This window comes from Oncorhynchus mykiss, chromosome 17 (assembly GCF_057628025.1).
Source record: "Oncorhynchus mykiss isolate SJ-2025 chromosome 17, ASM5762802v1, whole genome shotgun sequence".
Classification (NCBI taxonomy): Eukaryota; Metazoa; Chordata; class Actinopteri; order Salmoniformes; family Salmonidae; genus Oncorhynchus; species Oncorhynchus mykiss.
This window is the reverse complement of record NC_143038.1, coordinates 35,873,004-35,945,092: the sequence shown is the minus strand read 5'-3', so window position 1 is coordinate 35,945,092 and position 72,089 is coordinate 35,873,004. Positions and strand designations below refer to the sequence as shown.

General features: G+C 42.4%; 3 protein-coding genes across 5 annotated transcripts in view; 1 reads left to right on the top strand and 2 right to left on the bottom strand.

Moving 5' to 3' along the window:
- LOC110494072 (prolargin) overlaps positions 1-153 on the bottom strand; it is a 5,958-nt gene extending 5,805 nt beyond the window's left edge. Inside the window, exon 1 of the mRNA XM_021568768.3 lies at positions 1-153. This exon is cut by the window's left edge and continues 161 nt beyond it. The gene's annotated coding sequence lies outside the window, so the exon portion shown is untranslated.
- A 32,250-nt stretch (positions 154-32,403) lies between these two features.
- On the bottom strand, positions 32,404-42,765 carry zgc:113307 (lumican). 2 transcript variants are annotated; one of them, XM_021568766.3, is made up of 8 exons: positions 42,275-42,724; positions 41,679-41,751; positions 41,074-41,286; positions 40,675-40,816; positions 39,994-40,318; positions 39,644-39,794; positions 39,137-39,303; positions 32,404-33,193 (listed from the first exon to the last, which is right to left on the bottom strand). In XM_021568766.3, the coding sequence occupies exons 3-8, from the start codon at positions 41,265-41,267 to the stop codon at positions 33,042-33,044; spliced, it is 1,131 nt and encodes a 376-aa protein (XP_021424441.2). In that variant the 5' UTR covers positions 41,268-41,286; positions 41,679-41,751; positions 42,275-42,724; the 3' UTR covers positions 32,404-33,041. The 2 variants fall into 2 exon arrangements, with proteins under 2 accessions (XP_021424441.2, XP_021424442.2); XM_021568767.3 differs by lacking the exon at positions 41,679-41,751 and having other exon boundaries at positions 42,275-42,765.
- On the top strand, positions 33,632-66,887 carry LOC110494069 (fibromodulin). 2 transcript variants are annotated; one of them, XM_090205431.1, is made up of 7 exons: positions 33,632-33,695; positions 38,365-38,463; positions 63,797-64,226; positions 64,517-64,639; positions 65,101-65,241; positions 65,413-65,680; positions 66,068-66,887. In XM_090205431.1, the coding sequence occupies exons 3-7, from the start codon at positions 63,855-63,857 to the stop codon at positions 66,217-66,219; spliced, it is 1,056 nt and encodes a 351-aa protein (XP_090061557.1). In that variant the 5' UTR covers positions 33,632-33,695; positions 38,365-38,463; positions 63,797-63,854; the 3' UTR covers positions 66,220-66,887. The 2 variants fall into 2 exon arrangements, with proteins under 2 accessions (XP_090061557.1, XP_036806010.1); XM_036950115.2 differs by lacking the exons at positions 33,632-33,695; positions 38,365-38,463 and adding an exon at positions 62,668-62,835.
- Positions 66,888-72,089: the final 5,202 nt, after the last annotated feature.

The following is a 72,089-nucleotide window of genomic DNA, read 5'->3' as shown; positions in this document are numbered from 1 at the left end:
TTTCCCTCTGAAGGTCATAGTGTTTCCCCCTCTCCTCCACTCCCTCCCTCTCTCCAATCCTCTCGTCTACTCTCTCTCTCTCCTTCCCTCTCTCTCTGACCCTCCACAGCACATTTCATCTCCACTCCTATCTTGTTGAAGGAGGATGTATTCTCACCAGACTCTGTGTGTGTGTGTGTGTGTGTGTGTGTGTGTGTGTGTGTGTGCGTGCGTGCGTGCGTGCGTGCGTGTGTGTGTGTGTGTATGTAAGTGTACTTGTGACCTGTGCATGTGGGTGGGTGGGGGAGTGGACAGGTGTCTGTGATAATATAAAAATGAGTTCTGACCCCCATAAAAGCCCTCTCCCATTTGGTCTCTCTCCCAGTATCCTAGTCTCCCTCCCACCCACTCTCTCTATTGTTTGTTTATATAATGTATCAGCATACTGCTTTTTCATGTGTCTTCCATTAGAGTTCTCTCTGCTGATTGTGGTATGTTCCTATGTACTTGTGTAGCGTTCTGTATCATTCCCAAATGGAACACACACACACACACACACACACACACACACACACAGGGTGGCAGGTAGCCTAGTGGTTAGAGCATTGGACCAGTCACCAAAATGTTTCTAGATTGAATCCCTGAGCTGTCAAGGTAAAAATCTGCTGTTCTGCCTCCGATCAAGGCAGTTAACTCACTGTTTCTAGGCTATCATTGTAAATAACAATTTGTTCTTAACTGACTTGCCTAATATTTTGTCCAGGATTTGGTTTACTCTGTGTTCGGGAAACCGCCCCACTGAGTCCTGTGATTCTGCATCAACACACAGGAAGACAGAAGCAGCACGTGTATTACTTATTGAGTGCTGTGTGTTATGCTGAGTACTGTTAAGCTTTGTATTATGTGAGGTAGTTTATTGCACAGAGCAGCTGTGTGGTTAGTGCAATGGGGAGTCTTATTAAGTGTGTGTGTGTGTTCATGTGCGTGCAGTCATGCGTATATGTGTATCAGGCTGAGGTTATAGACACGTTAACAGTACATTCCTGCAGAATGAGCAGCACGCAGCTCAGGGTAATGAGGAGAACACATGTGGAGAACTGTTTCAGACACCCCTTCCTCTCCCTCACTGTCTCACTCCCAGGCTCCCTTGCTCAATCCATCTCACCCCTTCCTCTCCCTCACACTCTTATCCCTCAGCTTCTCACTCTCTCTTACTCCCTCCCTTTTCCTCCTTTCTTTCACCCCTCCATTTCAAATCAAATCAAATGTATTTATATAGCCCTTCATACATCAGCTGATGTCTCAAAGTGCTGTGCAGAAACGCAGCCTAAAACCCCAAACATCAAGCAATGCAGGTGTAGAAGCACGGTGGCTAGGAAAAACTCCCTACAAAGGCCAAAACCTAGGAAGAAACCTAGAGAGGAACCAGGCTATGCGGGGTGGCCAGTCCTCTTCTGGCTGTGCCGGGTGGAGATTTTAACAGAACTTGGACAAGATGTTCAAATATTCATAAATGACCACCAGGGTCAAATAATAATAATCGCAGTGGTTGTAGAGGGTGCAACAGGTCAGCACCTCAGGAGTAAATGTCAGTTGGCTTTTCATAGCTGATCAATAGGAGTATCTCTACCGCTCCTGCTGTCTCTAGAGAGTTGAAAACAGCAGGTCCGGGACAAGGTAGCACGTCCGGTAAACAGGTCAGGGTTCCATAGCCGCAGGCAGAACAGTTGAAACTGGAGCAGCAGCACGGCCAGGTGGACTGGGGACAGCAAGGAGATATCATGCCAGGTAGTCCTGAGTTATGGTCCTAGGGCTCAGGTCCTCCGAGAGAGAGAAAGAAAGAAAGAAAGAAAGAGAGAAAGAAAGAGAGAGAATTAGAGAGAGCATACTTAAATTCACACAGGACACCGGATAAGACAGGAGAAGTACTCCAGATATAACAGACTGACCCTAGCCCCCCGACACATAAACTAGTGCAGCATAAATACTGGAGGATGAGACAGGAGGGGTCAGGAGACACTGTGGCCCCATCCGATGATACCCCCGGACAGGGCCAAACAGGCAGGCTATAACCCCACCCACTTTGTCAAAGCACAGCCCCCACACCACTAGAGGGATATCTTCAACCAACAACTTACCATCCTGAGACAAGGCCGAGTATAGCCCACAAAGATCTCCGCCACGGCACAACCCAAGGGGGGGCGCCAACCCAGACAGGAAAATCACGTCAGTGACTCAACCCACTCAAGTGACGCACCCCTCCTAGGAACGGCATGAAAGAGCACCAGTAAGCCAGTGACAGCCCCTGTAATAGGGTTAGAGGCAGAGAATCCCAGTGGAGAGAGGGCAAACGGCCAGGCAGAGACAGCAAGGACAGTTCGTTGCTCCAGAGCCTTTCCGTTCACCTTCACACTCCTGGGCCAGACTACACTCAATCATATGACCCACTGAAGAGATTAGTCTTCAGTAAAGACTTAAAGGTTGAGACGGAGTCTGCATCTCTCTCATGGGTAGGCAGACCATTCCATAGAAATGGAGCTCTATAGGAGAAAGCCCTGCCTCCAGCTGTTTGCTTAGAAATTATTGGGACAATTAGGAGGCCTGCGTCTTGTGACCATAGTGTACTTGTAGGTATGTACGGCAGGACCAAATCAGAAAGATAGGTAGGAGCAAGCCCATGTAATGCCGCCTCCTTCCCTCTCTTCATCACCCCTTAATTGCCCCATACTTACTTTTACTGACCCTACACCCATATTCCAACTGCAACCACCACTGTTACTGTTTCTGCATCCTATACCCACTCTATCCCCCACTATTAGAGTGGTGACAGTACAGCAGCTGTTTTCCAACCATAGGCCAGTCATAATAAGGCCAGGCAGGAGGGGTAGTCTGGGTAAACGTGCTGCAGGAACGTCCTGTTCCATCATTTAGAAGATGACTGGGATGATTCCCCTGTTTAGACCGCGGAGCTCAGAGCTGAAGAACTTAGGCTTCTTCAGTCCCCAATGGCACCCTATTCCCTATATAGTGCACTACTTTTGACCAGGGCCCGTAGGATCATTTGGGACTCAGAATTTCGAGTCTGGTGGGTTAGAGCCAGAGACCTTAGAGATGCTTGTCTATGGAAAAACACACTGACTGACCTACAGCCAACACCACAATATTCCCACTGTAACTGCAGTACACAGCAATGTGCCTGCACACTGGATACAGCTTTAAAAGAACATAGGCGCATGCCTAATGTTTATTACCAAAGTGTCATCAATTATGTTAATGGTAAATATATGTTAATAAAGCATAAACACTCCCCATCATCACTCCCAAAGACACAGAACTGACATCTTTAAAGGGCTATGAAATTAAAGTTGATAGTCTAAGTCAGAACAGCCATCAGATTTACTGCTGAACAGGTAAGTACGCATGCTGTTGGCATGCTGTTGGCATGCTGTTGGCATTTCTACATCACAACACATATTACAAAGTTATCTATAATTTAATGTTCATCAAAACCCTGGACCTGAATCAGCAAAACATATACTGAAAAAAAAAATCGCAAAAGGCTCCCAAGAGTGGGAGTGATGCCAGGCACGTGCACAGATAGAAGTCTAAGCTTGCCTGAGCTCCTGCCCTTTTGACCTCCTATGAGAGAAGTGCCCTTTCAGGTAGGTTGCATTTTTTATTATTACATTTTTATTTCACTTTTTGTCTATTTTCTCTGTAGTTGTTTCAATTAATTGCCCATAAAACTAGCTACTTTCTCATTGTTTTATCTTGGAACATTCCCCCTCGCCTGCCCCTCTGACCCCATGTGAGTGTGCATTGCACTCGTCCTGCAGGCAGAAGCTACCATCACCAAACAGCAGTGTCATAGTTGCTACCTTTTGAGTTGCATCTGTCATCTTACTGTCAGGAACATGGTGGGCTTCAATTCAATTTTTTGTTAGTAGGCCTAAGAGGCAGATGTCAGCAGCAGAACAAACTATAATCACAGGTAAAGACTAGATAGACTGTTTCAACAGAATGGCTAGCAGTGGTGGAAAAAGTACTCAATTGTCATACTTGAGTAAAAGTAAAGATACCTTAATGAATAGAAAATGAAAAGTAAAAATGAAAGTCACCCAGTAAAATACCTATTGAGTAAAAGTCTAAAAGTATTTGGTTTCACATATACTTAAGAATCAAAAGTAAAAGTGTAAAACATTTCAAATTCCTTATAGTAAGCAAACCAGATTGTGCAATTTATTTTTTATTGAACGATAGCCAGGGGCACACTCCAACACTCCAACACACAAAATTTACAAATGAAGCATTTGTGTTTAGTTAGTCTGCCAGGTCAGAGGCACTAGGAAGGACCAGGGATGTTCTCTTGATGAATTTGTGAATTTGGAACATTTCCCTGTCAAAATTTACTTTTGGGTGTCAGGGAAAATGTATGGAGTAAAAAGCACATGATTGTCTTTAGGAATGTAAAGAAGTAGAAGTAAAAGTTGCCAAATATATAAATAGTAAAGTACAGATACCCCCCAAAAACGACTTAAGTAGTACTTTCAAGAATTTTTACTTAAGTACTTTACACCGCTGCTAGCTAGCTAGCTAATTAGCTGATTCTGTATTCGCTATGATCAATTGATAGCCCATCCATCTTTGCCCTCTCTTTGAGCAGTAGGCTTTAAGCTTGCTTAAGGTTGGATGAGTGTGATTTTGCAGAAAAAAAGGCTTATGGGAAAAAAAAACATTAGATAATGTGTTATGAATCTAAGAAATGAAAGTAAACGTTTTTTTGGAGAGAGGGAACCCTTTTTTTGTGCACAGACCCCTCCAAGTAAATCCATTCAAAAGCAGTCAAAGCATGGTAAAGGGTATCCAAAAGTTTGGAACCAACATCAAAGTCCATACGCATGCAAGATGGGTGATTCTTTGCTGAGCCTGCTGACGGACCTCCCACTGCAGCTCATCCATCTATACCACAGCCAGACAGAGGGGCAAGCCAGCCACGTAGGAGGACAGCTAAAGACTTTAACTGACTGACTTACTCACTTAATTCACTTCATTTATGGAGGAACATGGGGCTTGTACTAATGTTTCCCAACTCTGCAGGTCTTTCCAGCTGCTTCCTTTGCTTCTGGCCATGACAAGTGGATCTTCTTGAGTTCTACATTCAGACATCTGGGCCAGGTCTTCTGCTGAAGGCTGTAAGACAGAAGAGAACTAATCATGTGCTTCACGTGTCAGGAGCTAACCACAGCCCAATTTATCATCCCTCATATTAGACACAACCAGACCATGACCTAGAGCCGTAACATGAGATAAAAGATCAGACACATAGACAGACAGACCTAGAGCAGTAACACAAGATAAAAGATCATACACATAGACAGACAGACCTAGAGCAGTAACACAAGATAATAGGTCAGACAGATAGACAGACAGAACTAGAACAGTAACATGATAATACAGGTAACTGCTAAAATAAAGGAAGCACCAACATAAAGTGTTGAGCCACCACAAGCAGTCAGAACAGCTTCAATGTGTCTTGGCATATATTCTACAAGTGTTTGTAACTCTATTGGAGGGACGCAACACCATTCTTCCACGAGAAATTCCATAATTTGGTGCTTTCCCAGCTAGCACAGTGGATCTGGGCCGATTCTGGCTGAGAGTCTGGGCACCTGGCTGAGAGTCCGACTCGGCATACGTCATGTGGCCCAAGTTTGGGCCGCCTTCGGCAGTATTACTTATGGCTAGGATGCGGGGATTGAGCTCAGGCTGATTCCAGTGTGAGTTATCTGGCCAAATGTATTAATTGAGGCTCGGGCCGATTAGTGTCTACTTTCTGGCAGATGATTACATGGGCTGCTTTATATAATTAACATTTCACTATTTATTTTTCCATATTTTCTCATTGTTTCTGTGATCAAAAAATACAATTAACATTTCAATTAAATTCTTGAAGAGTAAGAGTAAGTGTAAGGTATTTTTATATATTTCCTCCGACACAAAATGCTTTTTTGTTGCTGAGAATAATTTGTATGTATAAAATGTATAATAGTCATATTTAAAATTACTAAATCGGGGTAATTTTGTATATATTTATTTAAATTTGCATCAGGCCACTTCTGGGAGGATTCTGGTAAGATGCGGGCGAAGTCGACTGAATTCCGGAAGACGGAAACGGCCCGATGTACTTGGGTCGATTCTGGGCAGTCATTCAATTTGATTCCGGGCCGAGTCCGACACCTGATCCCGTGCCGATTCAATCAGTTCCGGCCCCCCGGAAGAGGGCCGTTTCTGGGCCGATTCTTCATTGCTAGCTGGGTTGTTGATGGTGGTGGGAAATGCTGTCTCAGGGGTGCTTCAGAATCTCCCATAAGTGTTCAATTGGGTTGAGATCTGGTGACTGAGACGCACACACACACCCTTTCAACCCCCTATGATCCTTTGAGATCTCTCTTCATAGTCACTGAGATCGCATCTTCTAGCCATGGTACTCAAAGTAATGGGCAACTGGGCACTAAGCAACATGACACTAAGCATGATGGTAAATTAATTGCTTAATTAAATCAGGAGACACCTGCTTTCAATATACTTTGTATCCCTCATTTACTAAAGTCTTTCCTTTATTTTGGAAGTTACCTGTAGATCATACAGATAGATGAACAGACTTAGAGCATGCGATAGTAGATACATTTTCATGCAAGTGTTTCATTAATATTTAATGTTTTTTATTTTTTTTAAATGTTATTTCACCTTTATTTAACCAGGTAGGCAAGTTGAGAACAAGTACTCATTTACAATTGTGACCTGGCCGAGATAAAGCAAAGCAGTTCGACACATACAACAACACAGAGTTACACATGGAGTAAAACAAACAGACAGTCAATAAAACAGTAGAAAGATAAGTCTATATACAATGTGAGCAAGTGAGATAAGAGAGGTAAAGGCAAAAAAAGGCCATGGTGACAAAGTAAATACAATATAGCAAGTAAAACACTGGAATGGTTGATTTTCAGTGGAAGAATGTGCAAAGTAGAGATTGAAATAATGGGGTGCAAAGAAGCAAAGTAAATAAATAAATAAATACAGAAGGGAAAGAGGTAGTTGTTTGGGCTAAATTATAGATGGGCTATGTACAGGTGCAGTAATCTGTGAGGTGCTCTGACTGCTAGAGCTTAAAGCTAGTGAGGGAGATAAGTGTTTCCAGTTTCAGAGATTTTTTGTAGTTCATTCCAGTCATTGGCTGCAGAGAACTGGAAAAAGAGGCGAGAACTGGAAGAATTGGTTTTGGGGGTGACCAGAGAGATATACCTGCTGGAGCGCGTGTTAAAGGTGGGTGCTGCTATGGTGACCAGCGAGCTGAGGTAAGGGGGGACTTTACCTAGCAGGGTCTTGTAGATGACCTGTAGCCAGTGGGTTTGGCGACGAGTATGAAGCGAGGGCCAGCCAACGAGAGCATACAGGTCGCAGTGGTGGGTAGTATTGGGGGTTTGGTGACAAAACGGATGGCACTGTGATAGACTGCATACAATTTATTGAGTAGGGTATTGGAGGCTATTTTGTAAATGACATCGCCAAAGAATTGAACCCTGTGGCACCATCATTGAGACTGCCAGAGGCCCGGACAACAGACCCTCCGATTTGACACACTGTACTCTATCAGAGAAGAAGTTGGTGAACCAGGCGAGGCAATCATTTGAGAAACCAAGGCTGTCGAGTCTGCTGATGAGGATGTGGTGATTGACAGAGTCGAAATCCTTGGCCAAGTCAATGAATACGGCTGCACAGTATTGTTTATTTTCGTTTAGGAGCTTGAGCATGGCTGAGGTGCACCCATGACCAGCTCTGAAACCAGATTGCATAGCGGAGTAGGTATGGTGGGATTCGAAATGGTCAGTAATCTGTTTGTTATTTTGGCTTTCGACGACCTTAGAAAGGCGGGGTAGGATAGATATAGGTCTGTAGCAGTTTAGGTCAAGAGTGTTCCCCCCCTTTGAAGAGGGGGATGACCGCAGCTGCTTTCCAATCTTTGGCAATCTCAGATGACATGAAAGCGAGGTTGAACAGACTAGTAACAGGGGTGGCAACAATTTCGGACAGATCATTTTAGAAACAAAGGGTCCAGATTGTCTCGCCCGGCTGATATGTACAGGTCCAGATTTTGCAGCTCTTTCAGAACATCAGCTGACTGGATTTGGGAGAAGGAGAAATGGGGAAGGCTTACTTATTGAAATTCTCAATTATAGTGGATTTATCAGTGGTGACAGTGTTTCCTATCTTCAGTGCAGTGGGCAGCTGGGAGTAGGTGTTCTTATTCTCCATGGACTTTAGTGTCCCAGAACTTTTTTGAGTTTGTGTTACAGGAAGCAAATTTCTGCTTGAAAAAGATATCCTTGGCTTTTCTAACTGCCTGTGTGTATTGGTTTCTAGCTTCCCTTAAAAGTTGCATGTCACGGGGGCTGTTCGATGCTAATGCAGAACGCCATAGGATGTTTTGTGTTGGTTAAGGGCAGTCAGGTCTGGAGGAACCAAGGACTATATCTGTTCCTGGTTCTAGATTTCTTAAATGGGGCATGCTTATTTAAGATGGCGAGGAAGGCATTTTTTTAAATAACCAGGCATCCTCTACTGACGGGATGAGATCAATATCCTTCCAGGATATCCCGGCCAGTTCGATTAGAAAGGCCTGCTCGCTGAAGTGTTTCAGGTGATGACAGTGAAGAGTGGAGGTCGTTTGACCGCTGACCCATTACGGATGCAGGCAATGAGGCAGTGATCACTGAGATCTTGCTTGAAAAAAGCAGAGGTGTATTTAGAGGACAAGTTGGTTAGGATGATATCTATGAGGGCGCCCGTGTTTACGGCTTTGGGGTGGTACCTGGTAGGTTCATTGATAATTTGTGTGAGATTGAGGGCATCAAGCTTAGATTGTAGGATGGCTGGGGTGTTAAGCATGTTCCAGTTTAGGCCGCCTAGCAGCAAAAGCTCTGAAGATAGATGGGGGGCAATCAGTTCACATATGGTGTCCAGAGCACAGCTGGGGGCAGAGGGTGGTCTATAGCAAGCGGCATAAGTAAGAGACTTATTTTTAGAGAGGTGGATTTATAAAAGTAGAAGTTCAAATTGTTTGGGTACAGACCTGGATAGTAGGACAGAACTCTGCAGGCTATCTTTGCAGTAGATTGCAACACCGCCCCCCTTTGGCCATTCTATCTTGTCTGAAAATGTTGTAGTTAGGTAGGAAAATTTCAGAATTTTTGGTAGTCTTCCTAAGCCAGGATTCAGACACGGCTAGATCATCCGGGTTGGCAGAGTATGCTAAAGCAGTGAATAAAACAAACTTAGGGAGGAGGCTTCCAATGTTAACATGCATGAAACCAAGGCTATTACGGTTACAGAAGTCATCAAAAGAGAGCGCCTGGGGAATAGGAGTTGAGCTGGACACTGCAGGGCCTGGATTAACCTCTACGTCACCAGAGGAACAGAGGAGGAGTAGGATAAGTGTACGGCTAAAAGTTATGAAAATTGGTCATTTACAGAGAGTAAAAGGAGGTTTCTGGGGGCGATAAAATAGCTTCAAGGTATAAGGTATAAGGTATAATGTACAGACAAAGGTATGGTAGGATGTGAATACAGTGGAGGTAAACCTAGGTCTTGAGTGATGATGAGAGAGATATTATCTCTAGAAACATCATTGAAACCAGGTGATGTCATCGCATGTGTGGGAGGGGGAATTGAAAGGTTGGATAAGGTATAGTGAGCAGGGCTAGAGGCTCTACAGTGAAATAAGCCAATAAACACTAACCAGAACAGCAATGGACAAGGCATATTGACATTAAGGAGAGGCATGCTTAGTCGAGTGATCATAAGGGTACAGTGAGTAGTGAGGTTGGTTGGGGTCACGGCGATTCAGACAGCTAGCCGGGCCAATGTATGATTTACAAGAAAGTTAGAGTTACGCTGGCGGATCTCTCAACCATTTATCGGATCATCAAGAACTTCAAGGAGAGCGGTTCAATTGTTGTGAAGAAGGCTTCAGGGCGCCCACGAAAGTCCAGCAAGTGCCAGGACCGTCTCCTAAAGTTGATTCAGCTGTGGGATCGGGGAACCACCAGTACAGAGCTTGCTCGGGAATGGCAGCAAGCAGGTGTGAGTGCATCTGCACGCACAGTGAGGCGAAGACTTTTGGAGGATGGCCTGGTGTCAAGAAGGGTAGCAAAGAAGCCACTTCTCTCCAGGAAAAACATCAAGGACATACTGATATTCTGCAAAAGGTACAGGGATTGGACTGCTGAAGACTGGGGTAAAGTCATTTTCTCTGATGAATCCCCTTTCGATTGTTTGGGGCATCCGGAAAAAAGCTTGTCCGGAGAAGACAAGGTGAGCGTTACCATCAGTCCTGTGTCATGCCAACAGTAAAGCATCCTGAGACCATAAATGTGTGGGGTTGCTTCTCAGCCAAGGGAGTGGGCTCACTCACAATTTGTCCTATGAACACAGCCATGAATAAAGAACGGTACAAACACATCCTCCGAGAACAACTTCTCCCAACCATTCAGGAACAGTTTGGTGATGAACAATGCCTTTACCAGCAATGGAGCACCTTGCCATAAGGCAAAAGTGATAATTAAGTGGCTCGGGGAACAAAACATTAATATTTTGGGTCCATGGCCAGGAAACTCCCCAGATCTTAATCCCATTGAGAACTTGTGATCAATCCTCAAGAGGTGGGTGGACAAACAAAAACCCACAAATTCTGACAAACTCCAAGCATTGATTAAGCAAGAATGGGCTGCCGTCAGTCAGGATGTGGCCCAGAAGTTAATTGACACCATGCCAGAGTGGATTGCAGAGGTCTTGAAAAAGAAGGGTCAACACTGTAAATATTGACTCTGCATCAACTTCATATAATTTGACACTTATGAAATTCTTATAAGTATACTTCAGTATGCCATAGTAACATCTGACATAAATATCTAAAGACACTAAAGCAGCAAACTTTGCAAAAATTCATATTTGTGTCATTTTCAAATACTTTTGGCCAAGACTTTACTGCGCAACAGAGCACAAGCAAATGGCTCAGCTTTAAAATGTTAGTGATCAATTTAGTGATACACGAGCCCTGCCCATACCATAGTTATTGATGAAAAAAAAGCAAATTAAGGACTTTCTGTATAGTTGCCTAATGTTGGTGGGGAATAGTAACCTGTTTAAATTATACTCCTGAATCACTATGATCAATAAAATATGTTCTTGATTGTGATTTTAACAGAGCTGAGATTTACTTCAAAGTGCATTCCATTGAGAATGATAGAGAGAGCATCCCTATATACAGTAGTTGCCTTTATGGCATCTATGTGTGCCCGGGCAGCGCCATTGAAGCAATCTCCATTTTGAAGTAGTAAATGTTCTTCTTCACAATGGACTTATCCCTTCTGATTACCCAGTTGGACCTGACTGCAACAAGGTGTTCACGAGGGATCAGCCAATGAAATTGGAAGTCCCACCCAGTTGACTACATTAAAGTTGTGGCAGCCCTCAATGGCGCTGCCCATGGTAAAATGACATTTTGGCCACTAGAGGCCTCTATCATTCTCTACTGTGAATTCACCCTATTGTTTACACCTATCAAGTTGTTTCAGATCTACTCAAGTGCCTATGGAGTAAGAGTTTCTTCTGGACAGGACCCATAGGCGCGAGACATAGTTTGGGGGTGGAGGTGCTGTGTTTTTAATTTGTTTTGTATTAATTACATTTCAAGGAGGGTGCTATAAAAAAAAAAAAATTGGGGGGGGGGGGGGTGCAATACAGAAGCTATATCGGTCTGCTAATACAGCACTATTAAAGGCCCAGTGCAGTACTTTTGTAAAAAATAAAAAATAAAAATATTTTTTGTTATTAATATTTTTATTCTGATTTTCTAGGGGGTGCTGCAGCAACCTCAGCACCCCTACTTCCCACTGCTATGACTGGGCCTAACACTGCTGGCCAAATAAGCACACGCCCTAGAGATATCCATTATTATACAACGGGTGGGTCTAATTCTGAATGCTGATTAGTCAAAACCGCAATCCAACCAGTGTCTATTCCACAAGTTACCACCAGCAAAATCTATGATGTTAAAATGCCTATTTGCTCTGTTCCATCTGACTGCGCTGTAGTGTCTTTACTATGGATAAAATGATATGATATGCTATTTAAATCAATTCTGTGTAATTACTATTACTTGATTAAACTAGTCATGTAAATGTAATTAACAAGTAAGTCAGGGCAACACGGAAGACTGGTTAAAGAGCTGTTGTCTTCCGGAAAAACTCTTAAAGACCTGGTAATATGTTATATCAATAGCAGTCGATTATTAATCGTCACCTTATTCAGTCTCATCTGAATGTCGTAAAAGGATTGGCTATCTTCAAGAACCCTGGCTAACAAGTTGAATCAGCAATAAAACATTTTGTTTAATTATTTATTTACTAAATACCTAAATAATCACACAGAATTACATATACACAGGATGGATCATACATTGATTACTAATTATGTCAGAAAATAAAAAGTCCCTAGCGGACGCAACCGATATGGCGGCTGGTTACACAAAAAAAAAAGGGGTTGTGTTTGAATGAAAGTGCGGGAAGACAGGAACAAAAGGATTGGGTCTCTATCGGCCCTTAAGAAGCTATGCTACTGTAAATACAGAATCTTATGCATTCTGATAACCGCCCATTCGGAAAAGGAAAATGCTAAATACATATTTACTCTAAGCTGAGCCTCAATAGATGGGTCGAAGATGGAAGACAGGTTTGCCCAGCAGAGATCGATATTGTCCTCTGAAGAATATTTTTGGTCTCACTGTTGTGGAGCGGATACATTGAAATACCCTGTCATTCTTAGGAGATTGTCTGTCCTTTCCTAGTCCACGTACGTTTACAGCTGCAGCTGATAACTTGACGTCTAGGATGTATCTCTTCTTCTTTAGTGAATAACAGTTCAAAGTTCATACCAAGTTGACATAATTATTTTGTGCTGTATTCCGGCTGGTCTAGTCAAAAGTCACCATTCCAGCGTGGTGATCATCATCTCCACGTGATCTGGTCTCATGTAAATGTTGGTAGATAGAGTAGTCATTCAACCATTCGCAACCACAGCCCACAGGGGCTTTTGTACTGGGGAAGAGAAGGGCATGTTTCATCCCTCTCCAACCAATGTCTGTTCACTTGGGCGTGGCCACTGAGTGAGCATAAGTTTATTTATGAAAACAATTCTCGCATTTAGAAGCTAAAATCTTTTTTTTTTCTCACAAACAATTGTATATTTAAACATTTAAATTACACAGCAATTCCAAATGAATCTGATCATCAGATATAATGTCCCAAACAACAACTGACCTGACATCCTATTCTTTAAGTACAAACGAACACTTTCAACTGGTTGAGAAAGGGCAATATAGTTCCATTCCCCAACCTTTGGTTACCATACTTTCTCTGTGGTAACACAGGGCTTTCCAAGAGTCCATTCTGCAGAGTGGAGAGAAAAGGGGGAAAGGTATTTATGGGGGTGGCATAAACCTCACCCAACAGGGCAACGTCATGACAGTCCCCCTTTGTTGGGTTCGATCTTGCAATAATCCTGCATGTTGCAAACCAACATACAAATGACCGTGGTTTGTCTTGGTTGTGGACCATTGTTGTGGTCCCCCTCTGGTGGTTGACCCGGGTAACGTTTCTGCGAAAGAAGCAAACCGCTCCAAGGCTGGTCAGCGGATGTCCAGTTGGTGATCGCTGTTTTTATTTTACCTTTATTTAACTAGGCAAGTCAGTTAAGAACAGATTCTTATTTTCAATGACGGCCTAGGAACAGTGGGTTAACTGCCTGTTCAGGAAGATCTGGGCAGTAACTTAGGCAGATGTTAACAACGCGCACACACTCATGAAATATATAACTACATTTCCTCCCAATTGAGCGGCGTTGTGGCACTAACTGATGTTTGTCTTGGGAAGTTGTTTATGGCTCTCACTTCCTAAGTGTCAAAGAAAATTAAACAAAATGAATAAAAGCTTAAACAAAAGATAAATACAAAATATAGTCCTCACCTCTTAATCATCTCATATTCTATATACGTCCAAGGTCTTGGCAAAATGACTCTAGTGTCATGTCTAGGGTGTTCCAAATTTGTGGTGTGTTGCTTAGGGCTCTATATTAAATTAAAAACTACATGATTCATCTACAGCTGTAAGGCACTCATTTTGGGCAGTCTGTAAGAATGATCTATGGACTTCTGGGGGTGAATTGGTGAGTATGGTAGCTGTAGGGTCAAAGGCCTCAGGGTAGATTTTTAATTTTACCCATGCTGGCGTTTTGCTCAACCCTTCAGTGATCCAAGCATAAATCCTTATTGGATGTTCCACTGTACTTGTGTGTTTATGCTTACACAAGCCAGCCTGTCAAGGGCAGAAAACCTAGTATCCTGGCAGACTACAACTTCTTCAGAATGAGTCTGATGTAATCAGATAATTTTCAGGTCAATGCCTCGAGGTCAGTCAGAATTGGTGTCAAGAGAGTCTGTAGTGGTTTTTACTACAAGTCACTGTGTCTTCCACTATTAAAGTGGCGATAGGTATAAAAAAGTATATTTCATAGCTATGTCATCCACGGAGGAGATAACCTCACAACGGAAGTATGCGGTGTGATCATGGTTCATAACCTGTAATAACTTTCCTCCTGAATGGAGGGTTTGATACTGTTGTTGAAAGGAGAGGACCAAGGTGCAGCGTGGTGAGCGTACATTTTCTTTTTATTTATAAAAATGACTCCGAACAAAACAGTAAACACTAAAAAACAAACCGTGAAGCTTAAGGCCAAGTGCCATCAAACAAAGTCAACTTCCCACAAAGAAAGGAGGGAAAAAGGGCTACCTAAGTATGGTTCCCTATCAGAGACAACGATAGACAGCTGTCCCTGATTGAGAACCATACCCGGCCAAAACCTAGAAATACAAAATCATAGATAACAAAACATAGAATGCCCACCCCAAATCACACCCTGACCAAACCAAATAGAGACATTAAAAGGGTGTGAAAGGGTTCTATTTATTAGTGGCATGTGTGTTGACCATCAGAAGAGTGTTCTGGAGATCTCCTTACATGTGTTGCAATTTGTGTGACTACTAACTCCCCTGTCACTATTATCAAAGGCAATTTAACTTGGGAGGTCTCTAATCCTCTTTCTGAATGTTGCTGGACTGACTGTGTTATTGATACTGGTACTCAAGGGGACCAGTTGTCCTACCGATTTATTCTGAAATGATATCCTAAAGGAACACGATTAGAGCAATTTACTATTTGTTTTGGCAAGACATGACAATTTCTGCCATTTGTTTTGGAGGTGTAAGTCCACTGGACTTATTTTACAACCAGTGTGGTACACCTCAACAACATCTTAGAGTTGTTCTAAGATAATCCCCATCTTGTGGCCTGTCTGATCCTCACTGTTCTCATAGCAGAGACAACAACAAGATTTGTTTTCTGCTCTGGCGGCCTCGTGGTCGCGACACCCCCCCCCCCTCCCCCCTATGTAGACCCTATGTATGAGTTATCAGCGACTACGTTATGAGAATGGTTGTAACCTTTCAACCAAATCTCCTGGTGTTTGTGCTTCAGAATGCTCAGTGGCTGTTGAGGCCTGTCAGTCACCACATCATCCACGTGTGGCAACCTCTTCAGTTTCTGTGAACTGAGACAAGGATATCTGTCTGTGATATCGCAAAGTGTTTGGTCTTTGGGTCAGTTGCTGGACTGACGCCAATAGTGTCATTGAAAGGGGTGACAGTCCCCCACAAAGTGGAAGATGTATCATTGGAAGCAGAGTGCACTCTGCACATCACTTTTTTTCTTGCTGAGAAGGCCGCAGTGCTTGCGGAAGTGTGCGAAGAGCAAGAGAAGTTAATCTCAACTACAGTATTGCACGACTTCAAGGAAGAGAAAGGTTGCTCATTCTCAGAGAATGCTGCCTCGAAATCATGAAAAGAATGGTCAATCAGGTTGGCTGATGGGATGTGTCAAGATATTGTAATATCTCCTTGGATCGGATTCTGCACCAAGAGGTTTCGAAATGTATTTTTCCCCAAGGGGTACTTTCGACAGACACCCCTCGTGGATGACTGCATTGCAGCTAGCGTTAGGGGAGACAGTGTGGTCAGTGGAAAAGGCACTGTGACCTGTGACCATACACGGTTGGTTTTCCAATCCATCAGTGGGAGTAACCAATCCATCAAGTCTGCTCCGAGTAGCAGGGGTTCAGATTCAAGGCTGGTAACATACACAGGGTCGATACGTCTGGGAAGTGTAGTTTCATCATGACTCTTAATGTGAGATGCAAGGTAGGTAGTCAGAGTGAAACCTCAAAGTGTAGTGTCGCATCATTCCACTTTTAACCAACGTTTATTTGGCTTCAAAGTCCTTTTGAGATCATTGAACAATGTTTGAGAGATGAGCGATATTGTCGCGCCCGAATCAATTAGCGCATGACAAGTTAGTAATCCTCTAGGAATGTTTCTAGGTATGGCCGTTTAGAGTCGCGTTTAGTGGACATATTCCTCACAAAGTGGAGTGGTCGTTCACAACGACGTGATGTGCCATTTCTGTTCAAGGTGAAAGCAGATCGACTTTTCGGATTTTGAGTGGGCTAGGCTTTAATGAAGCTTTTGACCTTTATCATCGCAACCTTTCTATCAGAGTCTACAGACAAAGCCTGTGAGCTTGTTTCTTGGTCAAGCCGGCCCTGGATAGGGTCTCGAGTGAGAACGGGAGAAATTTAATTTTTAACATCCTTGATAATGGTGTTAATTCCTGCGGATCTAGGCCTTCTGACTTATCATTTACCCTTTTCTCAAAATGTTTTCACTTTAGTTCTTCACGTAGTGGAACTTCTAGAGAACATTGGTCTACGTTTTGATAATCTTTTAACCCTTTGTTACCTTTGTGCTCTGACACTTTGTGTGAGTTGGGTGCAGGAACGTAGGGAACCGGTCGATTGTAACGGTAGTCGTTTCGATGGCGACATACTTTAGTTATTTTGGCCACAGTGGTTATGGGATTTGTGGTTTTGTGGTAGAAACCGTTTTTGTGCGTCATCTGTCAATGCTACAATGCCTTAAGATACTGTTCTAACTTTAACACTAAAACATCATCCTAAAAAGGTTCTCAGAAGGTTTTTCCTAACATGCAGTGCCTTCAGAAAGTATGCATGCCCCTTGACTTATTTTGTTGTGTTACAGTCTGAATTCAAAATTGATTAAATGCATGTTTTTCTCACCCATCTACACACAATTGCCCATAATGACAAAGTGAAAACATGTTTTTAATTATTTTAGCAAATATGTTGCAAATGACATACAGAAATATCTCATTTACATTCATCTTCACACCGCTTAGTCAATATGCTCTAGAATCACCGATGGCAGCGATTAAGCTGTGGGTCTTTCTGGGAAAGTCTCTGAGATATTTGCACACCTGGATTGTGCAATATTTACATTTTCTTTTTCAAACTCTGTCAAATGTATTGTTGATTATTGCTAGACAGCCATACATTTTCATACCAATTTAAGCCAAAAATGTAACTAGGTCATTCAGGAACATTCAACGTCGCCTTGGTAAGCAACTCCAGTGTATAGTTGGCCTTGTGTTTTAGGTTATTGTCCTGCTGAAAAGTGAATTGGTCTACCAGTGTCTGTTGGAAAGCAAGCTGAACCAGGTTGTCCTCTAGGATATTGCCTGTGCTTAGCTCCATTCCGTTTATTTTTTATCCTTTTTTATCCAGTCCTTAACAATTACAAGACTACCAATAACATGATGCAGCCACCACCATGCTTGAAAATATGAAGAGTGGTACTCAGTGATGTGTTGTGTTGGATTTAATCCAAACATAACACTTTGTATTCAGGACAAAAAAGTTAATTTCTTTGCCACATTCTTTGCAGTTGAACTTTAGTGCCTTATTGCAAACAAGATGCATGTTGTGGAATATTTTTTAATCTGTACAGACTTCCTTCTTTTCACTCTGTCTATTAAGTTAGTATTGTAGAGTAACTACATTGTTGTTGATCCATCCTCAGTTTTCTCCTATCAATGCCATTAAACTCTGTAACTGTTTTAAAGTCACCATTGGCCTCAGGGTGAAATCCTTGAGCGGTATCCTTCCTTTCCGGCAAATTTTAGGAAGGACACCTGTATCTTTACAGTGACTGGTTGTATTGATACACCATCCAAAGTGTAATTAATAACTGCACCATGCTCAAAGGGATATATTTGTTTTTACCCATCTACCAATAGGTGCCCTTCTTTGTGAGGCATTGGAAAACTCCTTGGTCTTTGTGACTGAATGTGTGTTTGAAATTCACTGCTTGAATGAGGGACCTGACAGATAATTGTATGTGTGGGGTACAGAGATGAGGTAGTCATTCAAAATGAAATTTGAATACTATTATTGATCACAGAGTGAGTCCATGCAACGTATTATTTGACTTGTTAAGCACATTTTACTGTTGAGTTTATGTAGGCATTGCCATTACAAAGGGGTTGAATACTTAATGACTCAAGACATTTCAGCTTTTCATTTTGTATTAATTTGACAACATTTCTTAAAACACAATTCCACTTTAACATTATGTGGTATTGTGTGTGAAGGCCAGTGACACAAACTCTGAATTTAATCAATTGAGCACAACAAGATGTAGAAAAAGTCATGTTCTGAGGGCATGTTCCCCTAGAATGTTCCCCTAACTGAGGGAAAACTGTACAACATTAGGGGAACATTACAAAAATCTTCTCTCTCCCTAGAGTTGTTAGCTGGGACACCATACACAGATGTTTTATTTTAGATGCACACATGCATGGTCGACACAAAAACACACATGCATGGTCGAAACAAAAACACACATGCATGGTCAACACAAAAACACACATGCATGGTCGACACAAAAACACACATGCATGGTCGACACAAAAACACACATGCATGGTCGAAACAAAAACACACATGCATGGTCAACACAAAAACACACATGCATGGTCGACACAAAAACACACATGCATGGTCGAAACAAAAACACACATGCATGGTCAACACAAAAACACACATGCACGGTCGACACAAAAACACACATGCATGGTCGAAACAAAAACACACATGCATGGTCAACACAAAAACACACATGCAAGGTCGACACAAAAACACACATGCATGGACGCATGTACGTACTGGAAGGTAGTTGTGTGCTGAGCTGTCTCTTGCGCAGCATGAACTGTCTCCTTGTGTGTGTGTGTGTGTGTGTGTGTGTGTGTGTGTGTGTGTGTGTGTATTCATGTGTATGCGTGCATGGGCGTGTTACTGTAAGCCACATGTGGTCAACGTATGAGATTGTGTGGGTAGATGAGATCATTTTAGACCATCAATACATTGAGAGAAGAGAGAACGAAAAAAAGAAAGAAGCAAACAAATGAAGTTGCGCAGGACACAGAGAGCTCAGCAGAAATAGAGAAACAAAGAAAGCCTTTGTGACTCCAGTAGGGCGAGGAAGGAAAGGAAAATGAAAAGATCAGTTGATAATGAATCCAAGATGATTTGAGTGTTTATTCTCAGTCAGAGAGACTCCTATGAGGCTCCAGCTGAAACTAGTGATTTAAATCTACTTTCCTTCCTCACATGCATCACTCCCAATGTAGTATACCAATGTTGTGAATTAATTTAATTTAATTTTCGTTTAATTTATGAGACTTGTTTTATGTTGATATAATTATGATATATTATAAATACAACAATATTTTATATTATAACTATTAAAGGCCCAGTGCTGTCAAAAACATGATTTCCTGTCTTTCATATATATTTCTACACTATGAAGTTGGAATGATATTGTAAAATTGTGATAATTATGCTAACTACTTTTTAGTGTAAGAGTTGTTTGTAGACTGCCTGAAATCTTAGCCTGTTTCAAGTTTGAATGTCAAGTGCACAAGTACAGTGAAATACCTTTCTTGCAAGCTCTTAAACACAACAATGCAGTAACTAATATCAATGTAGTGCTAAAAAACATAAGGTAGAACAAAACAGATGGGATATACAAATATGAAATAAGAACACGAGAAAGTAAGTATATACCGGGTCAGCTCCAATACCATATTTACAATGTGCAGGTATACTGGCCTTCCATGATGACATCACCATGCGGTAAATTAGTTAACTGACCAATAAGAACGAGAGTTCCAAAGCTCTCTGCCAATAACAGCTAATTTTCAGTTTTCCCCTCCCCACACAGACCACTCCCAGACAGTCCTAGCAAAAATCTTGCTTGAGATATTGCTAAGCTTCCTTTGCTAAGGAGCTATTTTGTATCTTATTGACCATTTGAATTCAAAACAATCACAGTAAGGTACTTAATTGTTACCCAGAAATTATTTGATATTGAAATAAAAACAGCTGCGTTGGCTAAGGGTCCCCTGTGGGACAGTTGAGCTAATGTAGGCTAATGCGATTAGCGTGAGATTGTAAGTAACAACAACATTTCCCAGGACATAGACATATTTGATATTGGCAGAAATATACAATTCTTGTTAATCTAACTACACTGTCTAATTTATAGCAGCTATTACAGTGAAATAATACCATGCTATTGTTTGAGGAGAGTGCACAGTTTTAAACAAAAAAAGAAAATTATTAATGAACAAATTAGTCACACTTGGGCAGTCTTGATACTTCATTTTGAACAGAAATGCAATGGTTCATTGGATCAGACTAAAACTTTGCACATATACTGCTGCCATCTAGTGGCCAATATCTAAATTGCCCCTGGGCTGTAATAATACATTATGGCCTTTCTCTTTCATTTCGAAGGTGATGGTACACAAAATACAAAAACGTTTTTTTTATGATCTTTTACCAGATCTAATGTGTTATATTCTCCAACATTACTTTCACATTTCCATAAACTTCAAAGTGTTTCCTTTCAAATGGTACTAAGAAAGTGCATATCCTTGCTTCGGGGCCTGAGCTACAGGCAGTTAGATTTGGGTGTCATTTTAGGCGATACTTTTAAAAAAGGGTCCGATCGAGGTTAATATATTTTATGTTGACATAATTCTCCAGATGGTGTGGGTTTTCAATTACACAACATTGTTTTTGTTGAACTAGCGACATTTTGATAGATGTCCCTGTTCTTGTGTTGACAGCCAGAATGTTTTCCCTTACCACTCAGACTTTATGATAGTGTTATGATATAAACACTTCCGGCGTCATGAAGTGTTGTGTGGTGTTGAGGACAATCGGATTAACTAGTATGTTGTCCATGCTGTGAAGTAACAATGAAAGTCCATCAAGTCAATCAAAGGAAGAAGATGTTTGGGGTGCTGTAAACCCAAATAATGTCCATATAATCGTCAAAAGCACACATTAAAGGAACCCTGAGATCCGAGTCAGCATTCCTCTGTCTTACAAATGAGATGAGATCCCAGCCTTGTAAAACAAGCCTATAAATCTGTATACACACACACAGCAGTGTCTAGCAGGGAGGCCTGAAACATGAGCAGACAGTATCATTAAGAGCTCATTAAGTGGAAAAAAAAGCTCACATCCCACCCAGTGTAAAGCAGGGTGTTAACAGGTACAGTGTGTTAAAACCAGTGGTAAAATAAAGCAGGTCAGCATTGAATATTGGTCGAAAATTACAGATGGCGAGTGGCATAAATGCTAACGTTTATGCGTGTTGGCTCTCCACTAGCTCGCCGAGTTCACTTTTTGAAAATGTTCAACACTGGGGAACTGGTTTATTGAGAGGTGAGTCAGAGCTGAGTGTCTTAGTTTTCCAAAGCTGAATTTGGGAATGGTAGAGCTGTGTTTGGTTCTGAAGAGTAACAGCATAACTCTAATTGATTCTAAAGTTATTTGCTTTCTCCATCCCCCCTCCCCCCTCCTCCTCCTGCTGGTTCATTAATTTCCTCTTGGTTCACTCTTTCCCCTGTCTTAAGTGTCCACAAGGGAGCCGCCCTGCTGCCTTAAGGGCTCAGAGGATGGGGAATGCAGAAGCCAGGCTAGGAGGATGGAGGCACGGGGTGAGAGGATGAAGGGAGGGCTTGGAGAAGGGAAAAAAGTGGGATGGGTGTGAGGGAGGGAGGGCTCAGGTGTCTGGGGTAAGGAGGGGGGGGGAGGTGAGCAAAGCGGAGGGAGAGCGTGAGCTGCTGGGGCTTATACACCAACAGTACAACAGAGGGAACAGCTAACCCAGGATACTAAATAGACCAACACTACAGTCCAGACTCACACAACAGAGGGAGGGAGTAACGCCGCAAATAGAAGAACAGACAGAGATGGTTCCAGGCCAGGGAGACAGGAGCTTAACATTCGCTAAGTCTGCAACCCAGAGAACAGCGAAATATAAGCCAGGGCTCTAAACACTCTAACACTACAGGGCCAGGGAATGCAAAAACAGGTTGTGTGGAATAATACCTCCGCTCTGAACCAGAAAACAGAGGAGGCTGCAAACCGGTTCCTGGTATAGGTCCAGGCCAGGGAGACAGTGGCCTTGTTTGAATACCTGTACTTGCGTTGTAAATAAAAAACAATTCAGTATCCTTTAAATGCCAGATTGTCATACTCATTATATCATATTCATCTAGTAGAGTTCTCTGCACCCGTGTGTCTGGCAACAGTTGATAATCAGCTGAGGGGACGTGCTGTACCAAAACAAAAGAATGGCGGAAATCCATGCAATTGTGCAATGATATGACGTATTCTCAGTAGAATGAAATGCTGTTATTTGTTGCTCATTTTTACTAAACAGTACGCTCTAATGTACGTTCTAACGTTTTAACGTTCTATGTAGTACCATTAATACACCGTATGCAGTTTATGTAAGTAGTAGGCAAGCCAGATTTCAGACACAGCCAGTATCTTAACGTTAAGTAACTCTACAACACATAGAACAGCAAAGCAAGGCCTCAATACACTCCAACAGCACCAGGCCACAAACTTGATGGAAATATGCCTGTGTCCTGACACGAACAACAGGAGAGTTGAGATGTGGAAAGTCAGTGTAATGTAGCTGTTACGATGTTGTGTTTTGGGAGCGTGTACAAAAATGTGCCCAGGACCGTGATAGAACCAGAGAGTTTCCTTACACAGCCCTCCTCCCTCCTCACCATGACTTAATCCCTGCTAGAGTGCAGTCATCGCTGGCATGACATTTCATAGGGCTCTGCTCAAAAGTGGTGATCTATGTAGAATATTGCATGCCATTTGGGATGGAGCCACAGGCTTTTATGGCCAGTGGCTTGTGTGATGTGTTGAATGTCTTGAGTCAAATGGTATTCAGCCCCTTTCTTATGGCAAGCCTAAATAAGTTCAGGAGTAAATTGCAATGACTCTGTGTGCATTAATAGTGCTTAATATGATTTTTGAATGACTACCTCATCCCTGTACCCCACACATTAAATGATCTGTAAGGTCCATCTGTCGAGCAGTGAATTTCAAACACAGATTCAACCACAAAGACCAAGGAGGGTTTCCAATGCCTTGCAAAGAAGGGCACCTATTGGTAGATGGGTAAAAAAACAAAAGCAGACATTAAATATCCCTTTGAGTATGATGAAGTTATTAATTACACTTTGGATGCTGTATCAATACACGCAGTCACTACTAATATACAGGCGTCCTTTCTAACTCAGTTGCTGGTGAGGAAGTAAATAGCTCAAGGATTTCACCCTGAGGCCAATTTAAAACAGTTACAGTGTAGTGGCTGTGACAGGAGAAAACTGAGGATGGATCAACATTGTAGTTTCTCCACAATACACTGGCACTGGGAGATGAATTCACCTTTCAGCAGGACAATAACTTAAAACACAATTCAAAATCTACAATGGTGCTGCTTACCAAGAAGACAATGAATGTTTCTGAATGGCCGAGTTACAATTTTGACTTAAATCTACTTGATAATCTATGACAAGACCTGAAAATGGTTGTCTAGAAATGATCATCAACCAATTTGACAGAGCTTGAATCATTTTAAAAAGAGTAATGGGCAAATGTTGCACAATTCAGGTGTGGAAAGCTCTTAGAGACTATTATTATTATTATTATTATTATTATTTCACCTTTATTTAACCAGGTAGGCTAGTTGAGAACAAGTTCTCATTTGCAACTGCGACCTGGCCACGATAAAGCAAAGCAGTGTGACACAGACAACAACACAGAGTTACACATGGAGTAAACAATAAACAAGCCAATAATACAAACAAGTCAATGACACAGTAGAAAAAAGAAAGGCATGAGGAGGTATGGCAATAAATAGGCCATAGGAGCGAATAATTACAATTTAGCTGATGAACACTGGAGTGATAAATGAGCAGATGATGATGTGCAAGTAGAGATACTAGTGTGCAAAAGAGCAGAAAAGTAAATGAAATAAAAACAGTATGGGGAGTAGGTAGGTAGATTGGGTGGGCTATTTACAGATGGACTATGTACAGCTGCAGTGATCGGTTAGCTGCTCAGATAGTTGATGTTTAAAGTTGGTGAGGGGATAAAAGTCTCCAACTTCAGCGATTTTTGCAATTCGTTCCAGTCACTGGCAGCTGAGAACTGGAAGGAAAGGCGACCAAAGAGGTGTTGGCTTTGGGGATGATCAGTTGGAACGTACCCACTATGGGTGGGTGTTGTTATCGTGACCAGTGAACTGAGCTTTACCTAGCATATACGTATAGATGACCTGGAGCCAGTGGGTCTGGTAAAGAATATGTAGCGAGGGCCAGCCGACTAGAGCATACAAATCAAATCAAATCAAATCAAATGTATTTGTCACATACACATGGTTAGCAGATGTTAATGCGAGTGTAGTGAAATGCTTGTGCTTCTAGTTCCGACAATGCAGTAATAACCAACAAGTAATCTAGCTAACAATTCCAAAACTACTACCTTATAGACACAAGTGTAAGGGGATAAAGAATATGTACATAAAGATATATGAATGAGTGATGGTACAGAGCGGCATAGGCAAGATACAGTAGATGGTATTGAGTGCAGTATATACATATGAGATGAGTATGTAAACAAAGTGGCATAGTTAAAGTGGCTAGTGATACATGTATTACATAAAGATGCAGTAGATGATATAGAGTACAGTATATAAATATACATATGAGATGAATAATGTAGGGTATGTAAACATTATATTAGGTAGCATTGTTTAAAGTTGCTAGTGATATATTTTACATCATTTCCCATCAATTCCCATTATTAAAGTGGTTGGAGTTGAGTCAGTGTGTTGGCAGCAGCCACTCAATGTTAGTGGTGGCTGTTTAACAGTCTGATGGCCTTGAGATAAAAGCTTTTTTTCAGTCTCTCGGTCCCAGCTTTGATGCACCTGTACTGACCTCGCCTTCTGGATGATAGCGGGGTGAATAGGCAGTGGCTCGGGTGGTTGTTGTCCTTGATGATCTTTATGGCCTTCCTGTGACATCGGGTGGTGTAGGTGTCCTGGAGGGCAGGTAGTTTGCCCCCGGTGATGCGTTGTGCAGACCTCACTACCCTCTGGAGAGCCTTACGGTTGAGGGCTGAGCAGTTGCCGTACCAGGCGGTGATACAGCCCGACAGGATGCTCTCGATTGTGCATCTGTAGAAGTTTGTGAGTGCTTTTGGTGACAAGCCAAATTTCTTCAGCCTCCTGAGGTTGAAGAGGCGCTGCTGCGCCTTCTTCACGATGCTGTCTGTGTGGGTTGACCAATTCAGTTTGTCTGTGATGTGTACGCCGAGGAACTTAAAACGTACTACCCTCTCCACTACTGTTCCATCGATGTGGATAGGGGGGTGTTCCCTCTCCTGTTTCCTGAAGTCCACAATCATCTCCTTAGTTTTGTTGACGTTGAGTGTGAGGTTATTTTCCTGACACCACACTCTGAGGGCCCTCACCTCCTCCCTGTAGGCCGTCTCGTCGTTGTTGGTAATCAAGCCTACCACTGTTGTGTCGTCCGCAAAATTGAAGATTGAATATGAGACGTGCGTGGCCACGCAGTCGTGGGTGAACAGGGAGTACAGGAGAGGGCTCAGAACGCACCCTTGTGGGGCCCCAGTGTTGAGGATCAGCAGGGTGGAGATGTTGTTGCCTACCCTCACCACCTGGGGGCGGCCCGTCAGGAAGTCCAGTACCCAGTTGCACAGGGCGGGGTTGAGACCCAGGGTCTCGAGCTTGATGACGAGCTTGGAGGGCACTATGGTGTTAAATGCTGAGCTGTAGTCGATGGACAGCATTCTCACATAGGTATTCATCTTGTCCAGATGGGTTAGGGCAGTGTGCAGTGTGGTTGAGATTGCATCGTCTGTGGACCTATTTGGGCGGTAAGCAAATTGGAGTGGGTCTAGGGTGTCAGGTAGGGTGGAGGTGATATGGTCCTTGACTAGTCTCTCAAAGCACTTCATGATGACGGAAGTGAGTGCTACGGGGCAGTAGTCGTTTAGCTCAGTTACCTTAGCTTTCTTGGGAACAGGAACAATGGTGGCCCTCTTGAAGCATGTGGGAACAACAGACTGGGATAGGGATTGATTGAATATGTCAGTAAACACACTAGCCAGCTGGTCTGCGCATGCTCTGAGGGCGCGGCTGGGGATGCCGTCTGGGCCTGCAGCCTTGCGAGGGTTAACACGTTTAAATGTTTTCCTCACGTCGGCTGCAGTGAAGGAGAGTCCGCATGTTTTAGTTGCGGGCCGTGTCAGTGGCACTGTATTGTCCTCAAAGCGGGCAAAAATGTTATTTAGTCTGCCTGGGAGCAAGACATCCTGGTCCGTGACGGGGCTGGTTTTCTTTTTGTAATCCGTGATTGACTGTAGACCCTGCCACATACCTCTTGTGTCTGAGCCGTTGAATTGAGATTCTACTTTGTCTCTATACTGACGCTTAGCTTGGTCCCAGTGGTAATTTGGTAACAAAACGGATGGCACTGTGATAGACTGCATCCAGTTTGCTGAGTAGAGTGTTGGAAGCTATTTTGTAGATGACATCGCCGAAGTCGAGGATCGGTAGGATAGTCAATTTTAATAGGGTAGGTTTGGCGGCGTGAGTGAAGGAGGCTTTGTTGCGAAATAGAAAGACAATTCTAGATTTGATTTTGGATTGGAGATATTTAATATGAGTCTGGAAGGAGAGTTTACAGTCTAGCCAGACACCTAGGTATTTATAGTTGTCCATATATTCTTGGCTGGAACCGTCTAGGGTGGTGATGCTAGTCTGGCGGGCGGGTGTGGGCAGCGAAAGGTTGAAAAGCATGTATTTGGTTTTACTAGCGTTTAAGAGCAGTTGGAGAACACGGAAGGAGTGTTGTATGGCATTGAAGCTCGATTGAAGGTTAGTTAAGGAAGGGCCGGATGTATACAGAATGGTGTCGTCTGCGTAGAGGTGGATCAGGGAATCGCCCGCAGCAAGAGCAACATCAATAATATATACAGAAAAAAGAGTCGGCCTGAGAATTGAACCCTGTGGCACCCCCATAGAGACTGCCAGAGATTCGGACAACATGCCCTCCGATTTCACACACTGAACTCTGTCTGAAAAGTAGTTGGTGAATCAGGCGAGGCAGTCATTAGAAAAACCAAGGCTATTGAGTCTGCCAATAAGAATACGGTGATTGACAGAGTCGAAAGCCTTGGCCAGGTCGATGAAGACGGCTGCACAGTACTGTCTTTTATCGATGGCGGTTATGATATTGTTTAGTACCTTGAGCATGGATGAGGTGCACCCGTGACTGGCTCGGAAACCGGATTGCACAGCGGAGAAGGTACGGTGGGATTCGAAATGGTCAGTGATCTGTTTATTAACTTGGCTTTCGAAGACTTTAGATAGGCAGGGCAGGATGGATATAGGTCTGTAACAGTTTGGGTCTAGGGTGTCACCCTCTTTGAAGAGGTGGATGACCGCGGCAGCTTTCCAATCTTTAGGGATCTCGGACGATACGAAAGATAGTTTGAACAGGCTGGTAATAGGGGTTGCAACAATGGCGGCGGATAGTTTTAGAAAGAGAGGGTCCAGATTGTCTAGCCCAGATGATTTGTATTGGTCCACGTTTTGCAGCTCTTTCAGAACATCTACTGTCTGGATTTGGTTGAAGGAGAAGCTGGGGAGGCTTGGGCGAGTAGCTGCGAGGGGGCAGAGCTGTTGGCCGGGGTTGGAGTAGCCAGGAGGAAGGCATGGCCAGCCGCTGAGAAATGCTTCTTGAAATTTTCGATTATCATGGATTTATCAGTGGTGACCATGTTACCTAGCCTCAGTGCAGTGGGAAGCTGGGAGGAAGTGCTCTATAACAAAAACACAGCTGTAAGCTCTGCCAAAATGTGATTCTAACATGTATTGACTCATGGGGTTGAATACTTATCTAATCAAGATTGATTAGTGATTTATTTTCCATAAATAAAATTAAATGTAGACATTTTTCTTCAACTTTGACATTACAGAAAGACTCGCAGCTGTAATTGCTGCCAAATGTGCTTTTACAAAGTATTGACTCAGGGGTTTGAATTCTTATGTAAAATAGATATTATATCTATAAATATTTCTTAAAACATGTTTTCACTTTGTCATTATGGGGTATTGTGTGTAGATGGGTGAAAAATAATCAATTTAATCCATTTTGAATTCAGGCTGTAACACGACAAAATGTGGAACAGGTCAAGGGGTATGAATGCTTTCTGAAGGCCCTGTAATTTAGCTTAATAAGCACACTTGAATAATGACACATGGCATGTAGACATATTGAAAATGTTCATTCATTTACTGTTTGGCAAAACAATGTCTTAATACAGGGTACACCAATTTACAAAAAAAAGATACCTGGTAGCTTGCTAGCAAAATATGTTACATTCAGCTGGCTAGCTTACAGCTAAAGCTAATGTCAGCTTACTACCCTAAAACTTTATTTGTTATAATATGCAAACCATAACCCAAAGCAAGCTGATTTTCTTCCAAAATGTTCAATGCGTTAAATGACTTTCTCTTTCTTGTCGAACTGTTGTATGTGACAGAGGAGCGTCTGGATCTGCAAAATAATTAAAGTGTTAAGGAGACAGCGCACCTCTTTTATGAAAGAAGAGATTAGGTTGCTTCAAATAAAGTATAACTGTATTCATAATGTACTGTACTTCGTAAAGGACAAGATGTAGACTAACAGTGAAATGCTTACTTATGGCCCTTCCCCAACAATGCAGAGGGAAAGAAAATGGAGAGATAATAGAAAAGTTAAACACGTAGTAATAAATACACAATAGCAGCAATAACTTGGGTACCAGTACCGAGTCGATGTACAAGGGTACGATGTAATTGAGGTAGATATATACATAGAACTAGGAATAAAGTGACAGATAATAAAGGGTAACAGCAGTGTGTGTGATGAGACAAAAACATTAGTGCAATATGGTAGCTATTTGGTTAACTACAGTGCCTTGCGAAAGTATTCGGCCCCCTTGAACTTTGCGACCTTTTGCCACATTTCAGGCTTCAAACATAAAGATATAAAACTGTATTTTTTTTGTGAAGAATCAACAACAAGTGGGGCACAATAATGAAGTGGAACAACATTTATGGATATTTCAAACTTTTTTAACAAATCAAACACTGAAAAATTGGGCGTGCAAAATTATTCAGCCCCCTTAAGTTAATACTTTGTAGCGCCACCTTTTGCTGCGATTACAGCTGTAAGTCGCTTGGGGTATGTCTCTATCAGTTTTGCACATCGAGAGACTGAAATGTTTTCCCATTCCTCCTTGCAAAACAGCTTGAGCTCAGTGAGGTTGGATGGAGAGCATTTGTGAACAGCAGTTTTCAGTTCTTTCCACAGATTCTCGATTGGATTCAGGTCTGGACTTTGAATTGGCCATTCTAACACCTGGATATGTTTATTATTGAACCATTCCATTGTAGATTCTGCTTTATGTTTTGGATCATTGTCTTGTTGGAAGACAAATCTCCGTCCCAGTCTCAGGTCTTTTGCAGACTCCATCAGGTTTTCTTCCAGAATGGTCCTGTATTTGGCTCCATCCATCTTCCCATCAATTTTAACCATCTTCCCTGTCCCTGCTGAAGAAAAGCAGGCCCAAACCATGATGCTGCCACCACCATGTTTGGCAGTGGTGATGGTGTGTTCAGGGTGATGAGCTGTGTTGCTTTTACGCCAAACATAACGTTTTGCATTGTTGCCAAAAAGTTCAATTTTGTTTTCATCTGACCAGAGCACCTTCTTCCACATGTTTGGTGTGTCTCCCAGGTGGCTTGTGGCAAACTTTAAACGACACTTTTTATGGATATCTTTAAGAAATGACGTTCTTCTTGCCACTCTTCATAAAGGCCAGATTTGTGCAATATACGACTGATTGTTGTCCTATGGACAGAGTCTCCTACCTCAGTTGTAGATCTCTGCAGTTCATCCAGAGTGATCATGGGCCTATTGGCTGCATCTCTGATCTTAGAGGGACGGCCAGGTCTTGGTAGATTTGCAGTGGTCTGATACTCCTTCCATTTCAATATTTTCGCTTGCACAGTGCTCCTTAGGATGTTTAAAGCTTGGGAAATCTTTTTGTATCCAAATCCGGCTTTAAACTTCTTCACAACAGTATCTCGGAACTGCCTGGTGTGTTCCTTGTTCTTCATGATGCTCTCTGCGCTTTTAACGGACCTCTGAGACTATCACAGTGCAGGTGCATTTATACGGAGACTTGATTACACACAGGTGGATTGTATTTATCATCATTAGTCATTTAGGTCAAAATTGGATCATTCAGAGATCCTCACTGAACTTCTGGAGATAGTTTGCTGCACTGAAAGTAAAGGGGCTGAATAATTTTGCATGCCCAATTTTTCAGTTTTTGATTTGTTAAAAAAAGTTTGAAATATCCAATAAATGTCGTTCCACTTCATGATTGTGTCCCACTTGTTGATTCTTCACAAAAAAATACAGTTTTATATCTTTATGTTTGAAGCCTGAAATGTGGCAAAAGGTCGCAAAGTTCAAGGGGGCCGAATACTTTCGCAAGGCACTGTATTTAACTAACAATTTATCAGTCTTATTGCTTGGGGGTAGAAGCTGTTCATGGCCATGCGAGAGCTGAGAGAACAGTCTGTGACTTGGGTGGCTGGAGTCTTTAACCATTTTTACGGCCTTCCTCTGACACGGCCTGATACAGAGGTCCAGGATGGCAGGCAGCTTGGTGTACTGATGATGTGTACTGATGATGTACTGGGCTGTACACACTACACTTTGTAGCGCCTTGCGGTCGGATGCCAAGCAGTAGCCATACCAAGCAATGATGCAGCCAGTCAAGATGGTGCAGCCATAGAACCTTTTGAGGATCTGAGGGCCCATGTCAAATCTTTTCATTCTCCTGAGGGGGAAGAGGGGATGTTGTGTCCTCTTTATGATTGCATTGGTGTGTGGACCATGATAGATCCTTCTATGCAAATTTTGTTGATCAGTAGGCTAATATAAGTCCCAAATGGAAGGGCAACTGATTGCTTGTCATCTGTAGCACCATGGACTCCACTGACCAGGAAAAATGCTCAATAACTCAATGCATGCACACACTCCTATTGAATATGCATTCACTTGTATTGTGAGTAGGCCTAAGCCATCTTGATTTACCCAGTTTATTAAGATATTTACCATTCAAATACAATTGTGACTATTATTTTGGTATGTAGTTAGATTGGTAAAAACAAAGTCAAATGTATTGTTTGATCTGAAAATGTAACCCCAAAAAATGGTATCGGCATCTGCCCTAACAAATCCATATAGCCATTTATCACAGGCTTTCCATAAACACACTTAGAGACACAGACACACACACACACACAGTCACACAGACACACACTCAGCCACAGTTTCCATTGCATGTATGCTGTTGGTCCAGATGTAGTACCCCCTGAACGGCTGGGTCTGCAAAGTGCAATGTCACCGGTAAAATGTTGGTATTGACATTAGTACACACACGTGCACATGCACACGCACACACACTTTCCCCTATAGGTTCAGAGGTATGGTAAAGTCATTGGAACACGGCATGTTAAAATTCCACTCATGGGGCAACCTATACCTCTATTAATGTGTGTCTAGGGATAGGGTTATATTATGTGTGATTTCTAGGTCTATGAAACTGATATTCAGAAATAACAAACCTTGTGTTACCATGAATATAACAGCAGGCCATTATGGGCTGTGTTCATGGTGAAGGTATAGTTTTTGTGTTTCTCATACAGAGCGCTAGCTACCCATAGAACAACAGGAACAGGATCTAGCCTAATGAGACCAATCTAGGTTTATAGAGACTAATGCTCTGGATTGACAAAGGTTTGGTGTTATATGAAACAGATAGTATTTCATTTCTACATCACTAGTAAAAACACAGTAAAAATAATTGATAATGGTGTAGATTTTATTGTTCTGTTCATATTCAAAAACATTGCGTTACAGTCATACATCCAATAAAGCACATCATTTGACCTTTAGCAAAACATTGACGATATTGTAAAATGTTACAGTAACAAAACGCATACAATGTGCGCATTAACACGTGTGTGTTGGATCAGTTCAACTCCAAGTTGACTCTACAGTACTGTGATGTATTAACAAGCCTTGGTGGGTGATGTTTGTGGATGATTTGAATGAATACGTGCTTCATACACTGATCAGACTGTGTTACAGTATAAAGTGGTTACAGTGAGACTAGCAAAACAACATTAAATGAGACTCAGCTCTACTCCTGGAGGATAAAAAAATAACAACAAAAAATACATGTATTGAGTATTGAAGACCTGTTCTGAGAGCATGTAAGCATTTGCTTGCGTTTGTGTGTGTCCAAACGTGCGTCCGAGTGGGCATGAGTGATGTGTGTTTGAAGGATGTGCGTTTGAATGACCTACTTGTGGGCATGTGTGTGTGTGTGTGTGTTAATTTCTGAATGTTCGGACCTGTGGAATCTTGACAGAATCTTTCCAGGTAAGCTTCAAAGCAGGGTTGTGGCAGGGTCAGGGGGTTAGAGGTACGAGGTCAGGGTTAGATGTATATGTGGTGCAGGACTCGTAGGCAGTAGACCCATTCAGGTGGTAGTAGATGATAGGACATCTTGTTCCCGTCCAGACGAAGGATCCTCATCCTGGAGTACGACAGAGGACCCACCTCCCGACAGAAACTAGAGACGTTAAACTCTGCAGAGGACAAAGAGCAGAGCGAGGACAGAGAGAATAAAAAGGATAGAGGACAAAGAGAACAGAGGACAGTATGGTTTTTACATGCACTCACACCCTATACCCAGTAATGACATTCCCACTCATATACTCTTACTTCACAAAGTATATTTTTACAATATGTGAACATAACTTAAACCCAATTCCTCCAATTGAGAGTTGTCACAGTATTTTGAGTGTACTGCCATCATTGTTCCTGAAATGGCAGACTGTATGAGGAGGATTTGCCTGATCAGAAGCTGGATACAGCTACAGTATCCTATTCTATTAGGAGCAGAAACCACAACATGCTACTGTAGTTGATGCCAAATCCAAAAAGCAGCTACAGCTATCTTAAAAAAGAGGAGGAGAGAAAACATAATCTCCTCTCTACCTCCTGTTCCTGCCTATAGCTATTGGCAGAAGGGTACGTTTGGCAGAGGGTAGACAACAGTAGCTAGCTGTCGGGATGCTAGACAGTGAGGTGAGTGTTTTTCTCTCGGTGAATGTCTTGTGTTTAGCTCTCTGTCAGACCAGACCAGACACACATACCAGGTTATAGTGCTGACTCATGTCTCCTGGAGAGCCTTGCGGAAAACAAGCTCACACTCCATCTTTATTTCTCTTGCTTTCTCGCTCTCTTTTTTTATTTCTGTGTCTCTAACCCCACCTCTCTGTCTGTTCCTCTACAGTGCCTACAGAATGTTTTCACACCCTTGACTTTTTCCACATTTTGTCGTGTTACAAAGTGCCATTTTTGTCAATGATTGACTTAAAAATACTCTGTAATGTCAAAGTTGAAGAACATTTTTAAAATGTTATTAATGGAAAATAAAATACTAAAATATCTTAATTAAAGGAGTATTCAACCTCTTGAGTGAATACATGTTAGAATCACCTTTGGAAGCTGTCTTTCTGAGTAATACCTTGACTACAGCGCCCGCATCGCATGCGCGAGCATTGCAAAATAAATGTAGAAATCCATATTAATCAATTATTGCACCCACACTGCTTGCGCGCGCCAACGAGCGTCTGCGTTGCCAAGGGCTTAGAAGTCAGTTCTAATTGTGACGCAGATCGCACTGCAAGTCCTGCCACTCCCATCTCCTCATTGGTTTATAGAAGCAGGTACCCGCGTGCCATCTCCTCATCGGTTATACCCACATGGGTGACTGAAAGACGAATGAGGTAGGTGGTGGTAATGCACCTAATTTATGAAAGTTGCCAATCGCAATATAAAATCAAGAGAAGAAAAAGTCTGAAAGGAGGAGAGATGACAGGAAACGATTCGGTTGACCGTTTTATGTGTGGATTAATTTTTGGAGTAGAGGACCTTGTGCATTTCAGGTAAAATAACAACTTAATGTTTATGTCCCAGGACAAATTAGATCGCAACAGCAAGCAAGCTAAATAGTACAAATGATCTAGCAAGTGCAAGCTAGCTAGATAAATTGCCATAAATATTTAATGCTTTTTGACCTGTCCCCAAATTAATGTAATTGGTTGAGATTTTGTTTTGATATTTTAACCTGCGTGTCGTGATTGCGTTTAGTGTGGTTGGGACAAAATACATTTACGCACGATGGAGCACGCGAGCAGCCGGTTTGGGTTCCGTGTAAGTCTCTAAGAGCTTTGCAAACCTGGATCGTACAATCTTTAAAAAATCTTCAAGCTCTGTCAAGTTGGTTGTTGATCTTTGCTAGACAGACATTTTCAAGTCTTGACATAGATTTTCAAGCCAAATTAAGTCAAAACTGTAACTAGGCCACTCAGGAACATTCAATATCACCTTGGTAAGTAACTCCAGTGTATAGTTTGGCCTCACGGTGAAACCCCTGAGTGGTTTTCCTCCTCTCCGTAAACTGAGTTAGGAAGGATGCCTGTATCTTTGTAGTGACTGGGTGTATTAATACACCCTCCAGATTGCAATAATAACTTCACCATGCTCAAAGGGACATTCAGTAGATACAGTATGTTTCCATGAACTTCTCCCGTGATTTTTTTTGTCGACATTTAGAAAGCTTGCATGGAAAGTAGATGTGACAAATGCTTGCTAGGGTGCATTTCCATGTATCTACCTTGTGTCGATATAAACAGCTGGATGTAACAACGTCACAGCTGGACGTAATGATGTTGAATAAAACTGTAGTGTTTCCACTACCCATTTAGGCAAGTTCCGCATTAATAAATTGGGAACAGCCTGTATGCCCTCCCATCTATCTGTTTCATGTCTCAGGTAGCCGATGAAAGCCAGCATGGGATAGAATTCAAGAATAGACTAGTGTGCAATATAATGTGCCACAATATTGCCACGGTCCGTGCCATTGTGAAACTTGCACAGTAAATAATTGGATGGTGAAACTTGCATCCAGCCAACCAGAAAAGCAATTTGAAGCAATTCAACCATTCTTGAAAGTCAGGACAAGGATCCTGCAAATAAACATTATTTTGATAGTTAAAAAATGTATTTAGCAGGAATTTAGAATGAAATGTGGAGTGGAGACTGTGATGACATCACGTGCCGCGCGTATCTTCAAAATTATTCGGCAATCATCATTTAATCGAAAAAAACAGTTTCCATCATTATTATTGAGCACAGAGTTAGTCAAGCAACTTATTATCAGTGGTGGAAAAAGTACCCAATTGTCATACTTGATTAAAAGTAAAAGTTAATAAAAAAATGAAAGTGAAAGTCACCCAGTAAAATACTACTTGAGTATACTACTTGGTTTAAAATATACAGTGCCTTGCGAAAGTATTCGGCCCCCTTGCACTTTGCGACCTTTTGCCACATTTCAGGCTTCAAACATAAAGACATAAAACTGTATTTTTTTGTGAAGAATCAGCAACAAGTGGGACACAATCATGAGGTGGAACGACATTTATTGGATGTTTCAAACTTTTTTAACAAATCAAAAACTGAAAAATTGGGCATGCAAAATTATTCAGCCCCCTTAAGTTAATACTTTGTAGCGCCACCTTTTGCTGCGATTACAGCTGTAAGTCGCTTGGGGTATGTCTCTATCAGTTTTGCACATCGAGAGACTGAATTATTTTCCCATTCCTCCTTGCAAAACAGCTCGAGCTCAGTGAGGTTGGATGGAGAGCATTTGTGAACAGCAGTTTTCAGTTCTTTCCACAGATTCTCGATTGGATTCAGGTCTGGACATTGACTTGGCCATTCTAACACCTGGATATGTTTATTTTTGAACCATTCCATTGTAGATTTTGCTTTATGTTTTGGATCATTGTCTTGTTGGAAGACAAATCTCTGTCCCAGTCTCAGGTCTTTTGCAGACTCCATCAGGTTTTCTTCCAGAATGGTCCTGTATTTGGCTCCATCCATCTTCCCATCAATTTTAACCATCTTCCCTGTCCCTGCTGAAGAAAAGCAGGCCCAAACCATGATGCTGCCACCACCATGTTTGACAGTGGGAATGGTGTGTTCAGGGTGATGAGCTGTGTTGCTTTTACGCCAAACATAACGTTTTGCATTGTTGCCAAAAAGTTCAATTTTGGTTTCATCTGACCAGAGCACCTTCTTCCACATGTTTGGTGTGTCTCCCAGGTGGCTTGTGGCAAACTTTAAACAACACTTTTTATGGATATCTTTAAGAAATGGCTTTCTTCTTGCCACTCTTCCTTAAAGGCCAGATTTGTGCAATATACGACTGATTGTTGTCCTATGGACAGAGTCTCCCACCTCAGCTGTAGATCTCTGCAGTTCATCCAGAGTGATCATGGGCCTCTTGGCTGCATCTCTGATCAGTCTTCTCCTTGTATGAGCTGAAAGTTTAGAGGGACGGCCAGGTCTTGGTAGATTTGCAGTGGTTTGATACTCCTTCCATTTCAATATTATCGCTTGCACAGTGCTCCTTGGGATGTTTAAAGCTTGGGAAATCTTTTTGTATCCAAATCCGGCTTTAAACTTCTTCACAACAGTATCTCGGACCTGCCTGGTGTGTTCCTTGTTCTTCATGATGCTCTCTGCGCTTTTAACGGACCTCTGAGACTATCACAGTGCAGGTGCATTTTAACGGAGACTTGATTACACACAGGTGGATTGTATTTATCATCATTAGTCATTTAGGTCAACATTGGATCATTCAGAGATCCTCACTGAACTTCTGGAGAGAGTTTGCTGCACTGAAAGTAAAGGGGCTGAATAATTTTGCACGCCCAATTTTTCAGTTTTTGATTTGTTAAAAAAGTTTGAAATATCCAATAAATGTCGTTCCACTTCATGATTGTGTCCCACTTGTTGTTGATTCTTCACAAAAAAATACAGTTTTATATCTTTATGTTTGAAGCCTGAAATGTGGGAAATGGTCACAAAGTTCAAGGGGGCCGAATACTTTCGCAAGGCACTGTACTTAATAAGTATCAAAAGTAAAAGTATAATAATTTTGAATTCCTTATATAAAGCAAACCAGACGGTATCATTTTCTTATTTTTTTTAATTATGGATAGCCAGGGGCACACTCCATCACTCAGACATCATTATAAATGAAGCATGTGTGTTTGGTGAGTCCGCCAAATCAGAGGCAGTAGGGATGACCAGGGATGTTCTGTGCTAATTAGACAACTTTCATGTCCTGCTAAGCATTCAAAATGTAACAAGTACTTTTGGGTGTCAGGGAAAATGCATGGATTGAAAATTACATAATTTTCTTTAGGAATGTAGTGACGTGAAAGTAATCGTTGTCAAAAATACAAATATTAATATGAAGTTCAGAAACCCTAAAAAATGACTTAAGTAGTACTCTAAAGTATTTTTTACTTAAGTACTTTACACCACTGCTTATTATCTGACTTTTTAAACAAATTTGTATTCCTGAAGTTATTTAGGCTTGCCTTAACAAAGGGCTTGAATGCTTATTGACTCAAGTCATTTCAGCTTTCCATTTTTTTTATTAATTTGTAAAATGTCTAAAAACCTAATTCCACATTGAGATTAGTATTGTGTGTATGCCAGTGACACTAAATCCACATGTAAACCACTTTAAATTCGGGTAGTCACACAACAAAATGTGAAAAAAAGTTAAGGGCTGTGAATACTTTCTGAAGGCACTGTACCTCTACCTCTGTTTTTCTCTCTTGTCATTCTCTCTCCCTCTCTCACTCTCTCCCCCTCTTTCCCTCTCCCTCTGTAGCCCAAACATCCAAGCCAGAACAGGAATCCAGGAATCCTAACAGTGTTTTGTCAAGGAGACACGGCTGAGTGAATGAGTGGCCAATTGTGAGATTCACAGGTTTGTTATTGAAGATGAGGCAGGAAGTTACATCCACTCCTCATGTGCTGATTTGCAGTTCAAGAGAAGCATTCAGGTGTTCATAATTTGATCAGCTTCGACATTTGGAAATATTTGGAGGCACAACACAAGGATTGTTTTTCTCAGAGAGAGATGGAAAGAGCATGATATTTGGCTGATCTTACCATCTAGCTCTCAAAGTCTCATGTCAGAATTAGACGTTCATCCATGTGTCTCCAACGTCAAATTCTGCAGTTGTTCCAAACGTCAAATTTTGAAGAGTTTAAGGTTAAGTTTAGGCATGAACTCAAAATTTTAAGTTTAGGGTTAAGTTGAAGCATTAACTCCGAAATCTTGAGGTTATGCATTAACTCTGAATGGTTAAGGTACGTTTTAAGGTTTGGGATAGGCTTAAAACAAAAATCTCAAAATAACTTTTGATCGCTGGATTCGAACAAAAGATGCTTACGCCCCTAGTGGCCGGTTTCCACATCATCTCCCTATGTCCTTCAACATGGATGGACGTCGAATACTGACTTGTTTCACGGGTGACCCTGCTGGATCTTACTCCCCTGGTCAACCCCTCACAGATGTTTTCTCCACTCCTTAGATTGTGTGTGTGCGCGCGTGCACGTGCTCGTGCGTGTGTACGGGAGTGTATGTGTAGTCTTACCTTGTATGTGGTTGGCCTCCAAGTATAGGTACTGTAGTGTGAGGGGAACCAGGGGGATGGTTGTCAGCTTGTTGTAAGAGAGATCCAGCTCCACAAGGGAAGACAGGTTGAAGGATTGGGGGTGGAGGGAAGGGCTCACTAGACCACAGCGGCTCAGACGCAGGTACCTACACACACACACACACACACACACACACACACACACACACACACACACACACACACACACACACACACACACACACACACACACACACACACACACACACACACACTACATTTACATTAAAGCCACCTTCTTATCCAGAGTAACTTTCAATATTAGAGAACAAAATAACCACAATTTGTGATAATATCAGAGAGGTGTGATGCATATCAGACTGAAATAATGTGTGTGTGTGTGTGTGTGTGTGTGTGTGTGTGTGTGTGTGTGTGTGTGTGTGTGTGTGTGTGTGTGTGTGTGTGTGTGTGTGTTTGCATGCTTGCATCTGTACGTGTGTGTGTTACCTGAGATTAGTGAAGCCCTGTAGACTTTCCTCCCCCAGGCCAGACAGAGAGTTGTTGGAGAGATAGAGCTGCTGGATGGAGGGAGGAAGGTGGGAGGGGAAGGAGGAGAAGAGGTTCCCGCTCAGGCTCAACAGGTTAAGAGACACCAGGCCTGGTGGGCGAGGAGGGAGAGGTGGAGGGAGCGGAAGAGGGGGAGAGAGAGGGGGAGGATGGGAGAGAGGGTACCAGAACAAGCATGTTCAGAGCTGTTACCTTTGAGGCTGTTATTTTTAACATATGTCAGAAAAGGTGTCATATGTTTTGGCATTAAATATAATATCTCAGAATGGAAGCAGAGCGAAGGCACTTACCTGTGAAGTCAGTCTCTGTAATCACGTTCAACCTATTCCCCTGCAGTAGCAGCAATGTAAGATTATGTAAGTTCCCAAAGGTTCCCGGGGAGATGCTGGTGATGAGGTTGTGTGCCAGTCGGAGCTGCCGCAGGCTCCTGGGCAGGCCAGAGGGCACGACAGTCAGCTTATTGTGGTTGAGGAACAGGTATTGGAGCTGGGTCAGGTTCTGCAGCGTGGAGGTCTCCAGCCCGTCTGTCTGCAGACGGTTATCATCCAGGATGAGCCAGCGGAGTCCTGAGGAGTTGGTGAGAGAGGAGGAGGGCAGGGACGAGATGTTGTTGCCCTGAGGAAACACACACACCCATAAACTGTGTGTTACCTATAGATGTAGGATCTTAATTTTGTTGCTGAGAATTTTACTGCACAGCAGTGTATTCAAGGTTTAATAAGGCTTCTAAAGTTTGTAATTTCGACTTTAAAATGTCATATTTGATTTGCTCTAACGAAAAATGTATCTAACCCCTATAAAAAATGTCCATGACTTATAATATACATAATCATTTAAATGTTCTCTTGCTGCAGGATTATTGGCTCAAATTAAGATCCGACACCTGTATAGGAACCGTGTGGTGCCTGGCAGTCTTTCAGACAGGTGTCTCAGACCCCTTTGTGCATGTGCTTGCATGTGGTGTGTATTACCTGCAGGAACAGGTATTGTGTATTGTAAAGCATGCTGTCCGGCAGCTCTCCCAGGTCTCTGTGGTCACAGTACAGAGCTGAGGGCCACTGGATAGGACAGTCACACAGGTCAGGGCAGGACTGGGGGTTGTTGGCTCTGTACCTGGATCACACACAGAGAAATATCTGTCTTTACTCAGATATTACATATGTAAATAAAGTAGGAAATACATGTGATACTTTGCCAGCACAAAGTGTGTGAACTTTCCTTTGAATGATGTTTAAACATTACCCAATCCCGAAGCACCAGCTAAAGCAACTCTCGGATTTGCAAGTGCATTTCATTTATAAATGATTTAAAGTACCACAACCTTCAGACTCTTGTCACAGTAAATTAATGTATCAATGTTTTATTTGTACCATGCCCGGTCCATTCGGCCCCTCAGGCTGAATACAGAGGGTTCCCCCAGAAGACGGTTGATCCAGAGAGGAACCCCTCCATAGTCCAGGTCCTGGGTTGTCCCTGGGGTGCCACACACAGGCCTGCAGACACTCAGCATCAGGCCCAGGGCTAGAGTGAGGACTAGGGACAGCACCGACACTTGTACCGCCATGGTGATACTGTAAGACAACCTGGGGATAGTGATAATAGTTGATATATATTGTTTATCTATATACAAATACAAAGAACCAGTGCAAGGACCAGACCCGACCCACACCACAGCCATGAACACAGCTACTTGGATAATTCCATCGCAGGATCCGAAACACAAGTTTCGATCAAAACAATTCGATGAGAAAAAGAAGAAACCAAACACAGTGCTCTTGCCAGTATCACTGCTCTTTATTGCGCTTTACGTATAGGCCTCAAGGCTTTTTCACAAAAATTCGAAACACTCTGAGCCATAGAAACTTTGAGAGCTAGAAGCTACTGTAACTTGTCACTCCTGGAGAGTCAGTTGACTGGGTGACGCCACAGTGTGAGACAGCGACTAACTTTCTTTGCTCAATTAACATCTTAATACCTTAATACAGCTGAGGAATTGAGGTATGAGTTTGCCCTCCTGCCATTTGTTGTTGTAAGTTGCAGACACACATCTGTGTTGGAGAGAGAGGAATGTGTATCCATATTTTTCCACATGCACAGCTGCAAACTTAATAATACACAGTGGACAAAAATGTCACACATGCACATATTCACAGACACACGCACGCACACAGGCAGCCAGGCACACACACACACACACACACAGACAAAATACGAATACACAAAATAAGCATGCACACGCATAGATGACAGAGACTACATCATCAGGGTGTCCTTAAACTGTAAGTCAACTGGACTTCAGAATGGTAACATTCACATTCACAGTCGCATGATAAACACTTCTCTCATTGAGGTAGGGGCAGTTTGGATTATAGCACAGTCATACACATCAACATTATTCTGCCTGTCAGTAACAACATAAGATACAGACATGTATAGCCTGCAGTAACTGCAATTATACATTTGCCAGTATATTAATCAACGCATTTATTTTCCACTAAATCTCACTTAACACTCACAAAAACATTCACAAACACCACATGTACATGAAGGAAACCGACAAAGCACACATACCTTCTTTATGGGTTCAGGTTTGTGGTTGTTAGTATTCCTGAGCTGTGGTTCCATGTACAGTAGCAGTAGACAGTAGTAGTGGTTCACTGTCTGCACAGATGAGCATGTGGCACTGAATGGGCGTGAGCGTGTGTGTGTTCAGGCTACCTGCAGTATTTACCCACTGCCAAATACATTCCTGAGGCATACACCCCAGGCCTTAGACATCCTCCATATTCGTCCCTCTCTCCCGGCTTTCTCTTCTCCCTCTCTCCCTCTTTCTCTTCTCCTTCTCTTCCCTCTCTCCTTCTCACCCTCTCTCCTTCTCTTCCCTCTCCCTCTTTTTCTTCTCCTTCTCTTCCCTCTCTCCCTCTTTCTCCTCTCCTTCTCTTCCCTCTCTCCTTCTTTCTCTTCTCCCTTTCTCCCTCATTCCACTCAGACACAACACCCTATAGTAACTGTTCAGCCTGCAACATTTGGTGGAAACATGTTCTTCAAAAACAAGAGGGAGTGGGGGGGGGGAGAAGGATCAAAAGGATGAGGGAAAATTGAGGTCTGATATCAGGGCATAGGGTTTGAATTATAATCTGACAAAGTTTTCAAAGGCTGCATGCCGTCAGGATCACATGGTCTTTGGTCAATACTTTATCTACACACACTGTACTTTATCAATACGCAAAGGGCCAATGTGATTATGATCCAGGCGACAGCCCAAAGCTTTGTCTGTGTGCGTGTGTGTGTGTGCTTGTGTGCATCTTTTGGGCATTTGGGGATGCATCTCAGCTGAGTACACTGGAAAGATTCCAGGGTTACTGCTGAAAGTTATGGGGACAGAGAGAAAGAAAATAACACAGTAGGAGAGCTGGAGGGAGAGGGAGGAGTGTCGAGAAGAGGGAGGCAGTGGGGACAGAGAGTAGAAGGGAGGGTTGGAGAGAGGGAGGGACTGGAAGAGCGGGATCTTGTGGGGGATTGAGGGAGAAAGGGAGGTTGGGAGGACTGAGGGAGAGAAGGAGAGGGGATGTGGGGACTGAGGGTAGAAGGGAGGGTTGGAGAGAGGGAGGGACTGGAAGAGCGGGATCTTGTGGGGGATTGAGGGAGAAAGGGAGGTTGGGAGGACTGAGGGAGAGAAGGAGAGGGGATGTGGGGACTGAGAGAGAGGAAAACACAGGAATAGCGCCCCCTAGCACAAACAGATGTCATAAGACCATCAGTTCCAAAGTGTTTGTGTGTGCGACTGTGTGTGCACACGGACACGTGTGAACACTTTCCCCTACCTATTAGTGTCACCCAGGCATGTTTTTTCTGTGTATGTTGACAGAGGGAGAACCACAGGGTTTTACATGACAGTATCCTCGGGGGAGCTGTGTAACCATAGGTCTGACATAATGCCACCCAGGCTAGCCATGACTCACAACAATAAGTGGAGACTAAAATGGGAACTATTATGGGTACTGCTATTAGGGGACTGAGAGAGGGAGCTAAAATAGGGGGTTGTTAATAGGAGACTAAATAGGGGAATATTATTGTGATATCTGATTCCTTAGCACTACAATGATATGTTTAGGTATAAGCTTGTAATGTCATTGAGGGAAAGCTTGATGAGAAAACAACAAGATTGAATAACTTCATAGGATGAGGGAAAATAGAGGGAAAATAGAGGTTTTGAAATCATTTGTCTCATCTTTTCCATCATAACAGAACGTTGGGCCCATGATGGTATTGTTCTTCAATAACATTTGTTATGAAATAGGTTTGGCGCTCTGATTCATAATGGAATGAATGAGGAACTTGTTTCAGAAAGATATTTGAAAAAGATTGACTGAGCTGTGACTTATTTTAGGACAGACTGAGCCTACAGGTAGCACATACCATTCTAGAGTACTACACACACACTATCGCACACACACACATGGACACACACGCGCACTTACATAGACAAGCACGCATGCACTGTTACGCACACACACACACACACGCACACGCACGCATACACACACACTGGCTGGCTGATGGCTTTTCCATAAACAGAAGAAGGAAATGAGGAAACCTTCCATAGTCTCTTGGCCAGGTTCTCTCTGCAGCAAAATCTGTCTTTTCACCAGCAGGCAGCCTGTGAGAGCCAGCAAACCACTAGAATGTATCAAAATCGAATCAAATGTAACTATATTTGTCAAACGCACCGAATACAACTGGTGTAGACTATATAAACAGGGAGTACCAGTACCAGATCAATGTACAGAGGTACGAGGTATTTGAGGTAGATAAATACTGAAGGCGGCATCGGGACAGTGACTCGGCATCAGAATAGATAATAATAAGACTAAAATAAAGAACAGAGTTGCAGCAGCAAATGATGCGTGTAAAAGTGTATGTTCGTGAGTAATGTGTATGTATGTGTGTTTGTGTTGTGTAGGTATGCGTGTGCGTGTGCGTGTGCGTGTGTGTGTGTGTGTGTGTGTGTGTGTGTGTGTGTGTGTGTGTGTGTGTGTGTGTGTGTGTGTGTGTGTGTGTGTGTATGTGTGTGTGAATGTGCATGTGTGTGGGCTTGTGTGGGAGTGTCAATGTAGCGTGTGTGTATATGTTGTGTATATATAGTGTAGTGAATGTGCGTAGGGTCAATGCAAGATAGAGACCAGAGAGTTCAGGTACCATTAATTGACTACTTAGCAGTCGGGCTAAATCACTCCGTCAAACAACTACATGAGTCTACAGCAACAGTAGCAGGCAGTAATATTCACTTTTTTACAACAACAACATTCCTAAATTTGAGTACAGTAACCGTGTATGTTCCAGGCTCATTTTCAAGCAGGACTTGAACCATCAACCTTGTCATTACATGAGACAGGGAGCTAGAGGGCAAAGTCATAAAGAAGAACAGTATACAGTGAAGGAAAGTTAGGACACGCTAAGAGAGAACCAAACCTTGTGAATGTGGGAGGACAAAGTCCATAGGTTTTCTCCAGGCGGACAGTGAAAAAGTGAAGTCATGGCTATCTGCTTAAATTAAAAACTATCTTTCCTCTCTCCCTCACTCTTCCCCTCTCTCTCTCTCTCTCTCGCTTGCTCTCTGTATCTTTCCCTCCCTCCCTCCCTTCCCTCTCTCCTTCTCCACTCTCTCTAAGGCCGGGTGATACCTATCTCCCTGCCCAGACACTCCTAAACCCCACACTCTCCCCGTCTCCCCTCTCTCCCCCACTCTCTCCTCAGTCTCCTATTTCCCTCCATATGTCCCCAGCCAACCCTCCCACTATCTCCATCCTCACCAGACATATCAGATAGTTGGGTGAGTACAGTATGTATGTAGGAGGATGTGTAGTGGTTGCACTACGTCTCTAGAACTCTGCTTATGAGGTCATACATAAAAAAATAGATAGATAACTGTCTGTGATCTGATGTTAGAACATATTCGCTGACACCCAGAGGCACACACGCAATCCAGATGTACTTCTCTCGCAACTGCTGGGTTGCAGAAAGACAGACCTACCTGCCTTATACAGTGCATTCGGAAAGTATTCAGACCCATTGACTATTTCCAAATGTTATTACATTACAGCTTTATTCTAAAATGGATTAAATACAACATGTTCCTCATCAATCTACACACAAAACCCCAAAATGGCAAAGAGAAAACAGGTTTTTAGAAATGTTTGCAAATGTATTGAAAATAAAAAAACAGAAATACCGTACTTGCCTAAGCATTCAGACTCTTTGCTATGAGACTCGAAATTGAGCTCAGGTGCATACTGTTTCCATTGATCATCCGTGAGATGTTTCTACAACTTGATTGGAGTCCACCTGTGGTAAATTCAATTGATTGGACACGATTTCGAAAGGCACACACCGGTCTGTATAAGGTCCCACAGTTGACAGTGCATGTCAGAGTAAAAACCAAGCCAAGTCGAAGGAATTGTCCGTAGAGCTCTGAGACAAGATTGTGTCGAGGCACAGATCTATGGAAGGGTACCAAAACATTTATGCAGCATTGAAAGTCCCTAGGAACACAGTGACCTCCATCATTCTTAAATGGATTCATTTCGGAACCACCAAGACTCTTCCTAGAGTTGCCCGACCGGCCAAACTGAGCAATCGGGGGAGAAGGGCCTTAGTCAGGGAGGTGACCAAGAACCGGACAGAGCTCCAGAGCTCCTCTGTGGAGATGGGAGAACCTTCCAGAAGGACATAGATCTCTGCAGCACTCCACCAATCAGGCCTTTATGGTAAAGTGGCCAGAAGGAAAACACTCCTCAGTAAAAGGCACATGACAGCCTGCTTGGAATTTGCCAAAAGGCACCTAAAGGACTCTCAGACCATGAGAAACAAGATTCTCTGGTCTGATGAAACCAATATTGAACTCTGAATGTCACGTCTCATGTGTGAAGGAAACCTGTCACCATCCCTACGGTGAAGCATGGTGGTGACAGCATTATGCTGTGGGGATATTTTTCAGTGGCAAGAACTGGGAGACTAGTCAGGATCGAGGGAAAGATGACCGGAGCAAAGTACAGAGAGATCCTTGATGAAAACCGGCTCCAGAACGTTCAGGACCTCAGACTGGGGCGAAGATTCAACATCCAACAGGACAATGACCCTAAGCACACAGCAGTGGTGTAAAGTACTTAAGTAAAAAATACTTGTAAGTTCTACTTAAGTAGTTTTTGGGGGTATCTGTACTTTACTATACTATTGATATTTCTGACAACTTTTACCTTCACTTCACTACATTCATAAAGAAAATGATGTACTTTTTACTCCATACATTTTCCCTGACACACAAAAGTACTCGTTACATTTTTAATGCAGGTCAGGAAAATGGTCTAATTCACACACGTATCAAGAGAACATCCCAGGTCATCCCTACTGCCTCTGATCTGGCTAAACACATGCTTTGTTTGGAAATGATGTCTGAGTGTTGGAGTGTACCCCTGGCTATCCGTTAATAAAAGTATTTACAAAATGTATACTGTCTGGTTTGCTTAATATAAGGAATTTGTAATGATTTATACTTTTACTTTTGATACTTTAGTATATTTTAACAATTACATTTACTTTTGATACTTAAGTATATTTATAACCAATAAACCAAGTATTATTAAAATCAAACCACACTTTTGCTCAAGTAGGATTTTACGGGGTGACTGTCACTTTTACTTTTTCTATTAAGGTATCTTTACTTTTACTCAAGTATGACTTTTGGGTACCTTTTCCACCACTGGCACACAACCAAGACAACACAGGAGTGACTTCGAGACAAGTCTCTGAATGTCCTTGAGGGGCCCAGCCAGAGGCTTGAACCCGATCGAACATATCTGGAGAGACGCTCCCCATCCAACCTGACAGAGCTTGAGAGGATCTGCAGAGAAGAATGGGAGAAACTCCCCAAATACAGGTGTGCCAAGCTTGTAGCGTCATAACCAAAAAGACTTGAGGCTGTAATCGCTGCCAAAGGTGCTTCAACAAAGTACTGAGAAAGGATCTGAAAAATTATGTAAATGCAATATTTTCGTTTTGAATATTCAATACATTTGCTGAAAATGTATATACTTTTAATATATATTTTTTATCATTATTGGGAATTGTGTGTACATTGTGTGTAAAAAAATATTTATTCCATTTTAGAATAAGCCTGTAACATAGCAAAATGTTAAACAAGTCAAATGGTACGAATACATTCCGAATGCATTGTGCAAGAGCTTTGTGCTGACTTCTGGCTGATTCCCAGTCTTTTTGATTCCAGTTCCTGTCACACCCTGATCTGTACCACCTGTCCTTGTGATTGTCTCCACCTCCCTCCAGGTGTCATCCATCTTCCATATTACCCTCAGTGTATTTATACCTGTGTTCTCTGTGTGTCTGTTGCCAGTTTGTCTTGTCTTGCCAAGTCAAGCAGAATTTTTCCAAGCTCCTGGTTTTCCTAGTCTCTCTTTTTTAGTCTGAAGTACAGATTTTTTTCTAGTCAGAAGTAGCTCTTCATGTATTTTAATGGTGTCTCCCTGCAGGGAGACAACATGACGGAGCTGGTCTGAGTCTGCTGGGTCAGTCATGGCCAGTTCGTACTATAATGACACAAGGCGAGACCCAGATGCAGACACAGGAGGCAGATGGTTCGAGTCTCTGATATTTATTGAACAACGAAGGGGCAGGCAAGAGGCAGGCTGAGTACAGGCAAGAGTTCCTAACCAGGTCAGAGTCCAAAAGGTACAGAGCGGCAGGCAGGCTCGAGGTCAGGGGCAAGCAGAATGGTCAGGCAGGCGGGCTCAGTGTCATGGCAGGCAAAAGGTTAAAACCGGAAGGACTAGAAAAGAGAGACTAGGAAAACCAGGAGCTTGGAAAAACGCTGGTTGATTTGGGAAGTCAAGACAAACTTGCAAGCTGTTGTCATGGAGGAGTACATTGAGGACTCTCTGGCTGCTGGTAGCATTCGTCCTTCTGTATCCCCTGCCAGCGCAGGGTTTTTTTGTGGGAAAGAAGGACAAGACCCTGTGTCCATGCATCAGCTACCGGGGCCTCAATGACATCACAATTAAGAATCGTTACCCCCTGCCAATCCTCTCCTCTCCTTTCGAAACTCTCCAGGGGTCTTCCATCTTTTCCAAGTTAGACCTTCGGAATGCCTACCATCTTGTTAGGATACACGAGGGGGACGAGTGGAAGACGGATTTCAACACGGCCAGTGGACACTATGAGTGTCTGGTCATGCCGTTTGGGCTCACCAACGCTCCCGCTGTTTTCCAGGCCCTGGTTAACAATGTGCTGAAAAGCTGAATTGCTCTGGGTTTGTCTACCTCAACGAAATCCTTGTCTTCTCCCGGTCTGACCAAGAACACATCCTCCATGTCTGACAAGTCCTAAGTGCATCCTGGAGAACCATTGCTTGTGAAAGCTGAGAAGTGCAGTTTTCCCCGCTCTACTATCTCCTTTCTGGGATACGTCATCACTAAAGGAAATGTCCAGATGGATCCTGAAAAAGTGAGAGCGGTGGTGGATTGACCCCAACCCACGTCCAGATTGAAATTGCAATGTTTCCTGGGGTTTGCTAATTTCTACCGCCACTTCATCTGTGGCTACAGCACCCTGGAAGCTCCCCTCTCTGCACTCACTTCTCCCAAGGTACCGTTCACTTGGTCCCCAGCTGTTGACAGGGCTTTTGTGGATCTGAAGCATCAGTTAACTACTGCCCCCATCCTTGTCCATCCGGACCCGTCCCGTCAGTTTGTGGTTGAGGTCAATGCTTGGGGGGGCCATCCTGTCCCAGCAATCTGCCCAGGACCAAAAGCTCCATCCCTGTGCCTTCCTGTCCTTTTGTTTCAACTCCACTGAGAGAAACTACGACGTAGGTAACCAGGAACATCTGGCGGTCAAGATGGCACTGGAGGAACTGTCTGGAAGGAGCGGAACATCCATTTTTGGTTTGGACCGACAATAAGAATTTTGAATTTCTCCACACAGCCAAGAGCCTTAACTCTAGGCAGGCCCGTTGGGCTCTGTTATTCACCAGGTTCAACTTCACCATCTCCTAACGCCCAGGGTCTAAGAATGTGAAGCCAGACGCTCTCTCTCGCCTGTACAGTTCCGCTGCCACATCCTCTGACTCTGAGAACATCCTCTCTACCTCTCTATTTTAGAGACACAAGAGAAGAGTGCTTCTTAGGTATGTAGTTAATCCATGAAGTGCTCTTTAATCATAGAATGAGATACAAAATAATACAAATAAGTTGTCGGACACCACTATTGTTTGTCACCCTGATGAAGACTGTTGTGGCCGCAAAGCGTCGGTGTATTTTTATTCTTGCCATGCATAAGCGGGTATAACAATGAAGGCTTTTAAATGTTTTTACTACATGAAAGTGCCTTTTTCGTTCGTTTTGCACAAAGGCTATTTTTGCATTGTTCATTATCCAGCATCAACTTATTTTTATTCTGTTTACTCTATTTTAGTTCCAGCACATTTGATTCAAATAATATTGGCCTTGGTTATTTGAATTGATTAGGTGGTTGATTTGGTTGATTTTTTGAATCAGATGTGTTTGTGATGTGTTTGGAATAAAACGTATTCAACAAATTGAGAAACAACACTGTAGACAATTTGGGTTAGTTTATTGTTTGGCATCACACATCCGAACACTCCCTCTTACTTGGGCTAGAGGGCATCATTTCATCATGAACTATCACTGTAGTCTAGCATAGAACGTGGAAAGAGAAAGGGGATACCTAGTATCCTGAATGCATTCAAACTCAACCCCTCTGAATCAGAGAGGTGCGGGGGGCTGTCTTAATCAATGTTCACGTCATCAGTGCCCGGGGAGCAGTTGTTGTTGGGAGTTATGGGTCAGTCCCATTGAGTGATGTTACATTCAGAGTAATAGTTGTTCTATTCAATGCACTCATATGATGTGGCACTCTACCAATCAGGAAGAGCTTCCATGAGTACACTGTTTAGTGTTTCCAAGAGAGGCTTTTAATCACAAACATCTGTGTGTGTGTGTGTGTGTGTGTGTGTGTGTGTGTGTGTGTGTGTGTGTGTGTGTGTGTGTGTGTGTGTGCATGCATGTTTGCGTACATTCAATGTGTGTAAATGTATGTGTGTCTGGCATGCATGTGTGCTTAAGTGCCTATGTGTATAAGTTTGAAATTGTGTAACATAACTATGGAACATGGCCTGACTCAGTCAACCACACTTCCTCATCGTGTGTGTGATTTTCGGGCTTGTGTCGTCTAACGCTACTTCCCAAACAAAAACGTGAACTGTCGACAGCTCTGCAGGACCTCTGGAACGTTCTAGACACTCTTTTTTTATACTGTTTTTGTATCAATGGATATCAAACCCAGGTCATACGTTAGCCTCAAGACCACTTGGCCCACTGAACTAAAACCTATAGGAATTCATTTGCAGGCAAACACCAGCCTTCAATACATTGTGAAATATGAAATTAATTATAGATCTAGCAAAGATATTATATCACTGGTCTAGGTTTATCCATTGCCATTATTACAGACCGCAGTGCATACCGTTACACTTGAGTTCCTCTGCAACAAGAGCACAAAAGAGAACGTTTAGGGATTCAGACAGTGAAGTTCCTGCAGAGAAGGTGAAGCAGTTGTGTGATGTGATGAACAGACATTTTTGGGGAGAGAGAGGTCTGTCTGACCCTCTGGCTCGGGTTACTACAGGAGCCACTCAGTCCACCCCTTTGTACCCTTAAGGTGTGTGTGTCTGCATTTACGATCTGGTAACCTAGCAAGTGAGAATAGAGGGAGGTACAGTAGCAAAGTAAAGAGGAAGGGGGAAAGAGAAATAAGAAAATGAAAGGGAAGGGAAGAAAAAACAAAGAGAGGGAGGAAATAGAGAGAGAGGGTACAAATGTCGTGTCTTAATTTAATCATCCTGTTGTTGCAGGAATTGTCCTGTACAGCAGGAAATGTATACTTGTTTTGTTTTGTAATTTCCACTTAAAAATGTCAGCCTTGATTGCCCTAGTGAAAAATATATCAACCCCTACAAAAAATGAACATGACATCTACCCTACAAAACAACTTCCTGTTGCTGCAGGACTTTCTTCCTGCTGTGCGAAACTGGCTCAAAGATACGGCATCTGTAAAAGAAAAAAAGAGGCAGACAGAGAGACGGCGAGAGATAGACACACGCGTGCACGCACGCACGCACACATGCTCACAACAGTCACACACACACACATATATACATAGACAGAGAGTCTTAGTTGTGTATTGATGAGGGTGCAGTAAAACCAAACAGCCACAAAAAGCCCCATAAAGCTGTAACACATTCCCTGCTGTCCAGAGTGGGTCAATGACACCTAGAGGCAAACACCAGGGGGGCAGAGGGAGGGGTGCTAGTGGCTTTGGGGTGTTGTTTAGGGTGAGTATTTTGGATGGTGTGTAATGTATGTTTTTTTGGGGGGGGGAGTTGTGGTGTTGTTTGGTTGGGTGATTTGTTTATTTTTTCGTAAAAAAGCAAAGATGGGTGGTACAGGGAGAAGCGTTGTGTAATAATATCTGTGTATGGACATCTTGAGGGGGAACCCATGTGAAATGGTATATGTGGTTCTGAATGTGTTTCAGAAGAAAGAATGAATTCTAAATTCCACTGTGGAACTGGACGTGTCTCAGCATCACAGTGATGGGATAAAGACCTGTGGAATGAGATGGTCATTGAAAAAGAGAGGAGAGAACGGTCACACACTCTTACCGGTACTCACTCACGCGCACAAACTAGCGCTCTCTCTCTCTCTCTCTCTCTCTCTCTCCCTCCTTAAATCAGCTGTCAGTTTTAATTTCATAAAGGAAACACACACACACACACGCACGCACACACACATACACACACACTTCTGTATTTCAGAGCCCTACCCCCTCATGCCCCCGGCCCTTAATACAGAGAGACAGGAAGGAATGTAAAATGTTTCCTGATGCTGCAGAGCCAACTTCAACTCTAAATACAAACACACACACACATACACACATGCAAACACAATCACACACACAGTCCTTCATGCTAGTCTTTCATGCATGACGCATATTTCAGCGTGCAGTCCCCCCTATGGCAGTTCAACACAAACCTAACCCAGTTCAACAAAACCCGAAACCTGTGTGTGCTGGATATGAATACTAAAGTACTGGTCCCCTTGATATAAAAATAAAATCCATCTCCTCCCCAGTATATTTACAGTAAGGGCGAGCATCTACAGCCTATAGCATTCTCCCTCAGAGGTGCTATATAATGTGCGTACAGTGTATAGGAAAGGTTTATGTTCTGATTATACCCCCAGCCAAGTCTTTATCTACACCAGGCCAGGACCTGTCACAATCAGCCCTCACAGTTTTATAGGCCTGACGTATTAATTTATCAATGCACTTTAAAATAAATGTAAAAAATGTGTAGAAATGACTGTGTCCAGCACTCTAATAATCACTGAAATGAAAGCTAGACAGTCAGAGAGCATCTAAAATCAAATAAAAACGATGGACATTTTGACAGCGAGGAAATGAAACATACTTTCAGTGCGGCCCTCCGGACCTTGATGAAGACTGAATGCAGCCCAAGGGGCAAAATAACTTTGACACCCCTGCTGTACAGTTTGCTGTGTGTAACCCTGTAGCTAGTTCCAGAGGGGCCTAGTCTTAATAAGACCCGTGGCTAGCTTTATGGACTGTGGGTAGCACAAGGGTACTGAACGGATGTGGATAGCATCTATTTCATTCAACCTTCTTGTATGCAGCACATGCAGCATGTATGCTATATGCATGTAAACACGTACTGTATCAGAGGGCAATGCTAACTAATTTAGCTTCATGGCTTATGGGCCTTGTGAAGGTCTGTGGTTTTGTATTGGACTGTTATTTCCAGTCATATTCTATGTTGTGTTTTCCATGTACAGTGAGATCCAAAAGTATTGGGACAGTGACAATGTTTTGTTGTTGTTTTGGATCTGTACTCCAGCACTTTGGATTCGACATTATACTGTGAAGTGCAGACTTTCAGCTTCCCTTTGGAGATTTTCATCCATATCGGGTGAGCTGTTTAGAAATTACAGCATTTTTGTAATAGTTCCCCTGTTTTAGGAGACTAAAAGTATCGGAACAAATTCACTTATACAGTACCAGTCAAAAGTTTGGACACACCTGCTCAATCAAGGGTTTTCTTTATTTTTTACTATTTTCTACAATGTAGAATAATATTGAAGACATCAACTATGAAATAACACATATGGAATCATGTAGTAACAAAAAAAGTCTTAAACAAATATATTTTATAAATAAAGGTGAAATAAAAATAAATACATTTTATGTTTGAGATTCTTCAAAGTAGCCACCCTTTGCCTTGATGACAGCTTTGCACACTCTTGACATTATCTCAACCAGCTTTATGTTGTAGTCACCTGGAATGCATTTCAATTAACAGGTGTGCCTTCTTTAGAGTTAATTTGTGGAATTTCTTTCTTCTTAATGCGTTTGAGCCAATCAGCTGTGTTGTGACAAGGTATGGGTGGTATACAGAAGACAGCCCTATTTGGTAAAATACCAAGTCGATGTTATGGCAAGAACAGCTGAAATAAGCAAAGAGAAATGACAGTCCATCATTACTTTAAGACATGAAGGTTAGTCAATCCAGAACATTTCAAGAACTTTGAAAGTTCCTTTAAGTGTAGTCGCAAAAACCATCAAGCGCTATGATGAAACAGGCTCTCATGAGGACCGCCACAGGAAACGAAGACCCAGAGTACCTCTTCTGCAGTTCATTAGGGTTTCCAGCCTCAGAAATTACAGCCCAAATAAATGCTTCACAGAGTTCAAGTAACAGCCACATCTTAAAACCTCTTGATACTACCCATCCCGGGTCCGGGAGCGTAATCATCATCTGACACTAATTAGCATAACACAACGGACATAAATATTACTAGAAAATATTCAGATTCACGAAATCACAAGTGAAATATATTGAAACACAGCTTAGCCTTTTGTTAATCACCCTGTCATCTCAGATTTTGAAAATATGCTTTACAGACAAAGCAAGACAAGCATTTTTGTAAGTTTACCGATAGCCTAGCATAGCATTTTGCCTAGTTAGCAGCAGGCAACCTGGCCACGAAAATCAGAAAAGCAATCAAATTAAATCGTTTACCTTTGATGGGCTTCGGATGTTTTCACTCATAAGACTCCCAGTTAGATAGCAAATGTTCCTTTTTTCCCAAAATATTATTTTTGTAGGCGAAATAGCTCCGTTTGTTCTTCACATTTGGCTGAGAAATCGACCGGAAATTGCGGTCACCAAATTAGCTCCATAATATCGACAGAAACATGGCAAACGTTGTTTATAATCAATCCTCAAGGTGTTTTTCAAATATCTATTTGATAATATATCCACCGGGACAATTGGCCTTTCAGTAGGACCGAGAGGAGAAATGGCTACCTCTGAGAGCCATCAGGTGACCACTTACGCAATATAGTCGCTTACGCTCATTCTTCAACATAAATGCGTAAAACTACGTCAAAATGCTGTAGACACCTTGGGGAATACGTAGAAAAGGGAATCTGGTTGATAGCCCATTCACTGCTCAATAGGGACGCATCGGAATGTCGAGCTTTCAAAACATGAGTCACTTCTGGATTGGATTTTTCTCTGGCTTTCGCCTGCAATATCAGTTCTGTTATACTCACAGGCAATATTTTTACAGTTTTGGAAACTTTAGAGTGTTTTCTATCCTAAGCTGTCAATTATATGCATATTCTAGCATCTTGTCCTGAAAAATAGCCCGTTTACATTGGGAACGTTATTTTTTCAAAAATTAAAATACTGCCCCCCCAAGAAATTGTAACATCAACTGTTCAGAGGAGACTGTGTGAGAATCAGGCCTTCATGGTCAGTTTGCTGCAAAAAAAACACTACTAAAGGACACCAAAAAGAAGAGACTTGATTGGTTGGAAATCTGTCCTTTGGTCTGAAGAGTCCAAATTTTAGATTTTTGGTTCCAACCGCCGTGTCTTTGTGAGACGCAGAGTAGGTGAACGGATGATCTTCGTATGTGTGGTTCCCACCGTGAAGCATGCAGTAGGAGGTGTGATGGTGTGGGGTTGCTTTTCTGGTGACACAATGACACAATGTGTGTGATTTATTTAGAATTCAAGGCACACTTAACCAGCATGGCTGCAACAGCATTCTGCAGCGATACACCATCCCATCTGGTTTGCACTTAGTGCGACTATCATTTGATTTTCAACAGGACAATGCCCAAACATACCTCCAGGCTATATAAGGGCTATTTGACCAAGAGTGATGGAGTGCTGCATCAGGTGACCTGGTCTCCACAATCATCCAACCTCAACCCAATTGAGATGGTTTGGGATGAGTTGGACCGCAGAGTGAAGAAAAAGAAGCCAACATTGCTCAGCATATGTGGGAACTCCTTCAAGACTGTTGGAAAAGCATTCCAGGTGAAGCTGATTGAAAGACTGCCAAGTGTGAGCAAAGCTGCCATCAATGCAAAGGGTGGCTACTTTGAAGAATCTCAAATATAGGGTATATTTTGATTTGTTTGACTTTCTTTGTTACTACATGATTCCATATGTGTTATTTCATAGATTTGATCTATTCATTCTTATTCTACAATGTAAATAAAATAGTAAAAATAAAGAAAAACCCTTAAATGAGTAGGTGTGTCCAAACTTTTGACTGGTACTGTATGTGTAGTAAAAAGTTAAGTATTTGGTCCCACTACACTTTTGTTGGATGCATTTGCTGTTTATTTTGGTTGTGTTTCTGATTATTTTGTGCCCAATAGAAATTAATGGTAAATAATGTATTGTGTCATTTTGGAATCACTTTTATTATATACAAGAATATAACAAACTGGTGTGCCTGGCAACTACTACCATGCCCCTTTAAAAGGCACTTAAATATTTTGTGTTAACCATTCATCCTCTGAATGGCATACATACACCATCTGTCTCAATTGTCTCAAGGCTTCAAAATCGTTCTGAGTGTTGGGGGCAGTATTTTGATGTTTGGATGAAAAACGTACCCAAATGAAACTGCCTATTTCTCAGGCCCAGAATCTAGAATATGCATATAATCTATCATATTAGGATAGAAAACACTCTAAAGTTTCCAAAACTGTAAAAATATTGTCTGTGAGAATAACAGAACTGATATTGCAGGCGAAAACCTGTTTTTCCTGAAATCTCTCTGTTCCATTGCATGCCGTCGCTCCATTTAAAGGGATATCAACCAGATTCCTCTTCCTATGGCTTCCACATGGTGTGAACAGTCTTTAGACATAGTTTCAGGCTTGTGTTTTGAAAAAGGATCGAGAAAGATCACTTTGCGTCATTGGATGGCTGGGTGCCAGCAGCGTTTTGCATGCGCAACAGCTTGGAGCAGACATTTTCTCTCTCTCTCCTATTGAAGAAGCTACAGTCCGGTTGAAATAATATTGATTATATATTGTAAAAACAACCTGAGGATTGATTATAAAAAACGTTTCTACGAACTTTACGGATACTATTTGGAATTTTCGTCTGCCCCGTCGTGACAGCTCGAGCCTGTGGATTTCTGAACATAACGCGCCAACCAAATGGAGGGAGTTTGGATATAAAAATAATCTTTATGGAACCAAAGGAACATTTATTGTGTAACTGGGAGTCTCGTGAGTGCAAACATCCGAAGATCATCAAAGGTAAGCGATTCATTTTATTGCTTTTCTGACTTTCGTGACCAATCTACTTTGCTGCTAGCTGTTTGTGATGTTTTGTCTGCTGAGAGAGATGTCCTTACATAAACGCTTGGTATGCTTTTGCCGAAAAGCTTTTTTGAAATCTGACACGCCAGGTGGATTAACAACAAGCTACGCTGTGTTTTGCTATATTGCACTTGTGATTTCATGAAAATTAAATATTTGAATTTGAATTTGGCGCTCTTCAATTCAATGGATGCTGACGAAAATGATCCCACTAACGGGATGGGTGCATCAAGAAGTTAACCAGTCTCCTCCCCTTCATCTACACTGATTGGAGTAGATTTCACAAGTGACATCAATAAAGTATTGTCACGGATCCCCCCGGTACTGCTGCTCATTCCGTTCACCAGTTCCGGAGGTCTACGTCACCGTCCTTCATACTTAATTTTGCTTGTTCATGTAGGCTATTCAACCCCATTTTCAAAGAACTTTCCTCCTCCGATTACCAACGACACGGTCCTCCAAACTATTTAGTCCTCCTACAATGTCATATCAAGAGTGTCTTTTTTTAGAATCTGCCCCACACATAGACTAAGATACAATTGACAGAAGCCTAGTATTTTATATAGATGTACGGATGTTAGGCATAAAGACATTATGGCCTATGTGAGCAGACAGCGCCATGGAACAAGAGAAGCGATTTATGATACCATGCTGACCCCATCCTATTTACAAATATTGGTGTTATAAAAAAAGAGATTGCTTGTTTTACGTTTTTTTATTTTTATAAATGCCTTCTGCAACATGTAAACTTTCTTGTGCCTTTATAACAAACGTGTATGCCATCTGTAAATACGAATACAATTATTAAATTATGAGCCTAGTTGGTTTAGCCACAGAAAAATATGTCAAACTTCCTGCTAGCAATGATTGGCTGAGATAATAAGTGGGCTGGGCTTGCCGAGAGATGAGTTCGGATTGGTCGGCAATGTAGCATGCTTCGTTCTATAATATGAGCTGGTCAGTATGTGTAGGTAATTCTTTCTAACGCTGCTTTTTTGAAAGATATCGCGTAGTAGAACTGCATAAGTGTTGCTCTCCACTTTCTGGAGGACAGAGTTTTTTAAATCAGGCAATAGAGTATGAAAGCTAAGGAGATGGATACTACTCTGCCTTTTGATTGCAAATATGCCAACGGAGTCAGCGAGAACACACAGAAGGCCGTTGTATTAAACAACTGTCTCTGGATTACATCTTCAAGCTAAGGGCAACCATGGCATCCGTGACAAAGAGGGAGAAGCGTCCATCCATGTATATGGGTAAGAGAGTCTAGCTAGCAAAATTTTCAGATGTTACATGTTTCACATTTTGTCAGAAAGTCACTTTCATTTCAAGTTAAATTGTACTGTTAGGAGCTAGAAAATGTTAGCTGTCTGGCTAGCTATCTAACATTACATGTATGATCTGTGTAGTAAAATTATTTGTGTCTCAGAGCAATTTGCATTGCTAATTATAGCCTAATGTTAGCTAGCTAACGTTTAACTTTGTTAGTTAGCTACCTGAAGATTCATGGACGGTAGTAACATTATGAGTTGGGATTATGGTTCATTGTTTAGCTAGCTAAGCTACATGTCTCAATAAAAGACTCCACTATGCAAGTAACTATTTTAATATAATGTTTATGATCTTACTGTGACAACTGTCGATAGATGTAGCTTGTAAATTTGAGCGCAGAATAACTGACGAATTCACAACACCAGTTGAATATGGCTTTTGTCAGTAAAAGTTGGCAAAAAAGCTTCAAGAAATTGTTGCCAGCAACGCAGTTGCAGTCACCAACGCTCTGGATAACATAAAATCAGCAACCAGCTCTGCTGGGGTGAGTAAAATGGTCAGAGTGAGCTGTTCTCTCATTTGTGTCCGGAAGTAGCTAGCAAGCTAGCCAATGTTAGCCAGTTATTTTGGGTGCTTGACTGCTGTTGTTAGGCCAGAACACTCAGATCAGATGCTTTTCAGCCAGAGCATTCAGTGTGTGGTCTGAATGCTCCGAGAGTGAAACGCTCTGAATTTACAAACGGCCAAGTGACAACGTCCAGATTAAATTTACAAACACACCTGTAGTATAAGCCAGCCTTTAGTCTTGATTTGTTTGTACTATCATCGTCAAAATGCAAGAGACAGTCCATAATGTATTATTCCGTCCCAGGTGTAATTTAGATTTTGGCCAGCAATGTATCTGCAAGGTTTTTGACTGATCCAATGAACCATTGCATTTCTGTTCAAAATGTTGTATCAAGACTGCCAAAATGTGCCTAATTTGTTTATTAAAACTGAGCAATGGCATGGTATTCTTTCACTGTAAATTGCTACTGTAAATTGGACAGTGCAGTTAGATTAACAAGAATATAAGCTTTCTGCCAATATCAGATATGTCTATGTCCTGGGAAATGTTCTTGTTTCTTACAACCTCATGCTAATAGCATTAACCTACATAAGCTCAACCGTCCTGTGAGGGACCCACCGATCCTCAAGAAGTTGATATACCATTTATATATACCATTGAGTCCATAGAGTCCATATACCATAGAGTCTCTACTTTAATCCTATGTAAAAAAAGCAGCATTTCAAATGTTGTTATGTAAGACCGAATCGAGCCAGTCAGTCAAAATTGATCCATAGCCTATAGGCTATAGTCTACGAAGTGCATGCTCAGAGAAGCATAGAGCCAAGTTATATTTCTAAGATAGATGCTAGAATGGTCTAAATAAAACTAGGCTGGTATTCCAACACTGAGCCCGGCCTGCTCTGCTCTTGCTGATCCCCAAGAAAGGTGTGTGCTGCCTAACCAATGGTTGCGCTGTCTGGGCCTACGGTGGCAGTTCAGGAGGAGAGTCAAAGGCTTCTTCTGAAATTAATTTTAGTTTAGTCTAAAAATTGTACTCTGTTGTGCACGGACTATTCTATAGCCTATGTTCTGTTCAGCTTGAGAAGAAGAGCACGAAGATGAGAAGGAGGACCGGAGGTCAACTTTGATAGCTTGCTACTACTATGATTTTATGAAAAACATTATGTTTCTTGCCCATGATGTGTTTATCAGAGGTATTGACCTCACAGTAAGTCAGATTCGAGTAACTTACATTGTGGTGCTGAAACTTGAAGCTGCAGCCACAGCACAATCAGTCAGAAATGGAGAGCTCATGTTGCTGAAAGTAAGCAAATTTGAGTAGGCATCACTCATTTCAACCATCTTCATTTTAATTTACTAACAACAAGAGGGCTTTGTATTGGATCCTATTTCTTCTTATTTAAGAAATAGGAGGTAGGCCTACCTGTTTGACAGGCTAAATTAGGGTATAATACTGACATATCGTAGATTTGTTGGTCAATTCCTGCACCCAACATGCACCCTTTAAATAGCTTACCTCTGTGCCATAGGCCTACTTTTTATTTTAAAAAATTGCAAAAAGCACAGGTATTGACAGTTTAAGATAAAAAAAAGGGATTTGATTACATAAAGTGACCTATAACAGCACTTTGATCCGCAATGCTTTATGCTAGAAATAAACTGTAAAATACCTGTGAAAGACTCCAATGCATAATGGATATATTTGACTTTCTATAGCGGAGGAGACCTAAATTAGACTTTGCTTGGGAAGTCATCTTTTTTTTTTACTATCAATTGATTAAGCTATTCACTTTATGTACAATAGAAGATGCTTAAACCCAGGCAGCTTTTAGGGAAACACTTGAGACCGTCTCTCTTTGGGTTAAGCCACGGAAGAAGAGTAGCCAGCCGCTAAAAAAAATTTTTTTCTGCGTCGGCACGCATACTCGGTGGAAAGGTAGGCCTAACTTTTGCTCAGATTCCTAATGACATCTCAGATTTAATTATTTGCAAACAGGGACAGGTTAGATGGAGATATATGATATGACAAACACATAGTGTAGGCCTATCTCTCTGTCTATTCTAATTTAGGTCATTTGTGTGGAATTAAAAAATATTCTGCTAATATGTAAAATGATGTAGAATTGCATGACATTTTTATAAAAGGCATTTTTTTTCGGACAAGCAAATACAATTATTGATTCATGCAATGCTTTTGATATAAAGGAAATATTTCCACCTCTGTTCCACCTCTACTCCACCTCTACTCCAAAGTAGTCTGCGAACCCTCAACCTTCTGGTCCGCAGCCCTGTGCGCAATCAAAATTCCTGCGTTGCATTGTAATGCTTACTGGACGGAGAACAGTTTCTAAAACTGCATATCTAAGACTCTGGTCTGTCCAAGAATTGAGGGTAAACAGTAAACATGTTCTCCTCTATCCACTTGTTTTCTAAGCATTCAGGGAGGATTTAGGTCAAATATATTTTGCTGAAGGTGGGGCCATCCATTTTCATTTCAGAGAGGTCAAATTTTCACCATGTAAACCTTATAAATAATGTTCATTCCCTAAGAGGAAAGCCATGTTGGTGTCAGTTATTTTCAGTTTATCGTCCAAACTCTATTGCAATGCACTTCATTATTACAGATGTGAGTGCTACAGGGTGGTAGTCATTGTGGCAGGATGCCTTAGAGTTATAGCTCTACCACCAGCACTTAGATTTACCATTGTAAATTTGTTGAACCTTCAGCATCTACGAGGTTAATTATAACCTAGGTGTGTTCTTCAACCTTCAGGATAGGTTTATAGGGTAAATATCAACACTTTGGAGAGAGAGGAAGGTTGGGCTGAAGGTGGGACACCTCAAGCAGGTAGGCAAGTTAATGTAAGCCCCTGGGTAAGGGCAGGGGGAATGCATTTAGAGCTGTTATGAGCCTGTAATAAGAACAGAAATGAGGAGATGGGAGGACAATTTGGAACTGACTGTTTAGTACAGGTACAGATGGGGATGTTTAGCGGGGACAGGGGACTGAGGGCCTTAACATGCTCCATAGATGAGAGCAATACCACAGGCACAGCCATCTCACAGCAAAGCACTCCATCACTCTCTTTCCCACACTCAACCTGGAGGAGAAGGAGACCCCGGTACAACTGGGTTTGACAAAGGGAAGGAGAGAGATGGAAGGAGGGGAAAAAACAAGAGCTGGGCAGGTTTGAAGGGGCTGATAGGAGAAGAGAGGAGGGAGCAGAGGGGCAGGGTTGTGTGAGTAGTAACAGGAAAGGGTGAGGTAGGAAAGAAAAGGGAGGGGGAGAGAGGGGGAAGCTAGCAAAGTGTAGAGTGAAGGGGGGTCGAGAGGGAAGGATCGGTGGAGAGAGGGATGGAGGAGGGAATGAAGTCTTGGAGAGAGAGAGAGAGAAAGAGAGAGAGAGAGGTTTTCACAAAGTGTTTGGCAAAGTCCCTCTCAGTCCTGCACAGCCTCTCAAGAGGAGGGACTAGTTCTCACTGATCAGGTAGGTAGGTGTGTGTTGTGTGTGTGTGTGTGTGTGTGTGTGTGTGTGTGTGTGTGTGTGTGTGTGTGTGTGTGTGTGTGTGTGTGTGTGTGTGTGTGTGTGTGTGTGCCAGTGCAAGTTTGTGTGTCTATTTTAAATCACCACCTAATGTTATAGAAATGGAGAAAAACAGAAGATAACGTCTTTTGTTTTTATTGGATTCTTTTCTTTCTTTTTTGCATTAAAGGACACTTGTTCATTAAAGGACACTTGTTCATTAAAGGACACTTGTTCATTAAAGGACACTTGTTCATTAAAGGACACTTGTTCGACATTTCTCTGCAGAGTGTGCTGGTTTGGCACCAGCGTGAATCCTTATATAAAGACTACATTCATGGATATATTCTTCCATTTTTTTCCCCCCTCTCTGAAACAATTACTTGATGGAGAAAGAACCCTAAATTCTGTCTCTGCAGTAACATACAGTATTTAACATGCAGTATATCCAGTGTTGAGTCAATATTGCCTGTTGTTTGGCTGATCAGCTGCTCTTTGACATGAGCTCTGCACTGGGATACCTTTGATTATGGTTAGTTATGATTGGTTATGGTGTTTTGATGTTTCTAGTCATGTTGCAATAGACTGTAAAAAAATGACAGTATCTTATAGTGCAGAGTCCAGTAGTACATTATGGTGCAGATTCCAGTAGTACAGAATGTGTTGCTTTTACAAAGAGGGGCAGAGAAACATCTATCTATTTAATGGAAATGTATGTATTCAAACTCCTAAAAGGAGAGTCCATGGGTCTTTACAATGTGCTCTCATTTCTTTGGGGCCCCTTTCTTGTAGTAGGGCAAGGTTGGTTAGAATTTTCCACTAATATTTGGAGTATTTACCAGTTTGTTCAGGTATGTTTTACTCACATTTCCGAACTCTGGGTAACTAATCTGTCTCCTCTCTTTCTCTCCGTCTCTCCTTCAAGCTGAGGTAGACTTGTGTGTAAGCTCTTTTCTGCGTGTGTGTGACCTGCGTGTGTGACCATGAGTGGATTGTGTGTGTTCCTCTTGGCGTGCGTCCTGCCGCTGTCCCTCGCCTCGCCAGGCAGGCAGGACCCGTTCCTTTGGCTGTCCGCCCTGCGAGGTCGTGGTTATGTCGAGGGCTCCCTATTGGCTGACACCACCGGAGGGGAGTGTCCTGCAGAGTGTGACTGCCCGCCCTCCTTCCCCATCGCTATGTACTGTGATGGGCGTGGCTTGACAGCCATGCCCAATGTGCCTTCCAGGATGAAGTATCTGTACCTGCAGCACAATGAGATCTCCGCCATGCCAGACTCTGCCCTGGCCAACGCCACCAACCTTGTCTGGGTCATGATGCATCACAACGCTCTGTCTACGGACAAAATCGGCAAGAGGGTAGGTTCTTCTACCCAACACAACATGACACTGGACTTCACAAAAAGTCACTAGGATTCATTACAGTACTGTACACCAGGGTTTTGTTTTTTGCCACATTTTGTTTTTTTGCCACGTTTTGTTTTTTTCCCCTTAGCACTACACCACTGATTCAAATAATCAGTGTGGGTGGGGGTTGGGTGGGGTGGGGGTGGTGGCGGGTATGTTCGGAAACCTGGCTCTGCACTGCACTAGGCCTTGACAAATCAAACCTAATTTTATGTTTGAACAAACATATCCTTATATTCTAGGTGTTTGCCAAGCTGCAGGGGTTGGAGCGTCTGTACCTTCAACATAATAACCTGACTCGTGTTCCCCCCAACCTGCCAAGCTCACTACGGGACCTCAGACTCAACAACAACAACATCAACAAGGTAACAACACTCAGACTTCTCACCACTACTGGCCCTTCAAACACTTTCATTCATCTTCATCTGTCTCCAGATGTTTTTATGTTGTAAAGTGGATCCAGAGGTTTTTCTGTTGATTGTAAAGTGGATCCAGAGGTTTTTCTGTTGATTGTAAAGTGGATCCAGATGTTTTTCTGTTGATTGTAAAGTGGATCCAGATGTTTTTCTGTTGATTGTAAAGTGGATCCAGATGTTTTTCTGTTGATTGTAAAGTGGATCCAGAGGTTTTTCAATCAAGTGTCCAAGCCACATGTAAAAAAAAAAAAACACAGTCTTGGAAAGACAACACTCATCCTTGTTTCAAGTATGACGGCACCAGGACTTACTGTTTCTATCAATAATTTAAATACAGCTTGTTTTGTTGTTGTTTTTGCCTAGATGTTTTAAATAAAGTGAATAAAGTTTGTATTTTTGTGAATGCCTAGATAACACCAGCGGCCCTTGATGGCATGGAAAACCTGACCATCCTGTATCTCCACGATAACGCTCTGACAGAGATGGGCACATCTCTGAGGGGTTTGAACTCACTCACTCTGCTTGATGTCAGCGGCAACAAGCTGAAGAAGGTATCGTAATGTAGAGTGTGTGTGTGTGTGTGTGTGTGTGCGTGTGTGCGTGTGTGTGTGTGTGTGTGTGTGTGTGTCTGTTGATTGAAGCCAGCAATGGCAATTGAATAGACTTGCAAGATTGATTAATTCATCGAATGATTAATTGATCGACTGACGATCCATGTCCAGGTACCAGATAGTCTTCCAGAGCGCCTCCACCAGCTGTACCTGGAGTCCAACGCCATCAGTGCTGTCCCAGAGGGTTTCCTCAGTAAGTTCTCCCAGCTGCAGTACGTCCGCATGGCCCACAACCAGCTGACCGACAATGGCATCCCCCCCAACACCTTCAACGTGTCTGGCCTGGTGGAGCTGGACCTCAGCTTCAACCAGCTGGAGAGGATCCCCCCCGTCAGCCAGACGCTTGAGCACCTCTACCTGCAGGCCAACCACATCAAAGGTGTGTAAAGTGGGCCTGCAAGCAGTAAACACACTCGTGCACGAACACACGCACACCGTCTTGGCTATTAATCGAAGTCGATGATAACAATTTTTTGTTGGAGTTAGTGGAGGGGTCAGTGACTCTGGTTCCACTTCATGTGGCTGTGGGGAGTGATGTGGCTGCTGCAGGTGGGACACGTTTTGAGTGATTCGTATGACGTGATTTCAGCAACACTTTGAAGTTAAACAAACAAAGTTCCTTTTTGTTTAAATGCCAGAATGTAAACAATAGCTCCTCCCCCTCTCTCACTCCCATTCGTCCCTTTTATTTTTCTGTCTCCCACTCCTTTGTCTCCCTTCCCTCTCTCTCCCTTCCTCGCCATCTCTCCCTCCTCTCTCTCTGTAGAGTTTACACTGGGGAGTTTCTGTGATGTCGTGGACGTAATGAATTTCTCCAAGCTAAGGACACTGCGTCTGGAGGGGAATGAGATCAGCATCGGGGATGTCCCCTCGGAGTCGGCCCTCTGTCTGCGTCTGGCTAACACCATTGATGTGTAAAGCACCAATTTCACCACCGGGCGGCAGCATCATCTCACCATCAGAGCATAGTGCAGCAGTCCTTATTTTAGCATAACATTTAAATTCCCCAATCTCACCAAAAAGGGGCAGTAAAGGGCTGTAAAGGCACAAAGGCCCAGGTGCTCCAAGTTAATCTGTTGTTTTATCTCTTATCATTCAAAGGACATTATGATAGATCTCCATATCAGGTCATTTTTCTTTCTCTAAGCTTTAGATGCATAGATCGTTCAAAGCATGTTGAAAGTGCTTCTTCCAAAGTCAACTCTGGAGGAAAGATAACTTTATATAAGCTACGTGAATATCGTATACTTCTGTGATGATGATTTCAAAGCCACAATTGTTGGTATATGTGAGTGTGGGTGCTCACATTTCTAATAGGATGTGTGTACCAGAGGAAGCAGGTGGGAGGAGCTATAGGAGGACGGGATCATTGTAATGGCTGGAATGGAATCAGTGGAATGGAGTCTAACGTGGTTTCCATTGGCTTGATGTGTTTGATACCATGCCATTGATTCCATTCAAGCCATTACAATGATCCCGTCCTCCTATAGCTCCTCCCACAAACATCAACTGGTGTGTACGTTGTCTGTGTGTATGTGTCCCCATTTGACAGTTACTGTCTTTTTACAATAAATGTTATAATATGATGATGGTATGTATGAATATGTATGCAGTTTATTCTGCATAAGCCTTACTGTAAAGAGACTAAGACCACACAAAGGCAGATGAAATGCATGAAGAACGCACTACGCATTCATCTATCCGCCAAAAGTTTAACTTTTGACACTCTTATGGACAAAATTATGGATGAGTGGCGGTTGACTGTCCATCATTTGAAGAGTTTCATTCCAAAACACTATACATCCATTTTCAGAAATGTTAATAAATTATCTTTTATAGTTTAACAACACATTTTTGGAGTGGTTAAAAAAATAGTTTTAATGACTCGACACGCTGCAACTCCTGCCTCTCCCATCTCCTCATTGGTTTTTAGGAGCATATACCCACATGCCATCTCCTCATTGGTTTTTGCCATTTACCCACGTGGGTGATTGAAAGACGAACTGAGGTTCACTCTCCATTCCAGTTGGTTGTGATAATGCGCCTGCGCCTTAAAGTTGGATGCCAACCGCCATATAACGTCCAAAGAAGAAGCCTGTAGGAGGAGAAATTACTAGAAACAAACTCAGTTTACCGTTTTATCTGTGGATTAATTGTTGGAGTAGAGGACCTTGTGCATTTCAGGTAAAATAACAACTCAATGTTTATATCCCAGGCCAAAGTAGTTGGCAACAGCAAGCTAGCTAGCTAAATTGCCATAAATCTGTAATGCTTTTCGACCTGACCCCAAATTAATCTAGTTAGTTCAGAGTTAGTTTTGATTTTTCAACCTGAGTGTCCTGATCGCGTCTGGTGTAGGGGGACAAAATCAACATGTGCTCGATGGCGCACGTGTGTCTGGTCAGCATCTAAGGTCCAAGGGGAAGGGGTAAAGATTTAATTGGGACTGGCTGTAATACTGTTTTTTTGCTTCTCTCTATGTGTTTTAATTTTGTGTGAGCAGCAAGCCCATTATACCACTGAATCAATCCTATTGACCTTAGGGGAGATTGGTCTCACGTTTATTTAAAAAGTGTAGTAATGACTAATGGCTATTAACATCTGCTAACCATGTGTGTGACCAATTATTTTTTATTTTTATTTGACCTGAACCTAAACTCTTTATGGGCAGGAGTTCCGGGAATCTATCCGTACAGCCACAGGGCTAACCCTAACTCCAAGGTTGCCAGTCCATTTATATACCCAATCCCTTGGTTAACATATGTAACCCTAAGGCCATCCATTTCATTACCCAGCCCCAGATTCAGTGGGTCACTGGGTCACTCTGTCAGACTGGCCTCTACAGGTAAACTGCCAAAATAAAGGAAACATTTGAATAAATGAGGGATACAAATGATATTGAAAGCAGTTGCTTCCACACAGGTTTGGTTCCAGAGTTAATTAAACAATTAACATACCATCAGGCTTAAGGTCATGTATAAAAATGCCCAGTTTCCAATTATTTTGGCTACCATCGCTAGAAGAAAAGGGAAATGGACTGTTGTGCTGACTCAAGCGCCATGGAATTGTCGACCCATTGGCCACCCGTCTTGGAACACCTGATGGTAAAATGTTGACTCTTCCACCTCCTGAGGGAGTTTTCAGCTGTTATATTGACTGCTGTATACATTTCACCGCAGGACAAGAAAAATAACAAGCTGACACTTAACGAACTGTACAGGGCAATAAACAAGCAGGAAAACTTACATCAGGAGGCTACTTTTCTGGTTGCCAGTGATTTTAATTGTGTCATTAAGACATGTGATGCCCAACTTCCATCAACCAGTCTCCTTCAACACTAGGGGCGAAAAAGTCCTACACCACTGTTGTTCTACCCACAAGCAAGCATACAAGGCCCTCCCTATTCCGCAAGTCAGCAAATCAGTTCATGACTCTGCAATCCTGCTTCCTGTTACCAAGCGGAAGCTCAAACAGGAAGTACCCATTACTCGCTCCATTGAGAAATGATCACCAGAATCTTAGATTATGCTACAGGACTGCTTTGCTAGCACTTATTGGAATATGTTTCAGGACTCCGCTGATAACATAGACGAGCTAGACACCTCTGTCACAGGCTTCATTAGGAAATGCATCGGCGACATTGTCCCCACAGTGAAGGTTCAATGCTTTCTCAATCAAAAGCCCTGGATTAACAGTGAGGATGGTGCTAAACTAAAGGACATGGAATGATATTACACAGGCTGCGACGCCCACCGCATGAGGCAAGGGCAACGATGCCTCTCTACCACACAAACCCAATGCATTTTATACACACTTCGACAATAACAACATTGTGCAAGGTGAGGGCCATCACCGTCCCAGACGACTGGGTGATCTCGCTCTCCGAGGCCGACGTGAGCATGCCCCCATCCACGGGGATGCAGTGGAGCCGGTCTAAGGCTTCAAGTTCCTCGAAATCCAAATCACTGAGGGCTTAAAATGGTCCACACACACTCGTACAGTAGTGAAGAAGGCACGACAGCACGTCTTCCCCCTCAGGAGGTTAGAGGTTTGGCATGGGACCTCAAATTTCTACAGCTGTACCATTGAGAGCATCTTGACTGGCTATAAACTCTGGGTGATACCTAACTATAAATACAGTGCCTTGCGAAAGTATTCGGCCCCCTTGAACTTTGCGACCTTTTGCCACATTTCAGGCTTCAAACATAAAGATATAAAACTGTATTTTTTTGTGAAGAATCAACAACAAGTGGGACACAATCATGAAGTGGAACGACATTTATTGGATATTTCAAACTTTTTTAACAAATCAAAAACTGAAAAATTGGGCATGCAAAATTATTCAGCCCCCTTAAGTTAATACTTTGTAGCGCCACCTTTTGCTGAGATTACAGCTGTAAGTCGCTTGGGGTATGTCTCTATCAGTTTTGCACATCGAGAGACTGACATTTTTCCCCATTCCTCCTTGCAAAACAGCTCCAGCTCAGTGAGGTTGGATGGAGAGCATTTGTGAACAGCAGTTTTCAGTTCTTTCCACAGATTCTCGATTGGATTCAGGTCTGGACTTTGACTTGGCCATTCTAACACCTGGATATGTTTATTTTTGAACCATTCCATTGTAGATGTTGCTTTATGTTTTGGATCATTGTCTTGTTGGAAGACAAATCTCCGTCCCAGTCTCAGGTCTTTTGCAGACTCCATCAGGTTTTCTTCCAGAATGGTCCTGTATTTGGCTCCATCCATCTTCCCATCAATTTTAACCATCTTCCCTGTCCCTGCTGAAGAAAAGCAGGCCCAAACCATGATGCTGCCACCACCATGTTTGACAGTGGGGATGGTGTGTTCAGCTGTGTTGCTTTTACGCCAAACATAACGTTTTGCATTGTTGCCAAAAAGTTCAATTTTGGTTTCATCTGACCAGAGCACCTTCTTCCACATGTTTGGTGTGTCTCCCAGGTGGCTTGTGGCAAACTTTAAACGACACTTTTTATGGATATCTTTAAGAAATGGCTTTCTTCTTGCCACTCTTCCATAAAGGCCAGATTTGTGCAATATACGACTGATTGTTGTCCTATGGACAGAGTCTCCCACCTCAGCTGTAGATCTCTGCAGTTCATCCAGAGTGATCATGGGCCTATTGGCTGCATCTCTGATCAGTCTTCTCCTTGTATGAGCTGAAAGTTTAGAGGGACGGCCAGGTCTTGGTAGATTTGCAGTGGTCTGATACTCCTTCCATTTCAATATTATCGCTTGCACAGTGCTCCTTGGGATGTTTAAAGCTTGGGAAATCTTTTTGTATCCAAATCCGGCTTTAAACTTCTCCACAACAGTATCTCGGACCTGCCTGGTGTGTTCCTTGTTCTTCATGATGCTCTCTGCACTTTAAACGGACCTCTGAGACTATCACAGTGCAGGTGCATTTATACGGAGACTTGATTACACACAGGTGGATTGTATTTATCATCATTAGTCATTTAGGTCAACATTGGATCATTCAGAGATCCTCACTGAACTTCTGGAGAGAGTTTGCTGCACTGAAAGTAAAGGGGCTGAATAATTTTGCACGCCCAATTTTTCAGTTTTTGATTTGTTAAAAAAGTTTGAAATATCCAATAAATGTCGTTCCACTTCATGATTGTGTCCCACTTGTTGTTGATTCTTCACAAAAAAATACAGTTTTATATCTTTATGTTTGAAGCCTGAAATGTGGCAAAAGGTAGCAAAGTTCAAGGGGGCCGAATACTTTCGCAAGGCACTGTACCTAGGTGTCTGGTTAGACTGTAAACTCTCCTTCCAGGCTCATATTAAACATCTGCAATCCAAAATCAAATCTAGAATCGGCGTTCTATTTCGCAACAAAGCCTCCACTCATGCTTCCAAACTTACCCTAGTAAAACTGACTATCCTATCGATCCTCGATTTGTTACCAAATCACCTTATACCACCCAGCTCTGCGACCTGTATGCTCTAGTCGGTCTGGCCCTCGCTACATATTTGTCGCCAGACCCACTGGCTCCAGGTCATCTATAAGTCTATGATAGGTAAAACTCTGCCTTATCTCATTTCACTGGTCACGATAACAACACCCACCCGTAGCACACATTCCAGCAGTTATATCTCACTGATCATCCCCAAAGCCAACATCTCATTTGGTCGCCTTTCCTTCCACTTCTTTGCTGCCAGTGACTGGAACGAATTGCAAAAATTGCTGAAGTTGGAGACTTTTATTTCCCTCACCAATTTTAAACATCAACTATATGAGCAGCTAACCGATCGCTATATATATGTATATAGTATATATGTATATAGTATATAGTCCATCTGTAAATAGCCCACCCAATCTACCTACCTCCTCCCCATACTGTTTTTATTTTATTTACTTTGCTGCTCTTTTGCACACCAGTATCTCTACTTGCACATCATCATCTGCTCATTTATCACTCCAGTGTTAATCTGCTAAATTGTAATTTTTCGCTCCTATGGCCTATTTATTGCCTACCTCCTCATGCCTTTTGCACACACTGTATATAGACTTTATTTTTTCTACTGTGTCATTGACTTGTTTATTGTGTTATTGGCTTGTTTATTGTTCACTCCACGTGTAACTCTGTGTTGTTGTCTGTGTCACACTGCTTTGCTTTATCTTGGCCAGGTCGCAGTTGTAAATGAGAACTTGTTCTCAACCTGCCTTCCTGGTTAAATAAAGGTGAAATAAAAAAATATATAAATTAAATAAAAAATCTCTCAACGTGTGTGCGATCAACTTTCCAGGTGGTCCTATCTCTATG

Excerpts from the sequence above, each read along its gene's own strand:
- zgc:113307 (XM_021568767.3), bottom strand. The coding sequence starts at position 41,267 with ATGGCGGTACAAGTGTCGGTGCTGTCCCTAGTCCTCACTCTAGCCCTG. Across the intron at positions 40,817-41,073 it reads GGCCGAATGGACCGGGCATG|GTACAGAGCCAACAACCCCC; the intron begins GTACAAATAAAA and ends TGTGTGATCCAG. Across the intron at positions 39,795-39,993 it reads TACAGAGACTGACTTCACAG|GCCTGGTGTCTCTTAACCTG; the intron begins GTAAGTGCCTTC and ends CTCGCCCACCAG.
- LOC110494069 (XM_090205431.1), top strand. The coding sequence starts at position 63,855 with ATGAGTGGATTGTGTGTGTTCCTCTTGGCGTGCGTCCTGCCGCTGTCC. Across the intron at positions 64,227-64,516 it reads CGGACAAAATCGGCAAGAGG|GTGTTTGCCAAGCTGCAGGG; the intron begins GTAGGTTCTTCT and ends CTTATATTCTAG. Across the intron at positions 65,242-65,412 it reads GCGGCAACAAGCTGAAGAAG|GTACCAGATAGTCTTCCAGA; the intron begins GTATCGTAATGT and ends ATCCATGTCCAG.